Source organism: Sciurus carolinensis, chromosome 5, assembly GCF_902686445.1.
Source record: "Sciurus carolinensis chromosome 5, mSciCar1.2, whole genome shotgun sequence".
NCBI lineage: Eukaryota > Metazoa > Chordata > Mammalia > Rodentia > Sciuridae > Sciurus > Sciurus carolinensis.
In genome coordinates, this window is record NC_062217.1 from 130,163,730 (window position 1) to 130,235,605 (window position 71,876).

The 71,876-nt window shown below is 40.7% G+C and overlaps 3 protein-coding genes across 4 annotated transcripts; 2 read left to right on the forward strand and 1 right to left on the reverse strand.

The window, feature by feature from the left end:
- Nucleotides 1-2,761: 2,761 nt before the first annotated feature.
- On the reverse strand, nt 2,762-11,091 carry Tmem254 (transmembrane protein 254). 2 transcript variants are annotated; one of them, XM_047553011.1, is made up of 4 exons: nt 10,899-11,091; nt 8,784-8,887; nt 8,521-8,580; nt 2,762-4,380 (listed from the first exon to the last, which is right to left on the reverse strand). In XM_047553011.1, exons 1-4 carry the CDS (start codon nt 10,986-10,988, stop codon nt 4,260-4,262), a joined length of 375 nt encoding a protein of 124 aa, XP_047408967.1. In that variant the 5' UTR covers nt 10,989-11,091; the 3' UTR covers nt 2,762-4,259. The 2 variants fall into 2 exon arrangements, with proteins under 2 accessions (XP_047408967.1, XP_047408965.1); XM_047553009.1 differs by lacking the exon at nt 10,899-11,091 and adding an exon at nt 10,519-10,788.
- Nucleotides 11,092-16,858: 5,767 nt separating this feature from the next.
- Nucleotides 16,859-19,180, forward strand: LOC124985740 (beta-catenin-like protein 1). The gene is given in 4 exon segments (XM_047554369.1): nt 16,859-16,874; nt 17,492-17,728; nt 17,731-17,946; nt 17,949-19,180. Coding segments are annotated over 4 exon segments (1,701 nt in total).
- A 25,268-nt stretch (nt 19,181-44,448) lies between these two features.
- Nucleotides 44,449-51,539, forward strand: LOC124985741 (cytoplasmic polyadenylated homeobox-like protein 2). The gene is made up of 3 exons (XM_047554370.1): nt 44,449-44,461; nt 48,445-48,638; nt 50,670-51,539. The coding sequence occupies exons 1-3, from the start codon at nt 44,449-44,451 to the stop codon at nt 51,537-51,539; spliced, it is 1,077 nt and encodes a 358-aa protein (XP_047410326.1).
- Nucleotides 51,540-71,876: the final 20,337 nt, after the last annotated feature.

The following is a 71,876-nucleotide window of genomic DNA, read 5'->3' on the forward strand; positions in this document are numbered from 1 at the left end:
TTTACTTTGATGAAATCCTATTTTTACTTCTGCTACCTGTTCTTTGGGGGGTCATATCCAAAAATCATTGCTCAGATTAATGCCATGGAGCATTTGTATCTTCTTCAACTTCTTTCATCATGATTTTCATTCTCAGTGTAGAGACCCTCTGCATTCTTGGTTCAATGTATTCCTAAGTACGGATATTTTGGTATCTTAGAAGCCATCTTAATATGTTTCTTGGAAATTGCAGATACAACACCAGGCTTGGTGGCACACACCTGTCATCCCAGCGGCTTGGGAGGCTGAGGCAGGAGGATCCTGAGTTCAAAGCCAGCCTCAGCAACTTAGCAAGACTCTAAACAACTTAGCAAGACCATCCCTAAATGGGCTGGGGATGTGGCTCAGGAGTTAAGCACCCCTGGGTTTAATCCTCAGTACCAATATATATATATATAGCAGATCCAGTAGCAATTGAATAGCATTTTCAAATGTCCACTGTGGAATCAGTGTACAAATCTCTTCATAAAGAGAAAAAATGTTTTTGGAGAATATACTTTCATTATACAGTTAAAAAATATTTAGATGGGTAAAGAACTACATAAAATTATACACAATGAAAACTAAGTTTCCATTTCATCTTTTTTTGTTGGTTCTTTTTAGTTATACATGACAATAAAATATACTATGACATAATTATAAAAGCAAGGAGCATAATTTGTTCTAATTCAGTCCCTGGTATTTCCTCTTCCTCCTAATCCCTGTTCCCTTCCCACTACTCTACTTATTTTTCTGCCATTTATAGTTTTTTAAATGAGTGTTTTGTGGATGTACATGATGGTGAGATTCACTGTGGTATCTTCATATATGTACATAGGAAAATTAGGTCAGACACGTTTCACTGTCTTTCCTTATATCCCTCCTTTCCTTCCCTTGTCTACTCCTCTGACCTATTATTATTTTTTCATCCCACTCTTATTTGGATTAACTTCTTCATATCAGAAAACATTTGGCCTTTAATTTTTTGAGCCTGTCTTGATTCACTTAGTATGCTGATTTTAAGTCCTTTGGATATATATGGAGTGGGATAACCCAATCAAATGGTGGTTCCATTCCTAGTTTTCTGAGGAATATCCATACTGCTTTTAAGAGTGGTTGCATCAATTTGCATTCCCACCAGCAATGTGTAAGGACACCCTTCTCCCTACATCCTCACCAAAATTTGTTACTTGTATTCTTCATAATTGCCATTCTGACTGGAGCGAGATGAAATCTCAAAATTTGCATTTCCCTAATTACTAGAGATGTTGAGCATTTTTTTCATTTATTTTTGACCATTCATATTTCTTCTTTTGAGAAGTGTCTGTTTAGTTCCTTAGCCCTTTTTTTTTTTTTTAACTCTTTGAATATCCTGAATATTAGTATCCTGAGGAGCAGGTGACAAAGACTTTGGACTCTCATTGTCTAGTCTGGATGAAAATGGAAACCTGACTTATAGACAGGTCATTATAGACAAAAAGTCTTGCAGAGAAGTGTTCCACCATCATACCAACACTTTACTCAGCTTTCCTTCCAGCACTTTTCCATCTGTGCTGGCAATAAAAGGGAAGGGAAATGGTATTTATAAACCAAGCCATCAAATTCAGAGCTTTAATTATGGAAACAACAGGAGAGGCCTTAGCAAGATAAAATTGCAATTGCACTCTATCCTCTAACTTCTCTGTTCTGTGTGTTCAATGTAAAGACATAAGGGCAAGTTGTTTTCCTAAAAAGCCTCTTAACACATCTAGAATTTAACCTTTTAAACCCAAGGCTTGTGTTAACACTATGACTTATAAAACATGTACAGACTTGGATTCGTGAACATGTGGAGGACAGGTTAGTTTCTGTGTTTGATCTGTTATTAAGTTGTGAGGTCAATTTTTTTTCTTTTTTGTTCTTCTAAACTATACATGCTCTGGAAATCTTTTGGGTTGGTAAGAAAACAGTTCAGTCTGTTCCTCTTCCATGAAGATGTCTCTGGCCTTTCCTCATCCCAACTCAACATAGATCTGTTTCTCCTATATCACCACCATGACTGCAATGCAGATCCATGATGTCTCCATTTTTCTGTTTACTTTTTGCCTCACAGACTTACTTCTAAACTCCTGGGCTGTGGGGGAAGTGGGTGACATGAGGCCTAGAGTCCTGCCTCTCTTTGGGAGATGTTGGTAAGTCACCTTTGCTGGGATGAAGTTTAAGGTTCCATAAGTTTAGGTGTAGGGGTAAATTTCAAGTTGGATTTAAATTTTGTGTTGGGTTAGGGTTAGGGTTAGGGAAGGAATGTGTACATCAGGAAACAAGATTTTTCACCAGAAAGTATGTTTGAAAATATATTGAAATAGCAAATGGGTTCGTGTGAGTCATACAAATACACTTTGTATTTGAAGCATCTACTAAGATCGCTTTTGGTTCTAAGCCACAGTAATACCACAAATAAGATTATAGGATTTTTTATGTTTGGCATTTTAAAAATACCAGAACACTTCACTTGTTGCACAGATGCTACCAAATACTGAATGAAAACAGAAACAAAGAGGAAACAATTCTACAGGGAAAAAGAGACACTGGTGTCCAACCCAGTGACTCAGCGAGCACACAGGAGCGGAGAACTACGTAACCCACAACCAGGGCATTCTGCATTTATCAGTGAAAAACAAACTGATATCTGAACAGTACAAACAGTTCCATTTAGAGCCTACTGAGAAAAAGAAAAAAGGAAGAAAAAGAAAAAACCATTTGATTGAAGAAACAGTCACAGCATTTTATTCGAGTTAGTCCATTTCATTCAATCATCTGCCATATTGTTCTGGACACCACCAGTATTACCGTCATTATTAGTTCCATTTGGAGATAGCCATGCTTTACAAAAATCTGGGTTGGATCTCCATGATGCTTAATTCCTGGTCAAAAATCTTTTTCTTTTACTAAGAAGTATCCTCTACTCACAAGAGAAAGATCAGGAAAGACTGAGATACATTTGCAAAAAATTTATCTCCACTAAAGCAATTCATAGTTCATGATCTCTCATGGGGGCTTTCCTTTTAGGGAGAGTTCTCATAAATGTCTGCTAATACAACAACCTGCCCACTGTATCACAAAGGGAAATGAGGAATACTCCCCAGAGAACAAGCAGGTGCTCTCCAGAGGAGCCCTAATGGCTCCTAAGGATGACAGTATCATCTTAGGGACAAATTAAAGGGACAGAGATAGGGGACCTCTTTGCCCAACAGCCAGTGGTAATAAGGTACATCCAGATTAACCAGGGAGGAAGTAACCAGCTTGATAACCTACAGGCTAGGATCTCTAGACAGGAATGTGGAAGTGACTGAGTAAGCTAGGGCTGGATGAAGAAAGTGACAGACAATAGGAAAGTGGGGACAATCTAGGTTTCCCCAGAGGTCCCACAGAAAGGTGGCACCACTATTGAAGTCATCCTGAGCTTTCCTATGAGATGAGGGTACATGGAATGAATGGTTCAGAACAAGTGGAAAGTGAAACGTTGCCTCCTTTGTTTAGTAACACTGGAGGAGCACCACTGCTGATGTGCAGGTGGGGACCGGTGCCAAGGAGAAAAGGACAGCTGCCTACATTGTGGCCCCGAGTTGAAGGGGCAATCTAGCAGTGGCCATCAGATTCTGCATCCCAAGGAGCACTGTGTTCCTGGGGTCCTGTGCTGGGAAGGATCACTTCTGGCTGGCAGCATCAGGGAAATGTGCCCTGGCCCTCTGGCTCTTGGCTCTCAGTGGGTCCTTTGGGCTTTTATGCAAGTGCTCAGTTGAGAAGATCTGATCCTGCCTCACAGGTGTCTAACAAATGTATTGTGAAAGTGCTGTTTTATTTTGGTTCAGAAAGATGGGGGAAAAATTAGAAGAGATGTTTTACTTAGAAACAGAGCACAGGTTCACCAGCACACAACTCTAGTACTTGCTTCAGCCCTGAAGACAGAAAGGGGCCAGCACAGCCAAGGGTCTCAGAGTGGGTGGCTGCAAGTCTGCTCCACTCAGGTTTTCTGCAGAACTTGGAAAGCCAAAATTTCTTCTTCTTTCTTTCTTAAGTAACAACTAATCTACTCAAGCTCAACCAGAGCATATGGAAGAAAAATGAATAATCAGAGGGTCTTTTAAATAACCTGTGTAGGACAGTCACTTCTAGAATGTAGAAAGATCATCAAGTAAACACAGCACTCCCAAAAAGAGAGTCTGAATGTAAAAGTGGAGAGAAAGTTTTGGTTATCCCCTTTAACTGTGTTTTTGGTGCTTTGGCCTGTAAGCAATCAAGATGGAGAGAGATGCTATCCCAAAGAGGAAAGTCTGCAGGAACCAGAGTAGTTGAGCCCGACTGTCTGTGATTCCTTTATACCTGAAAAAGAAAGGACAAAATTTAAACACCAGAATTTTAATTTTATGGTTTATGCGGGTTTTTGACTTCAATTTTTTTTTTTATTTAGAATTTCCATCTACTTTCATTAGGTTTATTTTGCTGTTTTTCTCTGGAATGTGAAAGATTAGTTCATTTATTTTTCATCTCTCTTGTTTTCTGATAAATGCATCTCAGATGGTACACTTCCCTAGGAACAGTCTGGGTGCTGTCTGGGGTACAGTACTATATAACTATTTCTCATGTGAATCTTATCAGTGGACAGGGTAAACAGCACTGGCAGGGCTTCAGAGCAAATGTCTTAAAGGCAGACCAGATGACAATCCTAGTTTGCCACATACTAGCTGTGACCTGGCAAAATAGGAATAGTAGCGTCTAACTCATCAAGTTTTGAAGTGATGGGTAAGATAATATACACAAAGTGCTTAGGAAAGAGCTTGGTACATAGTAGTAATAAATACCTGCTCATGTAGTCTTTCAAATTAAACTGCCTAAAACAAAACCCAAAAGAAAAAATGATCCAATTGAAGGGAATTTTGCTAAAGTCTCATCTGTAATATAAGTCTCATGTGGATGACTTTTTATTTAAAACAAAACTTTACATTTAAGAGCATATGAATTTCTACACTAACAGATTTAAAAGAGAAGCACCATAAAAACTCTTAATAAGGGTCTGGGGTCGTAGCTCAGTTGCAGAGCTCTTGCCTTGCACATGTGAGGCACTGGGTTTGATCCTCAGCACCACATAAAAATAAATAAAATAAAGGTGTTGCATCCATCTACAAGAAGCATTTGATAAATTTTAACACCCATTCTTCAAAAAAAAATTTTTTTTTAGCTGTAGATGGACACAATACCTTTATCTTATTTATTTACTTATTTTTGGGTGGTGCTGAGGATCCAACCCAGTGCCTCACATGTGCCAGGCAAGCACTCTACCACTGAGCCCCATTCCAGCCCCTAAACACCCATTCTTAATAAAACTTTTCAGCAAACTTAGAAATACAATGGAACTTCCTAAATTTAATAGAGATTACAGAACGCCAGTATAAACACAATTCCTGTTACATGTTACACACAGAAGGCTTTCTTTAAGATCAGGAACCAGGCATAATGTCCACTACCACCACTTTCATTTGACACTCTCCTGCAAATATAGCCAGTACATAAAGGAAAGAAACATAAATGAAAGGCACACAGAATTGAAAAAAGGAAATGCAACTATCTGGACACAATTGTATACCTAGAAAACTATTAGAATTAGTAAATGGACTAAATAAATAATTAAATAAATGGACTCTGCAAGGTTGTTGGATATTCCAGTAATATATAAAAATTGACTATCCCCATACAGACTACCATCAAATAATTAGAAAAGGAAGTCATTTATAATATCATCTGAAAGTAAAACAGCTAGACAGAGTCAAACAAGAATAAACACAGAATGTGTAAGAACTCTTAATATAGGACTTTATTGATATATTATAGAAGATCCAAATAAATGGAGACAGATCAATTCGTATTTAGAAGATGCAGGAATGGAGATACATTAGTTCTCTTTAAAGTAATTCACATGGTGAATACAATAAAGATCTCAACAGGTTTAGATTTTTGCTTTTGCAACACATGACAAGGATAAGAATGTGTAAAGGTCCAAGAACAGGCTCTCTCTTGAACAAGAAGGTGAGAGGATGTGGTTTATCAGCTGTCAATGATCATAAAACCACCACTATTGACAGTGCCATGTTGTCCCAAGAAAAAACAAACAGGCCAATGCAACAAAACAGAAAGCTGAGAAACAACCATATGCATATGTACATATGATATAAGATGGAGCTCATCAATGGAGATTGAACATATTCACAAATGGCTATGGGAGAGCTGAGCATCCATATGGAAAGAGATGACATTAGAAACATCTTTCCCAATCTGGGGAGATAGCTCAACTAGTAGAGTGCTTGCCTTGCAAGCACAAGGCCCTGAGTTCAATCCCTAGTACTGCAAAAAAAAAAAAAAGAAACCTCTTTCCCCACAAAAATAAGTTCCAGGTACATTGAAGGCATAAGTGTAAGAGGCAAAAACTGTAAAACTGTTAGAAGACACTGTTAAAAGAATATTTTCATCATTTCAGTATAAAGAAAAAATTAATAAATTTGACTACACTGATCAACTTCTATTTTTCAAAAGACCTAACAGAGTAAAACAATCCAGAGAAAGAATATTTGCAAAGAATCTACACGGCAAAGTATTTAAATTCAGGGGGAAAAGAAAAAAGTCCCTATAGATGAATAAGAAAAGGGCCGACACCCAATAGAGGTGTTAGTAGGGGCAAGGGTAGGGAAGCGGGCCTGCCCTACACTCTTGTTAGAAGTATAAATTAGTTCCATAGTTTTGAAGGTAACAAGGTGATATATATCAACAGTTAATTTATTCATTCCTTAATTTTCAAATTTTTAGAAGGGTACTGGACCTGGGTGGGTTTTGAAGGAATCCTGCCTGAAAGGCCCAACTGAAGCATAGATGTGATCTCAATAAAAGGGTAAAAGTCTTTCCCAAAACAGGTCCTGAAGGTAAAACTGCAAAGTGGTGCACTGGAAGGGGCACCAGGAGAAACCATCAAAGGAAATGCAAAGGGAGATCCACACTGGTGAGCAATTTCCCCCAAATTCAACCAAAGCCTCTCTAGATAAAAAGGGTCCACACTGAGTTTGCAACAGATACACCCAGATACCTGATCAGGAGACTGGGCCCTTTTCCCTCTAACCATTCCTACCATTCCAAGGAGGCCACAAGCAGGCTCCTGAGCCCCAGTTGGATGAGAGCTGATACTACGGATTAGAAAAAGCTTATAGTTTTAATAAACAGACTAGATTAGAGTGAACAATTATAGGTAGTGACTAGAAAATCTACGGATCTGTTTGAGTTTCACCCAGGGCTATAGTGAGAGACAGGGAAAAATCGATAGGGTAAATTTGCTTGGAGAGGGGTGAAAAGAACACGGTTGCTTTCTGCTCCTCTGGTAGAAAGTCCAGTGTGTTTAATAACAAGAAGAGAGAATACTGTAATCTATTAAATGCACTTAGCAGTTTCTCCCATGGTATGCACATGATCAATTATTTTATTTTATTATTATAATTATTTATTTATTTATTTTATATTTTTAATTTAATTTAATTTATTTATTTTATTATTTTACTTATTTTATATTTTTAAATTTTATTTTATATTTATTTTGTTTTATTATTTTATTTTATATTTTATTTTATTTTATTTTACCAAGCTACAGCCCAGTTCATGGCACATGACTTGAGGCTAAACAACAGGTCTGGGGAGATAGAGGTTGAAGGTCACAGAGGACAATTACTTTTATTATTAAAATATAGTAGTAATACAATGTCCCACTTTGTACTTTTAGAAGTAATACAACAATAACAGAGGTAACAGTTAATCTTGGTCATATGCGGATATTAATTTCAAAGCAATTTGGCATTACCATAATCATTTTATTCTTTGTATCATAATTTATGTATATTCTTATGCAAAGCACAAAATGTGGAGATTTGTTTTTCTAGTACTTTCAGACAGTATTAACCTACACTGGCATCTGATGAATAGGGTACAGTTAGGGGCTTTTAACTTGTATTGTGCTCCAGAATTATATGTGGAACTTTAAGAAAGATCATATTCCTATGTCTGAAGCAAGACCTACCTGATCAGAATCTCTGGGTCTGGAAACCAGACATGCGTATTTTGTAAAAGTTCCTCAGATGACTCAGTTGTGAAACCAGGACTGTGAACCATTGGCCTATATCAATAACTTAGCTCTTTTTTCTAAACTAGAAGGAAGCCTAACCTTTTGCTCTAGTTGAGGTACACAGTTTTTAAAACAACAAAAGTCATCTCAATTAGATAACTAATTGATTCATTAACACAAACTAACTGAATTTATTCATCAAACATTTACTGAGTACTCCATGTCAGGTTTAGTACTAGGTATGGGGATTCAGATCTACCATGAGAGTGCTCTCAGTCTACAAGTATATAAATTATTGAAATGTGGCTACTCTCAACTTACATTAAACACCATGAGAAAGGTGACAAAGACCTGTTACAAAGACTTACTTGCACAATACCATGGCATATAAGGACTCTCCCACGTGAATCAGCCAGGCAAGCCAATACCTGAGTCAGGAAAAAAAAAGTTTTGTCTAGTTTAAGGTGACAGTTATCAACTGAGGAAATCTAACACAGAAAACTTAAAAAGAAAGGTGTCTTACTGTGAACTAGCACCACTGTTAGAAATCTAAAGGCAATTGCAGGTTTTCCTGGTCTCCAGGGAGACCAGGCCTGCAATGTCCACAACTAGTTTCTGTGGCCCTCCTTACCCATTTCGCAGGAGGCTGTGATGGTGGTTCACCAAATACTGAGTGAAGTAGCCCAGGGGTCCAAGGCTCTGATAAGGGATACTCTGAGGCCAGAGGACAACCCACTGGAAAAGAGCCAGAAGCACAGAGTATCTTTTAGGTCATTTAAAAGATCAGCAATCATTTATTTATTTATTTATTTTTGAGAGCAACTATGAAGTAATACTGATTCTACAAAAACAACTCAGACTGAAGAAACCCTGAACAAGTTCATTTGGTCCTCCATTTTTGACTTCTAATTTATAAAAGCAACTAAACTGAGATGTTTATGAAGAGAAAACTATTATCAGACTCAGTGCGCAGGGTGGCTAATTCCTAATCTTATTAATGAATTTCAGCAAAACATGATTTTATAGAGTTTCAGCAAACAAGATTCGGTATCTACCAGCTCCACAATATCCCAATGTGAAGTTCCCAAGACTTTCCTCCCTTTATATTTTATCTAATCAGAGAGTCAAAACAGCATATCAGAAAATCATGTTTTGCTGAAACATATAAATCTATAAAATTTTTTTATAGATTTTTTTTGTTTATGTTCCTTGACTAGCTTTTTATTGAAGAAACTATAGCTTAAGCCTAACACCCGTTTAAGGTAAAACTCCTCTCTCTTCTTTCACTTTGTGTATTTCTAAAGTTGGAAATGCTCTACTGCACAGAGAAGGAAAATAGGTAAGATCCACTTTGTGAAGTTATAATACCAAATGGTTCAACACATACGGCTTCTGTAGTAAAATTATCAACCTTTCTTTAGCCTATTTTGTAATCTCTACCAGCTTAGTTTTTTTCTAAGAATTGTCAACAGCTCCAAAATTTATTGTTCCATTCATCTCTGTCAAGAGAAATATTCTCTCCCAAGATGTTGCTTCACATAAAAAATTAAAATAAAGCATGAATTATCACTGCATCTTACCAAACCAAAGCAAACAAGATTCAGTATCTACCAGTTCCACAATATCCCAATGTGAAGTTCCCAAGACTTTCCTCCCTTTATATTTAATCTAATCAGAGAGTCGAAACAGCATATCAGAAATGCACCTTTGAAAAACTTCAACTCAATGCCTTAATTTTGCATATGGGGAAATCAGGACAGAGGTAGTCACACTTGACACCAAACACCGTGGACATGAGAATCCCCAATCTGCAGAATCTCTTGGGCAATATCCAAATAGCTTTGCCTTCCTTCATAATTATACCAATTTAGCCCCCAATCTATTTCCTGGCATCTTTCCCATTACACTTTAAGCAGATTCTCAGCTAGACAAAAGAGGTTCTTCCTCTGTAGCGCTTTCTTGCTGCCACATCTATACCCAGTTAGTTATATCCTGTTTATCCCTTTTTAGCAACTTAATCGTACCCATTCTTTAGGTTTACCCCCATTTTCCAAGCAATTCCAACTGCTTCAAACACTCTGCTCCGGAAATTCTACCCTGAGTTGACAGGCCTATGGAAGTCTGTCAACTTGACTTCTGCCCTCTTTGTGAGAGGCTCAGACTCGGTTAAGTCTCAACAACCGTGGACGCGAGGGCAGAAGCTCTCTAAAGCAGAAATCTTCCCAAGAACCCACCAACTTCCGCTTACACCAGTAACGTAGGCAACCGTCAGGGGCGCGTGCGCAGAAACCTCATTCCCGCAGCATCCCTGGCCCTACCAGGGCCTGGTGGGCCCAAACCCATCCACCGCCCGCCCCGCGCCTCACCGAGAAGTATCCCAGCCCCAGGGCTGTGACCAACGAGGGCCAGGGTCTGGCTGTACGGAAGTAGGCGGTAGCATCCCTGCCGGCCTGCGACTTCCCCACCACCATCTTGAAAGACCTAGGCACTGAGTCGTCGGGTGGGGAGCAGTGCCTGCTTTCACTTAGGGAAAGCCTGGCGAGCCGGTTTCTCAGAGCCTAGAGCACCCGCCCAAGGCCCTGCTGACAAACTAATGCGCCGGCATCTCCTCCCCAGCTCTCGACCTCTCCCCGCCCGCTCCAAACGCGCCGGGGCCGAGACTGCGCCTGCGCGGCCTCCCCGCGGGCAGGTCCTGCCACCTTGCAGCGCTCGCTCCCTTCCCGGGATGGGTGGCCATTGCTCTTACCGTGTAATAGCCAAAGGAGAGGGTGATGACTGTGAACCAGAACAGACTGCCCTTCCGGAAGTAGGCTGTACTACCTGCTACGGTCGCCATCGCTGCAGCATCTCCTGGGGAATGAGCGGGGATGGGAGCTGAGTCCGACCCGAGCGGGGCGAGGGACCCGAGCTGGGCGAGGGAGAGGCGCCACCGCGCGGGGCAGAGACAGGAAGCGCGCCCTCGCGCTTCTGCTCCTCACCCCGCACCCCGGCGCTCACGGAGCCACATCCCCAACCATTATTTTTTAATGTAGAGACAGTCTCCCTGAGTTGCTTAGAACCTCACTAATTTGCTGAGGCTCCCTTTGAACTTGGGATCCTCCTGTCTCAGCCTGCTGAACCGCTGGCATCAGAGAGCTCTCTTCATGACCAACTGAACTTCTTGAGTTGACATCAAAACCAACCAACGTTCTGTTTCCTCATACATGAGTCTTGGATTGTTATGTTTTGAAGAACGAATTTCAGATTATGTAATGCAATCCATTTCCCAGATAAACCATAGGGCTCATAAATATCATTACCAGCGACAAATAGTATATTTTTAGTCTTTTTCATCTTTGATCATACCACTCTCTTGGATCTTCTTCCTCTCTGAAAAAGTGTTTTCTCAGCTTTTCCTTTTACTTCTTATCCCCTAGATACAAATTTGCCTTGTGTTCTTTGTGCTTTATATGCTTTTGAGATTCAATTTTCATCTCCCTTTTGATGACTCTAAAATGGTCTTTCTAATTTTGACCTCTCCCCAGTTGCCTGCTGGTCACTTTCACCAGGTAACCTAGACACCTCAAAAACAAAAAATCAACTTTCATTATTCACAGTCAGTTATGACCTCAGCCCCGCTACTTATGTTAACAGCACTCTCCTTCTACCCTGTAATCCCATATCTAGTTAACTGTAGAGAATCCTATTGGTGGGGTGACATATTGCACTCTTCTAGATTAAATTGTGGTTTGTTTGATCCCCACTCGGGTCACTCCTTTCTGATTTTTGCCCTTCAGTAACCCACATGCATATGGCTTATCAAATCTACAAATGACAGGATCCTCTTCAATAACCCACATGCATTCTACAAATGACAGGATCCTCTTCAGGAAAACCTGACTAAGGTTTTCCTGTTGCTTTTTAGGAACTTACCTGATGCTTATTCCTTATTTGAAAGTATTTTTCTTCGGATAGTAAATCTGCAACAAGGGAGATACTGGAGAAATAATTCACCTTAGGATAGAAAAAATGGCTTGGGTTAAAGGACCATAGAGAGCTAGATTTTAGTTTTATAACTTTTGAAACCAGCAAGTTGGTGGGAAGAGTTGGTATAGCTCACAATCGAAGGATCTTGTTAACCTATCAGGCACACATCAGGAATCCAAATATGATATAGGACTTCTACTTAGGTGTGAGTAGTTTATGTCAATCCATGAAGAATCCACAAACATGTTCAGAAGGGTTTCCTCTATTCTATGTAACTTGTCTTTTACATGTGACAGGGAACAAGAATTCTGTAACCTCTGGGCTGTCAGAGAACTTTCTTACTGCTGGACACTTCCTGCTTTCTGAACGGTTTGATGACGTAAACTTGGAAAACAAGAATTATTTCTTATTTCCCCATAAGATTGGCCTAGGAGTTATCAAGACACACCCTAAAGGACAGTAATAATTAAATACCTTTGGTATTGGACATGCAAAAATCAACAAATAGATCAATGGGAAATAATACCCACTAAAAGAAGTCATTTAGCCAAGCATTTATTTTATGAAATTTATTTTTCAAATTAAGGAGAAAAATAGACAATCTGCTAAATGATTCTGGGGTAATGAGTTAACTATTTGGGCCTCACTAATTTGCTGAGGTTGAACTAGTGGTCCTTGAGGCTCAGCTTCCTGAGATAGAGGGATTACAGGCATGCACCCACCATGCCTGACCCATGGCTGACCTAGTTATCGTTTTGGGGGGAAAATTTTTCAACTTTGCTCCTCATCCCCAAACACACATTCTCAAAGCAGTATCACAGGGTACAGAGATAAATAGTACCCCCAGGGGTGTTCTGATGAAATGGCTAGAGAGTAGAATGGGTATATATGTTCCAAGATGTAGCAAACCACTTCCTCCACACTTTTTCAGGATCATAAAGGGGTGGGAATCTAAAATTTTTAAAAATATAAATCAAACATTGTATGTTCAGAGAATCACAAACAGTTTTTTGTTTTCTTTTTCTTTTTTCTTTTTCTTTCTTTCTTTCTTTCTTTCTTTTTTTTTTTTTTTGTTTAAAGAACCGAATGTGAAATTGAGTTTGAGTGCAGGAAAATGAGGCTGGAAAAGCAGAAAGGGTCCTGATTCTGAATGGCATTGGGTATCAACCTGTTCTGATCCTTCAGCCAAGGCAAGTTAGTGAAGGTTTTTTGTTTGATTGTTTTACATTAAGGAATTGAAAGAGTCTGGTGTACATTGGATGGAGGTGAAGTTGGAAGCAGGGAATATGGAAGATTCACAAAGCTCTCTGATGGGAATGGAGGAAAGATTTCATCATTCCCTCCAATATGGAAGGAATAGTTCTGAGGGTTTGTTTAGTGTCCGGGTTTGTCCCAGAGGTAAAACTGGGAAGAAGACAAGTGCAGTCTGGGCTCTCAGGTTGGGTACAGTGTGGTTCAGCTGAGAGGAATATCAATAACAGGGATTTTCTAGGAACAAGTGTCTAGTTTGCATTGATCATGTGAGATCCTGCTTTCAGGGATTGTGACCAGGTCTGTCCTGAGGATCTTGAATTAAGTAATGAACCAAGGAGGCAGGGACAATCAGTAGGGTGTGGAGACTTTGCTAGGTGAAGGGAAAACCAGAGTATATTTGTCCTGACTAAAAATCTTCAAATTCCAGTTAGAATCCCAGGGACTTGAGAGGCTGAGACAGGATTGTAAGTTCTAGGCACAGCAGTTTAGTGAGACCCTGCCTGAAAAGAAAAAAATTGGGAATGTAGTGTAGTGGCAAAGTGCACCTGGATTCAAGCCCAATTACTAAATAAATAAAGAAAAAAGTTCAAATAGTTATGATTAATGATGTTCAAAATTAAATTTTGTGCAGGATTTTGACTTGAAGAATACTGGTTTACAAACATCTGTGAAAAAAGATAAGAAGTAGAACAAAGTATTAACTAATAAATGTGAGCTATTTTTCTTGGCATTACTCCAGTTGAGTTAACTAAATGCTGTGATGTGGGAGAATGAGGCAGGCAGCTAAAATTTAGGTGGAACAAAATAAATTCAGTGAATGGGCAATTGATATCAAATCATCTCAACAAAACTCAATGTCCTAGAAGCCAAATTGCTGAGTCATCAGATTGCAAAACATATCCCATGTATGGGATGTGGTGTTGACACTTGGATAGGAATGTTAAATAGACTTATTAAACATGTTCACTTTTGAAGATGGAGAAAAAAAAGTTTACCTTTTTTTGTATTGAGTTTTGAGCCCAGGGCACTTTGTCACTGAGTCACATACTTTTTATTTAATTACATACACCTCTAAAATGAGATTAGAGATGGAACGGAATATCAACTAATACTTTTGAGCTATTTTTCTTAGCATAATTCCTGTTGAGAAAACTAAATGCTGTGATATATATGGGCGAATGAGTCAGGCAGCTACAATTTAGGTGGAGAAAGAAAGATTCAGTGCAAGGACAATTGATATCAAATCATCTCAACAAAACTTAGTATCCTAGAAGCCAAATTGCTGAGTCATCACTTTGCCAACTTCACCCAATTTATAGGGTGTGGTATCGACACTTGATAGGAATGTTAAGTGGCCTTATTGAACATGGTCACTTTTGGTCATGGAGAAAAAAAATATGTTCATTTTTTTTCTTTTTGTTTTGTGTATTGAACCCAGGGACAGTTTACCACATACCCATTACTTTTTATTTAATTTTTAATTTTTGAGACAGGTTCTTATTTAGTTGCTGAGGGTCTCACTAATTTGCCAGGCAGTCCTTAAACTTGCAGTCCTCCTGCTTTGGCCTCCTGAGTAGTTGTGATTACAGGTGTGCACATCATGCCCCGAGAGAATCTGTAATTTTCAAAAGTTCACCTGAATGTTGATGTTCCTGAGACTTCACTGTGCTGTTCCCAGCTCTATCACGTGGCTGTATCTACAGCACCTGCTGTGTGCTGGGCTTTACCATTATGGGCACTTTAACAAGGATGGAAGACTCAGAGAATATGTTCTGAAGCCAAGCTTCATATAAAGAACATGAACTAGAAAACAACACAAAATAGCTTGGCCATATTTGATGACTCAGGCAACTAACCATGAGATTGGGCCACTTGGAGCTGATTGGTTGGTCTAAATAATGCAATGAGCTCTGAGGAGAGCCTGACTGGGGTTGAGGACAGATGAATCCAGGCATGGAGGGGGGTGTCCAGGTGGTTTTTGGAAACAGCTTGGTGGAGAAGAGGCAGGAAAGGTCAGGACCACCTGTGAATTCAGGCTACTAGAAACAAATGAAGCAAAGCTGATGGGAACTTTTAATTGTTGGGAAAAAAGTAAGAGCCAGAAAAATCAAGCTAAGGTCTACCTATTATTTGATTGTTAGAATAACTGAGCAAATTAAAATGTAGATATAATATTCGACAGCATGGTTTCACACAAGTGGGCAAAGTAATAAAAAACAAAAGCAACTTCATAGATAATAAAAGAAAATCAAAAGAAACCTTTTATCTTTAACCTTTCAGATTATCTCATACATATCATCTACTTGTAGTCCAGCTAATTAAATAGACTCAAAAGTTACTGGAATCCTGAGAAGAAGAGACCCTCAGCCCCTTTGTTCCTAAGGAGTGAACCAGGAGCCACCAATACTGAGTTACATCCCCAGACCTTGGTTTTTCTTTTTTCTTTTTTTTTTTTTTGAGACAGAGTCTGGCTCAATTGCCCAGGCAGACTGTAGATGCTCTGCCTCTGCCACCTGAGTTGGGGTTACAGGTATGGCATCCATTGTTTTTATTTTTAACTTGTTTTTTTTCCTTCTTTGAGATAATAATGGATATGGTCACACCACAATAAAATTAGAACTCTCTGAAGGAGATTTGGTTATCTGTGATCATTAAAAATGCCTGACCCCTATCAAAATGTACAAAAATATAAAATTAAAATTAAAAAATGCAAATTTTCCTTTAAAGTACTTTGAAGAAAAGCACAAATTTACATTATGGTTTTGGTTGAGTGTTTGGTGCTGACCAAAGTGGGTTGTTGGGCCTCTCTACTGGAAGGTGACCAATTTGAGATTGAGACATGAAGTAAAGGGACTAGGTCAAGTGACATTTAAAAATAATTAACTTTTCTTTCTTTCTCTGTTTGTTCTTTTTTGGTGCTGGGGACTGACCCCAGTAGTGCTTTGCCACTGACCTGCATCCCTGGTCCTTGTTATTTTCTGATTTTAAGACAGAGGCTTGATTAACTGCTGAGTCTTGATAAACTGATGAGTCTGAGGCTCCAATTTGTGATCCTCCTGCCTCGGCCTCCCCTGTTGCTGGCAATACAGGCCTGCACCACCACACCTGGCTTATTTTTCCTTTCATAGCTGTCTTGGCCTCATCACTGGTATCAAATGGTCATCCACATCATCTTTAACTGCCTGTTTGCCAGAATTACCCCAGCCTCCTTCTTGCCATCTCCATCCCCTTCCTCACCATCCCCTTCCTGCCCTTCTTCATCTACCTCATTGTCTGCTTGGCCTCCTGTTCCCATCATCCTCATGATCACTCCCACCAGCAGGGGCTCTTCCATTTTCTGACTCCTGCACAATTCCCTTTTTCTCACTGAAGTCTTTGGTGGGGATCTCAGAGCTGGTGCACATGACCGCCTTTCACATGGTGGATAAGTCATGATCCAGACAGAGGGTTCATATAGAAAGCATGAGATCCGGACTTTGGAACTCGATGTGCCAGAGTCCAGGTATTGAAGAAGACCAACTGCAGAGGGGGCTGTAGCTAGGGAGAGGGGTGTCTTAGAATAGTGCAGATGGCTTTTGCAGTAGCTAGTGGATCAACCCAAGTTTGATTTGCTCTCCTCTCTAGTCTCTAATCTCCTCCAACCCTAGTGGTTCCCAAAATATTCCCCCATGTGCCCAAAGCACCTGAAATGACAGGTGGAGGTGCCTATGCAGACAGCATAGGACCCACCTACAGTCATAGTACATGAAATGACGTCCAAGAATTTATCTATCCTACAAGATTGTTAATTGTGCCTTTTCTTCATATTTGGTTGCAGAAACACCATCTATCCTGGAATCAAGTTAGAAAATGAGACACCCATTTTTTTTAAAGCTTCTATACTGCTCAAATTAATCATTTGAAACATTACTTGTATTTTTAAATTTTTTGTTACTAGGAATTCAACCCAGGGGTACTCAACTACTGAGCCATAAAGGAAAAGAGTGAAAGAAAGAGAGAAAGAAAGAAAAAAAGAAAGCTAGCAGATTGTTTCATTAGAAATGGGGATATGTTGATCTCTCTGAGAGAAATGGGGTTGTGAGTGGAGGGAACTGAAGTACCAAGCATTGACTGGGCCAGGAATCATAGAAGTGGGCGAACTTCTGAGCTACCAGCCCAACAGGGGCACAGAACCTCCCCAGGATGATGATAAGGAGGAGGAGCTGAAAACACATCGGAAACAAATTGGTCCTTGGGAATGCGGCTGCCATCAGGAGGAGGAAGCAGTTGTGGTGGAGGAAGCTGATGATGACAAGAGGCTGCTCCAGATTATTGACCGAGAGGTCGAGGAGGAGGAAGAGGAGGAGGAATCACTGAATGCTCAGTGACTAAAATGATCCTCACATTTGAAAAGAGAGCATATAAAAATGAAGAGTTGCGGATCAAGTTGCCAGAAAATCCAGGGAAGTTCATGGAGTCCGAGCTGGACCTGAATGACATCATTCAGGAGATGCACGTGGTGGCCACCATGCCAGACCTGTACCACCTCCTGGTGGAGCTGAATGCTGTGCAATCGATTCTTGGGTCGCTGAGACACGAAATACAGATGTGTCCATCGCTGTGGTTGACTTGCTTCAGGAAATGACAGATGTTGACACTCTCCACGAGAGTGAAGAGGGAGCGGAAGTCCTCATGGATGCGCTGGTGGATGGGCAGGTGGTAGTGCCACTGGTGCAGAATCTGGAGCGGCTGGATGAGTCTGTGAGAGAGGAGGCAGATGGCGTCCACAACACCCTGGCTATTGTGGAAAACATGAATGAGTTCCAGCCCGAGATGTGCACGGAGGTTGCCCAGCAGGGGCTCCTGCAGTGGCTCCTGAAGAGGCTGAAGGCAAAGATGCCTTTCGATGCCAACAAGCTGTCCTGCAGTGAAGTGCTGGCCATATTGCTGCAGGACAACCACGAAAACAGGGAATTGCTTGGGGAGGTGGATGGAATCGATGTGCTCCTTCAGCAGTTACCCGTGTTTAAAAGACACAATCCCAGCACAGCTGAGGAGCAGGAGAAGATGGAGAATCCGTTTGATTCACTGTGTTCCTGCCTGATGCTCAGTTCAAATCGTGAACGTTTCCTGAAGGGTGAGGGCCTTCAGCTGATGAATCTCATCCTCTGGGAAAAGATTTCCAGGAGCAGAGCCCTCAAAGTGCTGGACCACGCCATGATTGGGCCCGAGGGCACAGGCAATTGCCATAAGTTTGTTGACATTCTTGGCTTAAGAACCATCTTTCCTCTTTTTATGAAATCTCCCAGGAAGATCAAGAAGGTGGGAACCACGGAGAGGGAACTTGAAGAACATGTCTGCTGGATCCTGGCTTCCCTCCTGTGCAACGTGAGAGGGCAGCAGCGAACCCGGCTTCTGAATAAATTCACCGAGAAGGACAATGAGAAGGTTGACAGACTAATGGAGTTGCATTTTAAATATCTGGGTGCAATGCAGGTGGCTGACAAGAAGATTGAAGGAGAACAATATGATATCGTGTGGTGGGGAGAGATCATTGACAAGGACGTGGAGGACGAGTCCTACCTCTGGCGCCTGGACGCGGGGCTCTCTGTTCTCCAGCACATGTGCTACATCATGGCTGAGATCTGCAGTGCCAACGTCTCCCAGATTCGCCAGAGGGTCCACCAGATCCTAAACATGCGAGGAAGCTCCATCAAAATTGTCAGGCACATCATCAAGGAGTACTCGGAGAACATCCGGGATGGCGGAAGCCCAGAGTTCCGGGAGAACAAGCCAAAGCGCATCGTGGGTTTGCTGAAGAATTTCTAGAAGGCCTCTGCCATGTGCTTGGACTCTCGCCGCTTCCCTCCCAGAAACCGTTTTTACACCGCTCTGTGTGGCTTTGGACATACTGAAGCTCGTTTTGGAACAAAAAGAAATGGGAACGTGTTGATCTCTGAGAGGAATTGGAGACAACTGCCGAGCATGGGCTGCATTTTCTTCGCCTGGTACAGTAAAGCCTTCCAAGTGCTATTACCTTCTCCAAGACGGTCGGAAAAGTACACAGTCCCATTCCCAGGCCTGCATTTTCTTCATCTGTGAAATGGCATCTTTGGCTTTCTCACAGGACTGTATGAAGAGGAAGATGAATTAAGCGTGGCTGCTGCTGAACCTCCCTGTAACTCCCGCTACTGGGAGGATGAAGCCGGCGGAGTGTAATTTGAATGTCAGTCTCAGCAAATCAACAGGACCTTGATTAAAATAAAAAATAAAAAATAAAAAAAGGCCTGTTGGATGTAGCTCAGTGGAGTACCTCTGGGTTCAATGAAACAGTACCAATAGAAAAAAAAAGAAATTTTTTTTTTTTTTTTTTTTTTTTTGGACAAAGTTTCCTAAAATATTAGTCTTATGTCTCTATTCAATTTCAATCTGTGGTCTCTCCTTCCAAGCTCAGTTCTCCTTAATCAATGCTCTATCAAGTGAGGTGACTTATGTTTTGTTTTGTTTTTTCAGTACTGGGGATCTAACTCAGAGCCGCGTGCTTGCCGACATTATGAGGATGTTCTCGGGTTTAAATAAGATTATTTTCAGTAGGTGCTCAATGAAGGGAACCCTGGATTTGAAGAGGTGGTTTAGGTTAAACCTAAAGAGAGTGTCTGGCTTGGGCGGTGGCCCAGGGCAGGGCGGAGGTTCATGCCCCCTGCCCCTAGGGGAGGGGTGTTCTGGCGCATCTGTCTGGGTGGGCCGTCTGAGGGCGTGTCTAGGGTGGGTTATATTAATGCATGCTGCTTCAGAGTTCCTCAGTTTACCCCTGAGGACGACTGAGGAGCAGAGGGCCCACATGGCTTCCAAAGGTGAGCGACTTGGGCAGAGGACTGAGATGTGTTTATTGTGCAGGCTGCGGACGCCTTGCACTGGGGTTTGGGAGTGGGGGTCTTTGAGCCTTCAACTCTTAAGAGTGCAGGCTGGGGGCAGGGACATCTCCTGTCACCGACGGAACTATGGCTGCTGCACAGTACAGTTGGGGAACAGGCCTTTTCCAAATGTCCTTATATTTAAAAATGAGCCCGTGGTGACATTCATAGGGATTCCGTGTATTTTAGATGCGTATGGTGGTGTTTTCAGGCGAACCATAGTCAGAGATTCCCATCAAAAAAATGAAGGGGCTTGTCATGGAGATGAACGGGATGGTTGGGTGGAACAAATAAAATTGGTCAGGGGTTGCTTTATGTTAAAGTCAAGTGAGAAATTCTTTAGGTTGTTGTAATTTTTCTTCTTTCCTTTAACTTAAAAAATTGGCCAAGCGCGGTGTTGCGTGCCTGTAATTCCATCTACTTGGGAGGCTGAGGCAGGCGGATCCTGAACTCACAGCCAGTCTAAGCGTTTTAAAAAATTAATTGGGGCAGGGGCGGTAAAGGGGTGGGAGAAAAAAGAAAAATAAATAAAACCGAGCCGGAGAGACTGGGTGTGGCTCATAGTAGAGTGCTTTCCTCCCATGAGGGAGGCCTGCATGCGCAATGTCCTGGATTCCATCCGGCCCCCTCCCCCACCAAACAAGCAAGCAAAAAGAAAAATGCATGAGCATAGCTTAATGGTAGGGCACTTGGCTAGCATGGTCCAGGTCCTGGGTTAGACCTCCAGCATCCCAGGTGTGGGGAAGGGTGAGAAACTATACTGGAAGAATTTAATAAGCAGGCTTGGGGATAGTTTTTTGAGCTCACAAATAATTTTTTCTTGATATTCTGTGAAATTCAGAAATGAATTGGAACTTTTTAAACCTAGGGTGGTGGCAGAGATTTTGGCATGCCTGTTTTTTGAGGAGTTGGACTTGGAAAAGTCTTGGTCTGGCTCTGATTTCTTTTCCTAGAGGAAGCCTAGTTCAGAGGAGGCCATTGTGAGACCAGCTCTAGCTGTCCTGTAACTTATACATGCCCCTCCTCCCCAACTGTACATAGTGGACCCAGGAGTCCACAGGGTACATGGTCTCAGAGGCAAAAAGTGCATCCAAGGGCCCCCAACACAGTGATGACTCAACTGCAGTCCCTTTGGGATGTGAAATCCTTCACAAAGGTGCCATGGGTCTCAGGAAAGCAAGTGCCAGAGGCCCTGCTTCTAACCAGGGGTTAGAGCAATTGAACGGACTTGTTCCTTTGGCTATTGATTTTTACTCCTGAGGTTTTTTTGTTTTTTGTTTTTTGTTTTTTACTTTTGAAAAACATCATGTCTTTAAAACATTTTCCACATGCCTATTTGCTTTTCAGGAATGCTGGGACCATTTTATATTGAGTTATGGGATGGGAAGTGGGGTGAAGTAGACAAGGAGCTCCCCTGGAATCTTGGCTGTACTCATCTGGCCTGCACAGGTGTGATTTGACTGTGAACAGAGTGCTTTTTTGTTTCTTGTTTTTTTTTTTCTTTTTCAATCCACTTTTACATGTTGTTTCCAAGCACTGTGGAGCTTGCAGTCTCATGACTGTAGCTCCTGCTGCACACCTCCACGGTTCTCTCGGAGGAGAGGTAGGAAAGTTGTGCTGCATATGAAATGTTGGAAGGTTTCTGCTAGGCAGCTTTCTGAAAAGCCTTGCTTCCTGTGTCTTCTCACCAGCTCCTTCTTGACAGGGATAAGTCTCTAATGCCCTCTCCAGAGCTTACTGTCCTGACTCAGTAGTACTATGTTCAAATCTTTCCCAAAGGAAACTTGTTTGTTCCATAAGACAGAACTCCTGATGCCTGTACTTTGCGATTCCAAACTGGCATTGCTTAATGATGGGGACTGGTTCTGAGGAACGTAGTAGGTGATTTTTGTCGTGTGGCCATCATAGAGTGCACTTACATCAACCAAGGTAACTCTGATGTCACTAGTCACTTGATGATATCACCTGTGGCATCACCTTCCTATCTGCAGCCTATCCTTGACCAAAAGAGAGTTATATGGTGCATGACTGAGAGTAAAAGAGCTCTGGGCTCAGTCCAATGGAATGGAGTCAATATTGAACCCCCAGAAGTTCCTTGTGAAAAACTTAAACCCCAGTGGGTCAGTATTAACATGTTGGGCTTTAGGGTCATGGGGACTCTCCTCTCCATAGATTGTCCTTTCATTTTCTTCATTGTGTTCTTTGATGCATACTTCTTTATTTGGATGTAGTCTAAATTTTTTTTTTTTTAAATTTGGGCTTTTGGTTGCTTATCTAAGAAATTATTGCCAAATTCAATTGCTCTACTCTCAGAGTGAATGAAATCTCTTTTGTGGAGTGGGTTATCCTGGAGGGGGCTTTGCTATAAAAGTGAACTGTGTTTGTCCAATGTGCATAGATTCAGTTTTCTGTTTAGGGATGATTTCCTTGATTTATTATTATTTTTTAATAAAACATGTAAAATTTACCCTCACCACCATTTTTAAAAGTACATTTCAGTGGCATCACCTATATTACATTGTCCTGTAACCATTACACCAACTGTCCACAGAGCTCTTTCCATCTTGTAGAACTTGATACTTTGTAACTATTAAAGCACACCTTCCCATTCCCCCCACTCATCCCCTGAGGGCTATCTTTACACTTTTTCTCTCCCTGAATTTGACTACTCTAGGTTCCTCATACAAGTGAAATTGCTGGATAGTATGGTCATTTTTAATGTTTTTTTTTTTTTTTTTTTTTTGCGGGGGGGAACTGCCATGTTATTTTCCGTAGTAGCCACACCATTTGCCTTCCCACCATCAGTGCATCAGGGGCTCCAACTGCTCTGCTGCTCATCTGCAGTTGTTCTGTGTTTGTTATTTGGTGTTTGGATAGTAGCCCTCCTAATGGGAATGAGGTGTTATCTCCCAGTGGATTTGATTTGGGGTTTCTTAATGATTTGTGAGATCGACCATCTTTTACCAGCTCAGTGACCATTCTTTATCTTCTTTGGAGAAAAGTCTATTCAAAATCTTTGCCCACTCTAAATTAGAGTTGTGTGTGAGTTGTGGTTCTTTATGTCTTGATATCAGCACTTTATCAGACATGATTTGCTAAGAGATTCTCCAATTCCATAGATTGTCCTTTCATTTTCTTCATTGTGTCCTTTGATGCATACTTCTTTATTTGGATGTAGTCTAATTTTTTTTTTTAATTTGAGCTTTTGGAGGCCTATTTAAGAAATTATTTCCAAATTGAATGACATGAACCTTTCCTTCAATGTTTTCTTGCAGCAAGTTTTATGCATTCTTCTAGCTTATTTTTTCCATTTTGAGTTAATTTTTGCATATGGGGTAAAAGGTCCCACTTGATCCTTTGCATGTGGATTTCCAGTTTTCCCAGCATCATTTGTTAACTCCTGCCTAGTGTTTCTTTTGACTAACAAATGAAAGTAACTTTTTTGTTTTCTATGAAAGAATTGATGGTTTACAAGTGGATCAGGTCACCACGAGAGGAGAGGACTGAAACATGGAGGGTGTATCAATCAGACATATTTTTATATATGTATGAAATTGTCACTCAGTATCCCATTATTTAGTATAAGTAATAGTGCACTAGTAGCGGGGCAGGTTGGTGCATACCTGTCATTGCAGTGACTCCTTGAGCCTGAGACAGGAGGATCTCAGTTTGGGGCAAGTTTGTAGAACCCTGTCTCCAAGTGAAAAATAAAGCAGGGTTGGGATGGAGCTCTGTGATAGGGCCAGTGGAGAGAGCTACTGGCTCAACCCCACCCTTCTGCAAAACACCAAAACCCAAGCCACTGGGAGGAAGAAGGAAGGGAAGAAGGAGAGAGGAGGGCCGCTGCTGCCATTTTTCCTGTTTGGTATGTCACCAGCTAGTGTGTGTGTGTCTTTCTCCTTTGTTCTTACTGCTTTGGATTGGGTTTTCTTTTTGGCATTGGTTTGTTTTGATTCCCTTCTCATTTCCTCTTGTGTCAATTCTGTAGCTATTTTCCTTCCAGGAAAGAAAATTAAAGTTACAGGATTTTATTTTAGTGTTAATACTAACTTAATTCAATCTCATAATACTTCTTTTCCTTTACAGTTCTATCCCCCACTGTAGGTTCTTATTTTAATTATTTATCATTTTGTGGTGCTGGGGATTGAACCCAGGGCTTTGTGCATGTTAGGCAAGCACACTCCCAACTGAGCTATACAACCAGCCCTAGGTTCTTATTTTTCTTTGTTTTTGTGTTGTACTAGGGATTGAACCCAGTGCTGCTGTACCACTGAGCTACATCCTCAACCTTTTTCATTTTTCTCTTTGGAGTGTGTCCCAGGGTAGAGTTTTGCCTAGTTTACTTGAGGCCCTGGCTTCAGTCCTCAGTACCACCAAACAAACCCTTGACATTCTGAGACCAGGGTTTTAAGACTGTCATCACTTTGCAGAGGGGTTAGAAAGGGTCGTGTAAGCATGCTCCCAAAACTTCATCCTTTATGTGATTGCTGCATTGAATGGTAAGATCACTTTGAACTTCATAGTGTAGAACAAAACACCAAAGTGGTCATAATAATCAATACTTGTACCATCCCAGTATTTTCTCCCTATTTTATTTAATCTTATTCTTGCCCAAATATTTACAGTCTTGGTTATGAGATTGAAGTGCCTGGTTTATTTGTACTTCCTCAATTACTCTTATGACTGAGCATTTTTATTGGTCTCTCTACTTTTTGAATTTTTTAAAAAATATTTTTTACGTTGTAGATGGACACAATATCTTTCATTTTTATGTGGTGCTGAGTATAGACACTTGTGCCTCATAGGTGTGAGGTGAGCACTCTACCATTGAGCTACAACCCCAGCCCATATATTTGTATGTTTATTAGATTAAATTCTTTCCTACTCTTGAGATCATAATCTCACATTATCCTCATATTTTTAAAGATTGTTCTTTATTCCATTTTTGGCTTTATTATCATGAATAAGGGGTGAGGCAGAGCTCCACTTTTCAAAATCTTAGTCAACCAATAATCTTTTATTTCTCTGGATGCTGCAAGGATTCCTCAATTCTTTTCTGTTTGTGTATTTTCCAGCATCTTCAGTGGAAGAAGGAGGAAGAAAACATGAAAGAGGAACAGGAAAACCTCGGCACAGTTTTACAAAACATGATTTGGAGATACTTAATCAATCATTTGAACAGAATCCCTACCCAGAGTTTGCAACCAGGGAGGAGCTGGCCAACCAAATGCATTGCTGCATCTCTGTGATAAATGTAAGTCAAATGTCCAAAAATTGCAAAAACATATGTCTTTGTAGATGATCCAGGAAATACAAAGAACTTTTGCAAAAGTTTCATGCCATTCCTTCACATAGGAGAGTGTTGATGCTGGAATGTTTTCATTTTAGGTTGGGGGTGTGAATGTATATGACTTTTACTGTGAGGCAATTTTGGGAGTACGGATTAAGTAAGACACTCTTGTAATTATCCTGGATAGGAACTGTGATGGTTTTGATCAGGGTGCCACCTGTGCAGATATGCAGAATTAGGAGGCTTGAATATTTTAAAAGATAGAACTGATAGCTTGCAGAGATGTTGGGTATTCAGTGAGAGGAATGAAAGATGATTCTGAAATTTTGTCCTGATCAGTTTTGTGCTAGAGATATTAGGAGCTTTTGCTTCAAACCACCAAAAGGATATTGCCTAAGGTGCAGGAGAGAGGAAATGGTTACTATATCCCGCACATGACACCTCATGGCATTAAGGGTTCTTTGTTTCCCATTGTTACATGAGTCAAAATTTTGTTTGGGAATTTCTGATGTGATTATTGTTATAGCTGTCCGAATTTTCTCTTAGATTTGCCCTAATACACGCTGGAGAATATTTCCATATACCGCTATTCTGTCATTGTTCATGGGTCATTGAATATATTGGTTGCTTGACACTAGGAGGTCATTTTCTGAGAGGAACAAGAAAGGTAATATGAGAACAGCATTGGAAAATAAAAGAATAACAAATAGTATGTAAACAATGAAGTTATTGAATTATAAAAGCTCCATGAACTGGATATAATTAAAAAGTTCTGCAAATTAATGATGTTATACAAATAAGTAGAAAATCTGAACAAGAGAATGCCTGGGAAGGAAATTTGAGTTGAAACTATGTGCACATGCTTCGAGAAAGTGCATGTGATCAGGAAGTGACCCTGGTGGAGTTGAGGATCCCAGGGCATCTGAATTGAGAAAGGGAGCACCTGACTTTGGGTTTCATCTTTTTGTAACCTACCTGCTAACTGGCTCTGTAACTGCTGACACATTATGGGCTTCACACCTCATTATTCTGTGTATAATTATGTTGGAAGAGATCATGTGTTTAGAGGTGCCAGTTTTGGTATGTGTAGTTACGATTTTAACCATTCTAAGTGTGGATCAAAGATCCTTCTAGCTATTAACCTAAAGCCATGCTGAACTTGGAGATGGGTTCCAGGAGTGATCAAATATCAAAAGGTTTCCAGACACTCTTGTCTCTACAACTCTACAAGCCTAGCTACTTGGGATGCATATTTTAAACAGCATTCTATCATTTCCATACACCCACCTCAAAACTTTGGGGCCTGTGACTGGCATTGCATTTAGCCTTGATTTATGCAGGAAAAAAAATGCAGACTAGAGGTGTTCAGTGCACTCATTAGGGTCAAGTGTAAAATGCACTGTCCAGTGGTCACAAACTCTTTGTTGTTCTGTATGTGGCTTTTAAATACAACAAATGGAAGAATATTCTTAGAACACATTGAGTCATGAGTGTGTTTTGATGGGCCAGCTTGAGTGAAATCAAGAAGCTGTGGAAATGTGTGTAGGGCCAGCTGGGGGTCTGTTCAGTCTAAAAACAGGTTGCAACAGGTTTCTGGAGGATTTTGCAAAACCTGGTTTCTCATGGACAGAAGGGCTGCTGCACAACGAGGGAACAGGTGGGAGTTTGGGATTGTGCACCATTGGTAACCTCCATAATATGGTCAGCCCAGGAAGGGTTTCCTTTTTGTGTCCACTTGAGGTCAAGAGGGAAGTCCGTGATCATGCTGAAACTCAGCTTAACTATAAAATATTAGAGTGAAAATAATTTCTCTTTCTTTTTAGAATTTTTTCCAAAATAAAAGAACCAGACTACGACCTAGAGAGAAACAGAAAATGTTTGTCACCAGGAGACAACAGGAATCCCCTGTTCAAGCTCATCCTGTTGTGGGCACCCAGGTTGCCCAGATGCAATCTCTCAGCAGTGCCCCTGCACAGCCCTCTTGCCCCCAGCAGGCTCCACTGGGAAGAGCTGGCTACTTTTCTATGGAGACACGGGGACTTGCTAATGAAGAGGATGGGTCATATGACCCTGTGGTTGCAGGCAGTGCAATCAAATCCAGTTTTGGTTTGGAGTGTCAGTGGGACACAGGGAGAGGATCTTCTCCCAGCTTCAGACCCGTCATGCATAGCCATCCTCCATTGTCGCTGCAGACTTTTGAGAGGGCCACTTTCTCAACAGAGGAAAGCCAGCATAGCAGGCCCTTGTTTTGGCCCTATGTTGACAGTGAGCAGGGAAAGATGCTGCAGCAGGAGGAGCAGGAGCGCCCCTGTCAGTATTGGCTGGATGAAGGACAGCAGGAGAACGACTGGGGATATTATCTTCACCAGCTGCCACAGCCCCAGTATTACCAAAAGATGCTCCTATTTCAGGACCCGTTTCTAGTGCCCCAGGAGCAGGGAGACTTAGAGCATCAAGGTGCCCTCCCTCCTCCAACAGTAGGAAGCAGGTTGTGAAGGCAATGGAGAGGCCCTGAGCTCTCAGGGGCAGTGTATATCTCCCACACAAATGGTGGTCAGTTATCTGCGAGAGCCTCTTGGTCAAGATGGACAGCAAGGTGCTCCAGAGCAGCCCATGTCCCCAACCTAGCAGCTGTGGGAAGAGGGGTCTGCAGAGGACACTGACTGGGACAATATTTTAACTGGAGGACATGGAATCAGTTTTTAGAGATGCTATAGTGTGATATCATTCTATTATCATCGACTGGTTCAGGGAAAAGAGCTCTCTGGAACATGTACATGAATTGATCACTTTAGGAAACCTCCATGAAAAAAGCAAAACAAAAAAAAAACCAATTAAAAAATAACAAAAGTACCTTCAAATTCTTTGTACAACCCCACCCTCCACTAACACACACACACACGCATGCACACTCACACATACACGCACACACATATTCCTGAACTGTCAGCATCTTCTGCTGGGTCAGCTCTACCCACCAGTGGTATACGCATGACTGTGAGTCATCCAGTGCCCTAGAGAAAGGTGGCCTCATGCAGGTGGTACCAGACCAACCAGCACAAGGCAGCACTGGCCAAAGTGAAACCAGTGTGTGCTTCAGATAGACGCTTCCTGCACAGCCCTGCCTCAGACATTGTCTCCCCCTTGGCGGGAAGATCCTCCAAGATGCCTTAGTATGGAGGGATACACAGGCTGCCGTCCTCCTCTATGGACCAGGACAGCATCTTCAGGGCACAGCATCACGTGCCAGGACAGTGTGGACTCTGAAATTTGTCAATGTCATTGGTGTGAAAATGGATTTGATGTTGTGGAAACACAAACCAAAAAAAAAAAATAAAAAAGCAGTAAATAAATAAAAGAAAGAAATAAAAACAACCAAATCAAAAACTAAAAAAAACACCAAAAAACAAAAACCAAAACCAAAACCAAGGACTTTATGAAGGAAACCATCTCAACCAGAATTGCCTGACAAGAAGTCACAAGATTCTGCCAGTATCCAACCTTCTAAGAAAAGACTTGTATAGGGATGTCTGCCCAGCAACTGTCTGTCTAACTTTGGACTGGCATCTCCCTTCTTATTGACCATTGTTGCAAAGACATGTAGTTTGGAAATACCTGTTGTCATTCTTTCTACTTTTCCCTTTAAAAATCTTCCCCAGCCCTAAACTCTCTGTGCTCACAGTGGACATGCCTGAGGTTTACTGGGGGCAGGCATCTGCCTATTGCATGGCCAATCTGTTTCCAATTAACATTTTGGGGGAATCTTTGTCTGACTGTAATTTAGATGGACACCTCCAGTCACCTAAAGGCACCAGGCTATCTGAGTTTCCCCTGAAGGCAGCACTTCCAGTGGAGCCACAGCTCCTGCTACTGCAGTCTCAGGGTCCCACCTACACAGCTCTGCAGGCACAGGCCTCAACACACTGGGGACACCATTCACACAGTGCCAGTGGAGAAGCTGAGCATCGCTTCCTGAATTCCTGCTGGACTCCTGGGAAGTTTTGTGTGCAAGCAGGACAAGGCTCAGCAGTCTGTCAGCTCCTTCCATTTTTTTCTAGCAATGTGTAGTGACAAAGCATTGTACACTGGTTGCAATCATTTAAGCAACAGCAGGACCTGGAGAGAATGCTTGCACTTGTGGTTATTGCACTTTGCCCACACTCATGTAACCTTGTGAAGAGTCTGATATGCTGTATATGTGATGGGTCTCATACTGTTTGTGAAATTAGGATAGACTATACTTATTAAATTGTCCAATAAAGCATGTTTTGTATGGATTTCTAAGGCGTGGAGCATATAAATCTTCATTTTGTAAATATCTTCCTTCCTATAATGAAATGACAACAGGTGGGGAAAGAGCAACTCTCCAACAGGGGGAATGTTCTGTCTGCACAGTCACTTTGGATAGCCACGTGGAATGTTTATTGAAGTTGCACAGGCCTAGCAATTCTGCTACATGTTTCCACAGGAAGATGCTTATGCTTTTTACAGAACAGAGAATCCGCAGATAAGACTTGTATAAGGTAATCAAGCTAGCTGTGTTAGTGAGCTGTCCACGACTGTAACTAATACCTGAGAGAATGCATATTTTCACATTTTTTTCTTTATTTCTTTTTCTTTTTGGTGGTCTGGGGATTGAATCTTGGGGTCCTCTACACTGACCTACTTTTCCAGCCCTTTTTTTCTTTTTTGAGACAGGGACTCCTTATAGTGCCCAGGCCTGTGTTTCTTAAGTTGTCTTTGAACTTTTGATCCTCTTTCCTTGAGTTCCCTACTCCTGGGATTATAGGTGTGTACCACCATGCCAGGCTTGGTTCATGGTTTTGGAGGTTTCAGTCCCTGGTGAGTGGGTCCAGTGGCTTGGGCCCTTGGGGAGACAGCACCTCGTGGTAGAGTAAAACTGTCAACCAGGTGTCCAGGAAGTCAGATTGAGAAAGAGGGAGTGGCCAGAGACCCACATTCCTTTGGAGGGCCTGCCTCCAATCACCTAAAGATCTCCCACTAGGCCCCGCCTTTCCAATGTCCCACCATGTCCCAGTGGCACCACAGTAGTGACTGAACCCCACATGTAGCTTTAAAGGTCATTTAAGATCTAAGCTATTAGCACAGTACAGTTAAAACAATAGACTAGTCCAGTGTTATTTTGAGAGTGTTCTAGGATGCACTGTCCAATGAAATATCAAGTTTTCAAATTAGATTTGTAGTATGATGATTGTGATAATGAAATAAGGGGTAAACCTCTAATAATTGTTCTTGGATTCACATGTATGCATTCACCCAGCAAAAATACAAAAACATGAAATGGAGTTATATTAAATGAGTGAAAATTGCATTTTGGCATGGAGGAAAGTAGTTTTTTTCTCCTGTGCTATGAGATATTCTTAATGTAGTTTCTTTATATCTTCCCTGTCTGTAGATTTTGAATTTAAAATGCTCTTTTCAGTGATTGTAAAAATAAAAGTTGTCATATAGTGATTTGCATAAATTTCTCCTAAAGAAAATAGTGTTCTGTGAGAAACCCAAGTAGGTCATGATGCATGTATCCTATGTATGTATTGCTGGATTAAAGTTCCAAATACTTCAATTAAAACTGCTTCACCTATCTTCAGGAATTGCCTGGATATCAAGTTTGTTCTGGCACTATCTTCAGGGGTTTGGGTCATATTAAGTTAGCCTTAGTATCTCTCAGGTATGTCTCTTCTCTTAGTATTTGTGAAAATTACAAACTTACCTTTATTAATGTTTGGATTTTCCAGACACTGAGTCCAACCTTTTCTTTACAGGAAGATTTTTACTACTAATTCCATGTTTGTAAAAGATTACAACTGATTCTCCTTGAGTCACTTTTGGAAAGTTGAATTTTTCCAAGAATTTATTTATGAAAGATGTCAAATTTACTGTCATAAAATTGTTTCAAATATCTTGGTAACTTTCATACAATAGAGCATGTGTTATGTGTTTGTAAGGTGTATGTTGTGCTTTCCAAGTTGGTTTCCCAAGCCAGTGTCTGTGACAGGCTCCGTGGTTCTGCTGGGGTGTGGTCCCTGGAGCGGGGGCGGTCCTAAAGCTCAAGGCGGGTTTCCTTCAGGGAATCTCTCTGGGTACCGTGGGGTTCTGTCAAAAGGCATATGGGAACTCACGGGAGGTGACTCTGGACTCAGCCTTAGGTGTCCAAGCTGGAAGATGTTGGTGGCCAGTGCATGAACAAGATTGGTGTTCAGGGGTTTCAGGCCTCTGCAAATTTATTCGCACACAATGGGATTACATCCGTGGCTCCAAGAGAGGTTTTCTGCCACCTCTTGTACCTGAGACCTGAGGAGGTGAAGTGCCTAGATCCAGTCTGGCAGTTCTTGCCTGTCAAGTTCCGCCCCTGGTCCATTTGGATGCTAGGCACCATCTGGTGACCTCCTATTAAAGTGGGCACTAGGGCTTATCAGGGAGAAGCTGGCACAATATGGTTTCTGGAGCTCAAATCTTGTTTTAGTTCAACGACACGCAAATGGGATTCCCTTGCCCCATCCCAGGTGCGATGTCCCACACGGGAAAGCAAAGTCAGAACCTTGTTTCTGGCAGGAGAGGTGGGCAGAATAGCCAGCAGGGCAGTTGGAAATTTGCACAGGCCTGGAGTCAGGATTTTGTGTCTGGTCGCTAACAAATGATGTGTACCCTGCCGGGGGTCTCTGAGGGACTCCATCCAACACCAGCAGGGGACTAAGGTCCCAGGGACATGGAAGTGTCAGAACCAGGCAGACGTGATACACAGGGAGCATGACTTGGGGATCCAGACATTCCCTGGTCACCCCATGACCTCTCCTTAAAGTTCTCTGTGTGTTGGGTGTGGGCAGGAACCAGCCCAAGATCTGTTCTATACAACAGGAATCTAGATGGGTATATTGACAATTTTCAGGTGAATAAAGTATTCAGTCTCTCGAATTGTGTGTCATTATTTGGCTCAGATAAGATGTGCACAAAATAAAATACCATGAGAAATTTCACAGTTATTCTCCTAAATTTAGTTTCTCTGTGTAGATTCATTTTATTCCTTTATTTTTGATATTGAGCATTGAATCCAGGGATCCCTAACCATTGGGCACCACCCCAAGCAATTTTTTTTTTTTTTTTTGACACAGGGTCTGTATGTTTTGAGAGCCTGCTAAGTTGCTGAGGCTGGCTTTGAACTTGCGATGCTCCTACCTCAGCCTCTCAATTGCTGCCAATAGAGATTTGTGCCACTGTGCCTGGCTTCATGTAAACTGTACATTGTCTTTCACTTCATGGTTGGTAGATCATCACAACAGTGGTTGAATTGCAGTCACAGAAAAGTCCAGCTCTGAAGCAGTAGTTTCTATAAGCACAAGTTCTTCAAATAAACACAGTAGCAAAGTCATACTTCCTCCTAAATTAGTATAACTATCATGTGTCCAACTCAAAAAATTTTGCCCAAAGGAGGTAGTGAAATATGATAAATCAGGGTTCAACTACAGAAACAAAGTAATGTGTGTGTGTGTGTGTGTGTGTGTGTGTGTGTGTGTGTGTATGGTACGTGTGTGTTTCATGGAGCTTGAACACAGGCTCCTCTACAATCTCAGCACATACTTACCAATGGGCTGCAGCCTAGCCCTGCATTTTCATGTTTGATGAGGTCATAGTTGTCTCGTTTTTTGTTTTTATTAGCTGTGCTTTCAGTGTAAGTCCAAGAGACCATGACCGAATCTGATGACATGAAGCTATCATTTCTTATAGGACCTTAATAACTTCCGGCCTTAATTCAAGTCTTTGTTCAAGTTAATATTTACATGTGATGTTAGGTAAGTTTCTAACTTCTTTCTTTGAAGGTGAACATCAATTTTCACATACACCATGTGTCCTGTCCCCATCATGTAGTTTGACAACCTTGTTGAAGGCCATTTTTCCATATATACATGTGTTTATTTCTGTGTCACTGTTGTGTTTCATTGTTCTGTATGTTCATCTTCATGCTAATACCAACATTTTAGTTCCTGTAGAATTGTTAGATTATGAATTTAGAATTTGTGAGGTAACTGACTTATTTCTTCCTTTTCTAGGTTACTTTGGCAATTCAGAATCTCTTGAGATTCCATATAAATTTTAAACTTTTTTCTTCTATTTATACAAACATGCCACTGAGATTATGATAAGAATTGCATTGAACCTGCAGGGCACTATGGGTCACATGGAAACATTATCAATATGAAACCTTTCAGTCCTGAACACAAGCAACTTTTACTTATTTGTGTCTCATTCAGTTTCTTTCAACAGAGTTCTGTGTGAATAATTGAGTGTTTTCCTCCTTGGTAAATTTGTTAAGTACTCTTTATTCTTTTTAATGCTTTTGTAATGAAATTTATTACTTCATTTAATTGTTTGTATTAGAAACATAACTGATAATTATACTATAATTTTGGTTAGCTTTTAGATGAGTTCTGAAAGTGTTGTGTGGAATATTTAGATTTTTCTATGTGTGAAACCATGACATCTATGAACAGAGAATTCTTGTTCTTTTCTAATTTGGGTGTGTGCGATTTATTTTTCTCCTGACTTGCTCAGAGAACTTCTAGTACTACATTGACTAGAAGTGGCAAGACTGGGCCTGTTTGCCTCCTTCCTGATGTTAGAGGAGCGGCTTCCAATCTTTCACTGTTGAGTTTGGTGTTGCCTGTGGAATTTCCTTACAGGGTTTTCATTATGTCGAGATTGTTTCCATCTGTTCCTGGTTTGCTAATTGTTTTTATCATGAATTAGTGTGGAATTTTGTCAAGTGCTTTCCCCCTGTGCATCAGCTGTAATAATCATATGGTTTCTGTCTTTTCTCCATGAATGTAGTAGATTGCATTGATTTTTCACACGTTGAACCATGCTTGAATTTCAGGAATAATTCCACCAGATTATGGTGTATGATTCCTTAATTTCTTTTTCTTTTTCTTTTTTGTGTGTGGTGCTGAGTATCCAACCCAATGTGTCATACAAGTTAGGCAATTACTCTCTTAGTGAGTTATAGACCCAGCCTTATAATTTTAAAATGTGTTGTTGAATTCCGTTAGAACTTTCGGGAAGTTTTTTCAAAACATTTGTCAGAATTTGTTGGTCTAAGTTCTCTTTATTTGTAGTGACTTTTCTGGCTCTGAAATGGGGGTAATTCTGGTCTCCTTGAACAAGTTTCAAATGACTCCTGTCATATGGTTTTTAAGTGATTGAGAAGGAAGGATTCATGGAAGGATTCATATTATTATTTTTTTTAAATGTGTGGTAGAACACTCCATGGATGCTATTTGATCCTGGAATTTTTCTTTCTTTAGTGGTTATTGAGCACTGACTAAATTTCTTTACAAGTTCAGAGCCTGTTCAGAGTTGTATTTCTTAAGTCTATGTACGCTATGTTTCTCAGAGCATCTTAACTTCTGGGCCATCCATTTTGTTGGCATAAAATTGCTTATAGTAATCTCTCCAATCCATCTCAATTCTGTGGCATCAGTTGTAATGTACCCTCTTTCCTTTCTGAGTTTATTTGAGAGTTCTTCTTTTCTCTTAGTTAATCTAGCAAAGGGATTTTCAATTTTGTTTACCTCTCAAAAAATCTAACTCTTTGTTCTGTTGATTTTTTTGTATTCTATTCCAAATTTCTGCACTAATCCTTATTATTTTCTTTCTTTTGCTAATTTATGCTAAGGTTGTTCATCTTTTTCTTGTGCCTTGAAGTATAAGCTGAGGTTGCTATGTTGCTCATTTGAGTCTGTTTTCTTTTTAAATGTCAGTGTTTATGCTAAAAGTTCCTTGGTTTATACCACTTTATTACATGTGTTTTATTAAATTTTAAACATTTTAATAGCATTGAGGGTCTCTCTTTTTTTTTTTTTTCTTATTAATGCTGGGGATCAAACCCAGGGCATGAGGCTTGCTAGGCAAACTCTCTACTGCTGAGGCGCATTTCCTAGATAGTCCTCTTTATCTTGAGATAGGTTTTGTCAAGTTGCCAAGGCTGGCCTTGAACTTGTGATCCTACTGCTTCAAATTCCCGTCTCAGGGCTTGTAGGCATGCCCCCACCATGCCTGACCTAGTTGTCTTTTGTGGAAAAACATTTTAAAATTTGCTCCCCCCCTTAAACACAAATTCTCAATGCAAAATCAGAGGGCACAGAGATCAGATGTACCCCCGGTGGGGGGTGTTCTGATGAGATGGCTAGAGAGAAGATTGTGCATGTGCTAAGATGTAGCAAACCCATTCCTCAACACTTATTCAGGATCATAATGGGGGGCATTCTAAAAAATTTTAAAATATATATAAAGCATTGTATGACTAGAAAATTTGAGTGTTTTTTTTTTCATTATGTTATGTATGTTTATTTATTTACCTATCTCCAAGAACCAAATATGAAATTGAATGCAGGAAAATGAGGCTGAAAATGCAGGAACGGTCCTGTTCATGAATGACATTGGGTATCAAACTCTTTGATCCTTTAGCTTTGATGGCAAAACCAGACCTGGTTGAGAAATGAAATTATAAAAATATTATGGTAAGAAACCAATACCTGGGAAAGGGATCAGTTCCCCTCCCCTCTTTTAGACTATCTCTAAGACGTCTTATTGACCATGGGTCCCTACCTTTTGGATAGTAGATTAGCTCCCCAGGGAGTTTGAATAATCCTCTTTGAAGTGTAAATACAACTATGGAGGCTCAGGGCCCAAGGCTAGAGATTTATCAAAGGCCTTGTTAGAGTAGCCAGTTCTTCCCCTTATCACACTGTGCTTCTGTAAACATGCTTCCAGCTAGAAACCTCAGGCACAATTGTATATTCGGTAGGCTAGAAAATTTATGACACTAAGATGACTTGTAAATATTGTTAGATACTGTGGATAGAGGCTCAGAATATGGAGGCTAACTTTTCCTCTGGGCCTCCCCTGGGGTAAAATAACACTTGGAGTTCTCCTCCCAGTGCTGCTTGCTGCTTCTCTACCAGTGTGTTTCCCGCAACACAGAAAAGGCAAGTTAGTGAAGGTTTTTGGGTTTGACTGCTTTACCTCAGGGGATTTAAAGTGTCTGGTGCACATTGGATGGAGCTGAAGTTGGAAGCAGGGAAAATGCAAGTTTGACCAATCTCTATGGTATCATAGAGAAGTTTCGTCATTCCCTCCAATATGAAGGAGCTTTTCTGAGGGTTTGTTTAGTGTCAGGTTAATGCTTGGTCCTACCGATACAACTGGGAATAAGACCAGTGCAGCCTGGTGGTCTCAGGCTGGGTACTGTATAGTCCAGCTGACAGGAACATCAATTACAGGGATTTACTAGGGAGACGTGCATATTTTTCATTGATCATGTGAGATCCTGCATTCAGATTGTGACCAGGTCTGTCCTCAGGACATGGAATTAAGTAATGAACCGAAGTGGCAGGGATAATCAGTAGGATATGGAGAATTTTCAGGCTGAAGGTGGAACCAGAGTATATTTGTCCTGACTAAAAATTTTCAGATTCCACTTAGAATCCCAGGGACTTGGGAGGCTGAGACTAAATTGCAAGTTCTAGGCCAGGCACAGCAGTTTAGTGACATCCTGCCTGAAAAGAAAAAAATAGAAAGGACTGGGAATGTAGTTTAGTAGTAAAGTGCATCTGGGTTCAAGCCCACATACTAAATAAATAAATAAGAAAAAAATCAACAAATAGTCATGATTAATTATGTTCATAATTAAATGTTCAGGATTTTGGTCTGAAAAATACTGGTTTACATATATCCTTATAAAGAGATTAGAGGTGAAACAAAGTATCAACTAAAAAATGTGAGTTATTTTTCTTAGCATAATTCCAGTTGAGTAAACTAAATGTGGTGATGTGGGAGAATGAGGTAAGCAGTTAAAATTTAGGTGAAGAAAGATTCTGTGAAAGGGCAATTGATATCATCTCAAGACAATGTCCTGGAAGCCAAGTTGCTGAGTCATCACTTTGCCAAATTCACCCAATTTATGGGGTGTGGTGTCGACATTTGATAGGAATGTTAAATAGCCTTATTAAACATGTTTCATGTTCAGTTTTGGTCATGCAGAAAAGAATGTTACTTTTTTGTTTGTTTGTTTTTGTATTGAGTATTGAGCCCAGGGGCCGTTTCCATGGACCCATAACTTTTATTTTAATTTAAAAATTTTTGGGACAGATCTTGCTTAGTTGCTGAGTGTCTCACTAAATTGCCAGACTGGCCTTGAACTTGCAATCCTCCTGCTTTGGCCTCCTGATTAGTTGTGACTACAGGTGTGCACCACCATGCCCACCAGGGAATCTGTACTTTCAACAGTTCACCTGAATGTTGATCTTCCTGAGACTACACTGTGCTGTTCCCAGCTCCATCACATGGCTCCATCTACAGCACATGCTGTGTGCTGGACTTTACAATTACGGGCATTTTTAACAAGGATGGAAAACTCAGAGAACATGCTCTAAAGCCAAGCTTCATATAAAGAACGTGAACTAGGAAAATTAACACAAAAGAGCTTGGCCAATATGTTTGATGACTCAGGAAAGGTAACCATGAGATTGGGCCACTTGGAGCTGATTGGTTGGTCTAAGTCATGCAGTGAACTCTGAGGAGAGCTTGACTGGGGTTGAGGAAAGATTGAGGCAGGGAGGGGTGTGTCCAGGTGGATTTTGGAACCAATTTGGTGAAGCAGAGACAGAAAAGGTCAGGACCACCTGTGAATTCAGGCTACTGAGAAAGGAATGAAGCAAAGTTCACGGGAACTTTCAATTGTTGAGGTAAATGCAAAAGACAGAGAATCAATCTAAGGCCATTCTTTTAATTTGATTATTAGAACAACTGAGAAAAATAAAATTTTGATATAATATTGGACAGCATGGTTTCACACAAGTGGGTCAACAAAAAATAGCAACTTTATAGATAATAAAAGAAAACCAAAAGAAACCTTTTATCTTTGATCTTTCAGATGATCTCAAACAAACCCTCTACTTATGGTCCAGCTAAGTAAATAGACACAAAAGTTACTGAAATGCTGGAAATAAGAGAACCCTCCCCTTTACTTCTTAGGAGTGAACCATGGGCCACTAACTATACCCTCAGTCCTTGATTTTTATTTTTATTTTTTATTTTGAGACAGGGTTTGGTTTAATTCCCAGGTAGACTACGGATGCTCTGCCTCTGCCACCTCAGTTACTGGGGTTACAGGTTTGGGCCACTGCAGCCACCGTTGTATTTTATTTTTTTTAAAACTTTTTGAAATTTTTGAAATTATAATGAATATGGTCATACCACAATAAATTCAGAACTCTCTTAAGACTGGTTTGGTTATCTGTGATTATTATAAATGCCTGACCCCTTTCAAAATGTAAAAAATATAAAATGAAAAATAAAAACTGCAAATATTTTCTGTTTAAAGTTCTTTGAAGAATAAAAAAGTTTGGACCCTTCTCATTGCAAATTCATATTGTGGCTTTGGTTGATTGTTGGGAGAGTGCATGACATCTGCCAGTGGTGCTGACCAAAGAGGGCAAGTGGGTCTCTCTACTGGAATGTGACCAAGTTTAGATTGAGACAGGAAATGAAGGGTGACTAGGTGACATAACTTTTAAAATGTTTACTTTTCTTTGTCTCTCTTTTTTCCTTTCTTTCTTTTTCTTCTTCTTTTTTTTTTTTTTTTTTTTTTTTGTGTGTGTGTGTGTGTGTTGGGGACTGAACCAAGTGCTGCTTTACCACTGAGCTGCATCCCTGGTCCTTGTTTTATTCTGATTTTGAGACAGAGTCTCACTAAACTGCTGAGTCCTGCTAAAATGCTGAGGCTAAGGCTTCAATTTGTGATTCTCCTACCTCAGCCTCCCGAGTTGTTGGCAATACAGGTCTGCACCAACACACCTCGTTTAGTTTTTCTTTCCTTGCTTACCTTATGTGGCATCCTCACATGGGCGCCTTTCGTCCAAAAAGAAAGGATGAGATCTGGATTCAGAGATAGGTTACCAGAGTCCAGGTGGTGAAGAAGACCATCAGCACAGGGGGCTGTGTCTAGGGGTGTTTGCTTCTGGGAACAATGCAGATGGCTTTTGGAGCTGCTAGTGGCTCAACCCAATTTCAATTTGCTTGTGTCTCTCAGTCTCTAATCTCATCTCTAACACTTCTGGTTCCCACAGTATTCCCCCATGTGACCCAAAGTACCTTTTTTGACTCAAATGACTACAGTCATAGGACATGAAATGACTTCCATGAATTTCTTTTCCCATCAAGGCTGTTCCTTGTGCCTTTTCTTCATTTTCATTTGCAGACACACAATCTATACTGGAATCAATGTAGAAAACTAGATTCCTTCCAATTTTTTTAAAAACTTTTTCCCTGCTGCCATTAACTTGCTCAGTTGAAATTTTTTTTTTTTTTTTTTTACTTTTTACTTTTTTGGTTAGTGGGGATTGAACTGAGAGGCACTGAATCACTGAGCTACTTCCCTAGCCCTTTGTTATATTTTCTTTAGAGACATGGTCTCACTGAGTTACTCAGGGCCTTGCTGAGTTACTGAGGTTGGCTTTGAACTTGGGATCCTCCTGCCACCACCTCCCAAGCTGCTGGATTATAAGTATGTGCCACCATGCCTGGCAAAACTTATTTTCATCTGCTTTATAAAAGTTTTGTATTCAGGTTCCTCCGAATTTGTCTTCAGGTAAATTAGTCTCTCTGTGCCTTAGTACTCATCTGTATAATCATGTGTATGCTGGCAGGGTTGCTAGGAGATAATGTAGGAGAATCTGTTTGGGCTGGAGAGTTAGCCTTCATACATTTGTAGGTTCAATCAGCAGTATGAAGAGAAAAAAATAAGAAGGCCTGCGAAATGTAGCTTAGTTTTAGAGAGTCTGTAGGTTCAATCTGCTGTATAGGAAAGAAGAAAAAAGTTTTTTTTTTCTCTGACAAATTAAGGTTCATAAAACTTTATTAGTCTTATATCCTCTAATGTCCTTATTCAGTTTCAATCTGTTTTCTCTCCTGCTTCCAAGCTCGATCCTCCTTAATCACTACTATGTTAAGTGGTGTGGGTCACGTTTGAGTCAAGATTGTGGTCCTCAAAGAATGTGTGGCCTGTGAGAATGTGATAGATAGGAACGCCAAGGTTCCAGGTTATAGGTCAGGGGGTCACTACAGCCTAAACATCTGTGTTCCTAACTTTTGGAACCGTTAGTGGCTCAACCCAATTTTGATTTGCTCATGTCTCTCAGTCTCTAATTTCGTCCAACCCTTCTTGTTCCCACAGTATTCCCCCATGTGACCAAGTGAGGATAAAATAACGCCCACATTATGAATATGTTTTAGGGTTTAAGAAAGATTATTTTCAGTGGGTTCTCAATGATGGGAACCCTGGATTTGAAGAGGCAGGTAGAAAAATCAAAAGAAGGATTTTATCTGTGGCATTTAAGAATACTCATACAACCTATCTACTTATGGTGAAGCTAAGTACATAGACACAAAAGTTCCTGGAATGCTGGGAATAAGAGACCCACTCACCCTTTGCTCCAAAGTGAAGCGTGGCCTACCAACACTGAGTTATATTCTCAGTGTTGAGACTTTTTATTTTATTTTTAAAATTTTTATTTTGAGAGAAGGTCTGGCTTAATTTTCCATGCAGACTTTGGATGCTCTGCCTCTGCAACCTGAGTTGCTGGGGTTATAGTTTTGGGTCACTGCAGTCACTGTTCATTTTATTTTATTTTTGATTTTTTTTCTCCTTTGAGATTATAATGAACACAGTCACACTGCAATAAAGTCAGAACTCTCTTAAGGCTGGTTTGGTTATCAGTGATCATTAAAAACACCTGACCCATATCAAAATGTACAAAATATAAAATGTAAAATAAAAAAAGCAAAAATTTCCTTTTAAACACTTTGAAGAAAAAAATGTCTGGATCCAGACATTGCAAATTCTGCGTTGCAAATTCACATTGTGATTTTGGTTTAGTGCTGTGAGAGCACATGCCATCTGCCAGCAGTGCTGACCAAAGAGAGCAGGTGGGTCTCTACTGAAAAGTGACCAAGTTTAGATTGAGATAGAAAATGATGGATGGGGGATGACTAGGTGATGGACCTTTTAAAATTTAGCTTTTCTTTCTTTCTTCCTTTCTTTCTTTCTTTCTTTCTTTCTTTCTTTCTTTCTTTCTTTCTTTCTTTCTTTCTTTCTTCTTCTTTTTTTTTTTGTGTGTGCTGGGAACTGAACCCAGTAGTGCTTCACCACTTAGCAACATGCCAGGTTCTTGTTTTTATTCTGATTTTGAGACAGGGTCTCACTAAACTGCAAAGTCCTGCTAAAATGCTGAGGCTGATGCCAATTTGTGATCCTCCTACCTCAGCTTCCCGAGTTGCTGGCAATACAGGCCTGCACCAACACACCTGCCTTATTTTTCTTTCCTTGCTCATGTGGCATCCTCACATGGTTGCCTTTCACATGGTGGATAAGTCCTGATGCCTTGCAGAGGGTCCAAAAAGAAAGCATGAGATCTGGATTCAGAGTTAGACCAGCCAGAGTCCAGGTGGTGAAGGCCATCAGCACAGGGGGCTGTGTCTAGGGGTGTTTGCATCTGGGAACAATGCAGATGGCTTTTGGAGCTGCTAGTGGCTCAACCCAATTTTGATTTGCTCATGTCTCTCAGCCTCTAATCTTGTCCAACCCTTCTGGTTCCCACAGTATTCCCCCATGTGACCCAAAGTACCTTTTTTGACTCAAATGACAGGATGAGGACCCAACTACAGTCATAGGACATAAAATGACTTCCATGAATTTCTCTTTCCATCAAGGCTGTTCCTTAGACTGTTTCTTCATTTTCATGTGCAGAGATACAATCTATACTGTAATTGAGGTAAAAACTAGATTCATCCTTTTTTTTTTCTTTCTCAACTTTTGCCTTGCTGTCATTAAGTTGCCCAGTTGAAACATTTTTAATTTTTACCTTTTACTTTTTGGTTAATGGAGATTGAACTGAGAGGCACTAAACCACTGAGCTACTTCCCTAGCCCTTTGCTATATTTTCTTAAGAGACACGGTCTCACTGAGTTACTCAGGGCCTTGCTGAGTTACTGAGGTTGGCTTTGAACTTGGGATCCTCCTGCCACCACCTCCCAAGCTGCTGGGATTACAAGTGTGTGCCACCAAGCCTGGCAAAACTAATTTTCATCTGCTTTATGTTTTGTATTCAGGTTCCTCCGAATTTGTCTTCGGGTAAATTAATCTCTCTGTGTCTTAGTACTCATCTGTATAATCGTGTACATCCCCGCAGGGTTGCTAGGAGATAATGTAGGAGAATCTGTTTGGGCTGGAGAGTTAGCTTTCATACATTTGTAGGTTCAATCAGCAGTACCAAGAGAAAAAAATAAGAAGAAGGCCTGCAGAATATAACTCAGTGGTAGAGAGTCTGTTGGTTCAATATCCTGTACAGTAAAGAACAAAGTTTGTTTTTTAAAAAAAGTCAATGATATTTATTAATTTTATTTATGTATTCAATTTTTTACCGGGATTGAACCCAGGGGGTGCTTAGCCATTGAACAACTTCCCCAGTCGTTTTTATTTTGAGAGAGTCTCCCTATGTCGCTTAAGGCTAGGTCAGGTGCCACCACACCTGGCAGTAGGAACGCACCTGCCCGCTGTGTCCCTGGTTCTTCCTCTTTGCCAGACAAAGCTTCACAGATTGTCACGCAGGCGCAGCACCTGTGTCCAGCGTCCCTCTCCCACTGGCACCGCGGAGTGGAGACGAGCGGTCGCGCAGCCTGGGGAGCACCCTGGAGGCTCTGAAATCGGGTGGAGGCAGTACACAGTGGGGTCCTGGCAGCAGCCAAAGTGGACCATTTTGTGGCTCCCGGGGTGACCTGTGTGCACCTTAAAAGGTGGGCATATGCTGAGCTGGAAGGAGGGCGTCTGGTGGTTTTTGTAGACCGGGGCCTAGGGGCGGGCGCCCGGCGCTCTGAGGGCCCTGTCTGCGCTCCTGGCGGACCTGGCCTTGGTTGCCGGCTCCGCAAACAGCAGCTGGGGCTTTCCTGATTTTGCTGGACATTACGTTTTTCTTTCTTGAGTTTTGCTCTGTGGTTCTTGAACCAAACCTGCAGGACCATTGGATCTAAGTTCATTTTCGAAGCCCTATCTCTCTTCAGGCTGGGATCTGGGTCTGGGTTCTTGTTGAAAAGGAGGGTCAGATCTTGCAGCTGTTTCTCAGTGAACATCCTTCTCTTCCTGTGGGGATGCTTCTGGTCCTTGTCTTCAGGAAGGGCCTCGGAGACTGACATCTTGGGACCCGGATGCGTGCCTCTGCTCAGCTCCTGCAGTCAAAAGTTTTTTTCTTTGACAAACTAAGGTTCCTAAAACATTATTAGTCTTATGTCTTCTAATGTCCTTATTCAATTTTAATCTGTGGTCTCTCCTACTTCTAAACTCGGTCCTCCTTAATCTCTACTGTAGCAAGTGATGGGGGTCATCTTTGAGTTAAGACTGTGGTCCTCACAGAGTGTGTGGCCTGTGATAATGTGATAGAGAGGAGTGCAAGGTTCGAGGTTATAGATCAGGGAGTCAGTCCACCCTAAACATCTCTGTTCCTGGCGTCTTCAAGTCCAAATGAGGATAAAAAAGTATCCACATTATGAGCATGTTCTCAGGATTAAACAAGATTATTTTCAGTAGTTTCTCAGTGAAGGGAAGCTAGGATTGAAGAGGAATGTTAGGTTAAACCTAGTCAGAGGTGTCTAGGTTGGGGCTGCCGGTTAGGGCGGGGTCAAGTCTGCTGCCTCTTGCCTGGGGGGGTCTTGACGTGTCAGTGCGTGGGCGGGGTATGAGGGCGTGTCCACGGTGGGCTATATTAATGGATGCTGCTCCGCAGTTTCTCAGTTTCCCACTGAGAACCACTGAGTAGCAGAGGGTCAACATGGCTTCCGAAGGTGAGCGTTTTGGGCAGAGGACTGAGATGTGTTTTTCGTGCAGGCTGGGGACTCCTTGCACTGGGGTTTGGGAGTGGGGGTGTTTCTGGCTTCATCCCTTAAGAGTGCAGACTTGGGGGCAGGGACCTCTCCTGTCGCCCACGGAACTGTCTATGGCTGCTGCACAATGCAATTGGGGAGCAGGGCTTCTCCAAAGGTTCTTGTATTTAAAAACGAGCCTGTGGTGACATTCAGAGATTCCTTGTGTTTTAGAGATATATGGGGGTGTTTTCTGGGATTTCCATCAGAAAAATGCAGGGCATGGCAAGGAGATGAGCAGAATGTTTGGGTGGATCAAATAAATTTTGCTGTGTTGAGATGGAGTGATAAATTCTTTAGGTTCTGGTATATTTTCTTCTTTCCTGTGAGTTGGCTGGGCGCGGTGGTATTGCCTCTAATCCCAGCTAATCCTGAGGCTGAGGCAGGAAGATCCTGAATTCATTACTGGTCTAGGCATTTCCACAGTTAATGGCCTGGGGGGGCGGGGGGAAGAAAAAAAGAAAAAAAGAAAAATGAACAGGATAGGCTGGGGCGTGGCTCAGAATTAGAGTGCTTGCCCGCCATGCATGAGGCCCCAATGCAGAAGGCCTGCATGCCTGATGCCCTGGGTTCCATCCAGTTCCCTCCCGCACTGAACAAGTAAGCAAAAAGGAAACAAATGCGTGAATATAGCTTAATGGTAGGGTACTGCCTAGCATGCCCCAGGGCCTCTGAGAAGTCTCCAATCCTAAGAGTGGGGGAGGGGTGAGAAACACTACAGGAAACATTTAATAAGTGGTCCAGATGATTTGTTTGTAAGTTCACAAAAGAAATTGTTGCTATTCTGGGAAATTCAGAAATAAATTGGAACTTTTCAAACCTAGGATAGTGAAGAAATTTCGACATGCTTTTTTTCTTTTCTATTTATTTATTTTGTTTTTTGAGGAGGTGGACTTGCACCAGCCTGGGCATGGCTCTCATTTCTTCCTCTAGAGGAGCTCTAGTTCAGAGGAGGACGTTGTGGGGTCAGCTCTAGCTGTCCTGCAACTTATACACGATCCTCCTCCCCAACAGTACATAGTGGTCCCAGGAGTCCACTGGGCACATGCTCTCAAGGCACAAATGTGCATCAAGGGCCCCCAAACAGTGATGACTCAACTGAAGTCCCTTTGGAATGTGAATCCTCACAAATCTGCCATGGATCTCAGGTAAGCAGGTGCCAGAGGCCCTGCTTCTAACCAGGGGCTAGAGTAATACAAAGGACTTGTGCCTTGGTTGCTGTTTTTCACTCCTGAGCTTTTATTTGAAAAGCCTCATGTCTTTAAAACATTTTCAGCATGCATATTTGCTTTTCAGAAACTCTGGGACCTTTTTATATCGAGTGTGGTCAGGAGTGGGATGGAAGAGACCAGAAGCTCCCCTGGACTCTTGACTGAATTCATCTGGCCTCCCCAAGTGTGATTATGCTGGGAATAGAGTGTTTTTTCTTTTTCAAATCCCCTTTAATGTGTAGGTTCCTCCTACAAGTGAAATTGGTGGATACCATAATCATTTTTTATTAATTTTTGAGAAACTGCCGTATTGATTTCCATAGTAACTGCACCATTTCTCATTCTCACCAGGAGTGCATCCGTGGTTCCTGCTTATCTGCAGTTGTTTTGTTTGGGTTATTTGGTGTGTGGATAGTAGCCCTCCTAATGGGTGAGGTGTTAGCAAGCTGTGGATTTGATTTGGGTTCCCTACAATTTGTGATGTTGACCATCTTTTCGCATGCTCAATGACCACTGAGAATCTTCTTTGCTGAAAATTCCACTCAAATCCTTTGTCCACTTTAAATTATATTTGGGTGTGAATTGTTCTTTATGTCTTGATATCAACACATTATGAGACATGATTTGCCAAGGGGTTCTCCTATTTTTTAGATTGTGTTTCATTTTCTTCATTGTGTTTTTTGATGTACACTTCTTTATTTTGATGGAGTCTCATTTTTTGTTTGTTTGTCTTTGGTGACCAAGAATTCATTGTGAAATTCAATATCTGGAACTTTCCCTGAAGTTTTCTTGCAGCAGATTTTCTGCATTTTTGTAGCTTCATTTTTTCCATTTTGAGTTCATTTTTGCATATGTGGTTAAAGCTCCAACTTGATCTTTCGCACGTGGATATCAACTTTTCCCAGCACCATTTGTTGTATTCTGCCTAGTGTTTATTTTGACTCACAAATAAAAGTTCCCTTTTTGTTCTTTATGAAAGAAATTGATGCCTTGCAGGAGAATTAGATCACCCAGAGTGAGGGCGATGTCAGAAACAGGGAGGGTGCATCAATCAAGCATGTTTTTTATACATGTGTGAGATTGTCACTCAGAATCCAAGTATTGTGTATAATTAGCACACTTGCTAGTAGTGGGGCCTGGTGGTGCATGCCTGTCATTGAGTGGTTTTTGGATCAAGAGGCAGGAGAATCTCAATTTTGAGGTTACTTTGTAGGACCCTGTCTAAAATGAAAAATAAAACAGGGCTGGGATGAAGCTCTGTGGTAGAGTCAGTGGGAGAACTCTGATTCAACCCCACTCTTCTGCAAAATACCAAAAAACTAACCCAGCTGGAGGCAGAGGGAAGGGGAGGAGGAGAGAGGAGGGCCGCTGCTGCCATTTTTCCTGTTGGTATGTCCTCCACTTGAGTAGGTGTGTGGACACATCTCCCTCCTTTGTTCTTACTGCCTTGGTTTTGGGTTTTATTTTGTTTTGAGTCCCTTCTCATTTCAATTTGTGTCAATTCTGTTGTTATTTTCCTTACAGAAAAGAAAATTAAACTTGCAACACTTTAGTGTTATTGCTAATATTACTTCAGCCTTATAATATCTCTATTCCTTACAATACTATAACCCAATAAAGGTACTTACTTACTTACTTGCTTTATTTATTTATTTATTATTTTGTGGTGCTAAGGATTAAACCCAGGGCCTTGTACATGCAAAGCAACCACTTTCCCAACAGAGCTATATCCCCAACCTTTGATATTTTACTATTTCATGTGTGATTCAATTGTAGAATGTTTGCCTAGCATGCCTGAGGCCCTGGTTTCAGTCCTTACTACCACCAAACACTTGCCATTTGGGAGCAGGGTTTTATGTCCGCTCTCAAATTAGAGAGGGGTTAGGAAGCGTTCATGTAAACCTGCTCCAAAAACTTCAAGTATCCATTTTTTGACTGCTGTATGGAAGGGTAATCTCACTTTGAACTTCATAGTATAGAGCAAAATAACAAAGTGGTCATAATAATGAATAACTGTACCATCCCAAAGCTTTTTGGCTATTTTATTTAATCTTATTCTTGCCCTACTCCACCCTCAACCATTTAAACTGTTGGTTATGAAATGGATGTGAGCCAGTTTATTTGTATTTCCTCAATTACTATTGTGGCTTTGCACTTTTTATTGGCCCCTTTATATTTTTGAGTTTTTTCAAAAAAAATTTTTTTGGTGTAGATAAACACAATACTTTTATTTCATTTTCATGTGGTGCTGAGCATTGAACCCAAGTGCCTCACAGGTGTGAGGTGAGCAATCTACCACTGAGCTATAGCTCCAGTTCATATTTTTGAATTTTTGTTAGATTAAAATCCTTTTCTACCATGGACATAATAATATTGTGGTCCTTCTATTGATAAAGATTGACTTTAATCCATTGTCAGTTTTATTATTATGAATAAGGTGTGAGCTTATTCATATTAAGGCAGAGCTCCACCTTTTTTTAATATTATTGTTTTACCTTTATTTTATTTATTCATTTTATGTGGTGCTGAGAATTGAACCCAGTGCCCCACACATGCTAGGCAAGTGCTCTACCACTGAGCCACAATGCCAGCCCTAGAGCTTTACCTTTTGAAAATCTTAGTCAACAAATAATCTTTTGTTTCTTTGGATGCTACTGGTATTACTCAATTCTTTTCTGTTTGTGTATTTTCCAGCATCTTCTGTTGAACATAGTCCTAAGGGAGAAGAAGAAAGAAAACATGAAAGAGGAAAAGGAAAACCTCGGCACAAATTTACAAAACATGAGTTGGAGATACTTAATCAGTTATTTAAACAGAATCCCTATCCTGAGTTTTCAACCAGGGAGGAGCTGGCCAACCAAATGGATTGCCAGCTCTGCATCATAAATGTAAGTCAAATGTCCAAATATTTCATGTACATATCTTTTTGTAGATGATCTAAGAAGTAAAAAGAACTTTTGAATAAATTTCCTGCCATTTCTTCACAGAGAGGTATGCTGATACTGGTCATGTATTCATTCCAGTGTGGGTATGAATGTGTCATGTGACTTTTATGGAGTAGTTCACTATTGTGAGAAAAGTTTGGGAGTAGGAAACAATTATCACACTTTTTGAAATTAAAATTTTGTTTTTATTTTTACAGACACTCTTGTACTTAAGCTGTGTAGAAACTGTGACACTTGATCAGGGTGCTTGCTATGGAATTATAAGGAGCTTATAAGATGAAATAAGTTCACAGATGGAACTGATCTTGCAGAGATGTTGAATATTCAGGGAGAAGAGTTAAGGGTGGCTCTGAAATTTTGTCCTGATCAGTTTTATGCCAGAGACATTAGGAGTTTTTACTTTAAATATGTTGTTTGGTATGCCAATCAGACTTCTTAGGGGAGGGTGGTGTAAAGTGTCAGAGAAAGGATATATTTGATTGTGTTCCACACGTGGCACTTCACAGTATTAGTATAGTAGGTAACCATTTGTGACATGAGTCAATATTTTGTTTTGGGAATTTCTGATTTGATTACTATTGTAAATTTTTGTTAAAGCTGCCTAGAATTTTACTCGATTAGGATTGCCCTAATGCACACTGAAGTAGGTTTCCATATATCTCTGTTCTGTCATTATCCATGGGTCATTGAATATGTTGGTTGCATGACACTAGGAGGACATTTTCTGAGGGGGAATAAGAAAGAGAATATCAGAACAGCATTGGAAAATGAAAGAATAGCAAAGAGTATGTAAGCAATGAAGATATTATATTATAAAAGTTCTAGAACTGGACATATTTCACAGGTCCTGCACATCAGTGATGTTATACAAATAAGTAGAGGATCTGAACAAGACAATGCCTTGGAATGAAACTTGAATTGAAACTATGTGCACATGCTTAGTGAAGGTCCATGTGATCAGGAAGCAATGCTGGTTGGGGAAACAATCCAGGGGGTTCTGGATGTGAGAAAGGGAGCACTTGACTTTGGGTGTTTCTTTCTGTAACCCACCTGCTAACTGGCTCTGTAAGTGCTGACATATTATGGGCTCCTGCACCTCATTGTTCTGTTTTTAATTATGTTCAAAAGGAAATGAGAGCCTGTGTTTGGAGGTGTCATTTTGGTTTGTATAGTTACAATTTTAAGCATTGTAAGTGTGGATGGAAGATTCTTCTAGCTATTAACTTAAAGCCATGCTGAACTTGGAGATGGGTTCAGGAGTGATCAAATTTCAAAAGACTTCAAGACCCTTTTGCCTGTACCCCACTCCAAACCTAGCTATTGGGTTGTGTAGTCTGAAAAGCATTTTATCATTGCCATACACCCTCCTCAAAGCCTTGAGGCCTATGGCTGGCATTGCAGTTAGCCTTAATTTATGCAGGAGAAAAAAAAAAAAGACTAGAGGTGTTTAGTGCACTCATTAGGATCACATGTAAAATGCACTCTCCAGTGATGACAAACTCTTGCTTGTTCTGTATGTGGCTTTTAAATACAATAAATTGAAGAATATTCTTAGCATACATTGAGTCATGAATGTGTCTTGATGGGTCAGCTTCAGTGAAATCAAGAAGCTGTGGTAATTGTGTAGGGCCAGTTGGGGGTCTCTCCAGTCTAAATACAGAGGTTGTAGACAAGTTACTGGGAGACTTTGAAAACCCTGTGTTCATATGGACACAATACAGAGGTTGCAGATGGATTGCTAGGCGAATAAAAAGCCTGCATTCACATGGACAGAAGGGCTGCTGTAGACTGTGGGGACAGTTTGGAGTTTGGGATTGTGCACCATTTATAACCTCCATAATACGAATAGCCCAGGAAAGGTTTCCTTTTTTGTGTCTACTTAAGGTCAAGAGGAAAGTCAGTGATCATGCTGAAACTCAGCTGAACTATCAAATATTAGATTGAAAATAATTTCTCTTTCTCTTTTCTTTTTAGAACTGGTTCCAAAATAAAAGAGCCAGACTACGATGTAGAGAGAAACAAAGAACGTTTGTCACTGGGAGAAAACAGGAGTCCCTTGTCCAAGCACATCCTGCTGTTGGCCACCAGGATGCCCAAGTGCAATCTCACAACAGCACCACCTCACAGCCCTCTTGGCCCCAGCAGGCTCCACTGGGAGGAGCTGGCTACTTTTCTAAGGAGACATGGGGACTTGCCGGTGAAGAGGATCACTCATGTGATGCTGTGGTTCCAGGCATTAGAATGGAAGCAAGTTCTGCTTCAGAGTGGCAAATGGTCACAGGGAGTGCACCTTCTCCCAGCTCCACACCAGCAATGCATAGTCATCCTGCTTCATCGCTGCAAGGTTTTGAGAGGGCCACTTTCTCAACAGAGGAAAGCCAGCATGGCAGGCCCTTGCTTTTGCCCTATGTTGATAGCGTGCAGGGAAATATGCAGCAGCAGGAGCTCCTCTATCAGAATTCAGTGTATGAAGGCCAGCAGGAGAACGACTGGGGATATTATCTTCACCAACTGCCACAGCCCCAGTATCACCAAGAGATGCTATTTCAGGACCCATTTCTAGTGCCCCAGAAGCAGGGGAACTTAGAGCAGCAGGTGTCCTCCCTCCTACAACAGCAGGATGCAGGTTGTGAAGGCAATGGAGAGGCCCTGAGCTCTCAGGAGCAGTGTACATCTCCTCCACAAATGGTGACCAGTTCTCTGCCTGAGCCTCCTGGGCAAGATGGACAGTTAGGTGCTCTAGAGCAGCCCAGGTTCCCAACCCTAGATTTCTGGGAGGAGGTATCTGCTGAGGACCCTTACTGGCCCAGTATTATAAGTGAAGGACATGGCATTGCATTTTAGAAAGCTGTAGTGATAGATCATTCTACAATCACCCTCACAGGCTCAGAGAAAAGTATTCTCTGGAATCTGTATGTAAAAATGCTGACTTCAAGAAGCACCCATGAATCCCACCCCCCCAAAAAAATCCAAAAACTAAACACAAAAAATAGAAAAAAATTCCAAATCCTTCCTACAGTCCCCTGTGAACATAGACATACACACAGAGAGAGTTTAGAATTGTCAGTGTCCTCTGGTGGACCAGCTCTAACCACCAGTGGTATATCCCTGACTGTGCATCTTTTAGTGTCCCTGAGAAGGTGGACTTATGCAGGAAGTACCAAACCCACATGCTCAAAGACAGCACTTGCCAAATACAAATTCAATGTGTGGTTCAGGTAGACACTTCCTGTACAGCCCTGCCTCAGTCATTATCTCCCCCTTGGAGGGAAGATCCTCTAAGCTTCCTTTGTTTGGAGTGGACCACAGGCTGCTGCTTTTCTCCATGGACCAGGACAGCATCTTCAGGCCACAGCATCACCTGCCAGGACAGCCTAGACTCTGAAAATTGTCAGTATCTTTGGTGTCCACATGGATTTCATCCTTTGGCAACCCCAATGAAATATCAAACAAGCTAGGACATCATGAATGAAGCCATCTCCCCCAGGATTGCCTGACAAGAACTCACAAGATTCTGCCAGAATTCAGCCCTCTAAGGGAAGACTTCTGCAACGATGTCTGCCTAACAACTGTCTCTTTTCTTTTGACCTGCATCTCCTTCGTTAGTGACCATTGTTTCCAAGACTTCCTATTTTGAAATATCTATTGTTATTCTTTTACATTTGACTTTAAAATCTTCCTCAGCCATAAACTCTCTGACTGTGCTCCCAGTGAATAGTCTTGGAGCAGGCATATACCTATTGCATGTCACTCTATTTCCAATTAATTTTCTTGGGAAAATCTTTTTCTGATTGTAATTTACATTGACATCTACATCCACCTAAAATGTTCAGTGCTCCCTGAGTTTTCCCCCTGAAGGCAGCACTTCCAGTGGGGATCCAGCTCCAGCTACTGCATCACAAGAACCCTAGGAGGATTCCACACTGGACTGAGAGCTTCTTTTTGGGCATCCAGAGTGTTTTGACTGTCACCTAGGCATGTCAGTTAACAATATCTGAGGATGTCCAGGTGAGCATTCAGATAGTGTTGATCAGAGATTTCGAGACAAACTTCAAAATGGGAAGTATCTGGGAACCTCCCACTTTGGAACCATTTTTATAATATGAAAGTTTGGGACATTGCAGAGGATTTCCTGTCTCAGAGGTCTTGCCTGCATATCTCTGCAGGCTACATACTATAAACCACTAGGTGGCACCATTCAATTTTGCCAATGAAAATGTGGAGTAACTACCTGAATTTCTGCTTGCATCTTGAGGTGTTTTGTGTGCAAGCAGGCCAAGGCTATATAGCACGCTTCATCAGATCTTTGCATTTTGCTCTCATGATATTTAATTGCAAAACATTGTAAACTGGTTATGATCATTTAAGCAATAGCAGGACTTGTAGAGACAGTTTGAAGTTGTGGTTATTGTGTTTTGTCTACCCTCTTGTAACCACTGGGAAGGGTCTGATATGCTCTGTGTGTCAGGTGTGTCATGTATATTTGATTGTGAACTGATGAAATACTATTCTTATTAAATTATACAATAAAGCATATTTTATATGAATTTCCAAGGTGTGTAACATACCAATCTTCACTTAATAAATATCTTTCTTCCTAGACTAAGATTGAGAACAGGTGGGGAAATAGCAACTCTCCAAGGGGACATGTGTTCTTTGCTCAATCACTTTGCACAGTCACTTGGAATGTTTATTGAAGTTGCAGAGGCCAAGCAATCCTGCTACTACATGTTTCCGCAGGAAAACTTATTCTTTCCTATAGAACACAGAATTCCCGGATTAGAAGCGTCATATTAAGTAATCAAGCTGTTAGTCGACTCTCCATCACTATAAGTAATACCTGAGAGAAGGCATATTTTCACTTTCTTTCTTTTTTTTTTTTGTGGTCTGAGAATTGAATCTAGGGATCCTCAACTCTGAGTTACTTCCCTAGTCCTTTATATTATTTGAGAAAGCGTCTCACTAAGTAGACCACTTAGTGGCCTTTAATGTGTGATCATCCTGCCTCAGCCTCAGAGTTGCTAGGATTATAGGTGTGTACCACCATCCAGGCTGGCTTCATGGTTTTGGAGGCTTCGGTCCCTGCTCAGTTGGTCCCTTTCTTTAGGGTCTGTGGGGAGGGAGCACATGATGATAGAATTGAACTCTCAGCTAGGTGGCCAGCAGTTCAGATGGAATTCCTGGAGAGCCTGCCTCCAGTGACCTTTTATGCCCTCACCTTTTAAATGTCCCACCATGGCCCAGTGGCACAATAGTAGGGACTAAACCTTTACCACAAGTAGCTTAAGGGACATTTAAGATCCAAGCTATTAGCACAGCACAGTTAAAAATAATAGATAAGCTGTATGTTATTTTGAGTGTGTTCTAGGATGCACTGTCCAGTGAAATTTTAGGTTCCTAAATTAATTCTGTAGTATGATGATAGTAAAAATGAAATAAGGGGTGAAATAGTAATGATTATTCTTGAATTCACACCTATGCATTCTAGCCCCAAAATACAAAACCATGACTCGATTTAAATACACGAACTTAGTGAAATTTACATTTGGACATGTAGGAAAGGATTTGTTTTTTTCTCCAATACTATGAAAAAACCTTAGTTTCTTTATATCTTCGCTCGCTGTAGATTTTGAATTTAAAAAGCACATTTCAGTGACTGCGAGAGTATAACCAAGTCGTACAGTCATTTGCACAGATTTTTCTTAAAGAATGCAGTATTCTTGGAGAAACCCACGTAGCTCATGATAAATGTATCCTATTTATGTGTTGCTACATTAAAGTTCCTAATATTTCAATTAAAAATTTTACACCAGTTTTAAGGAATTACCGCATATTCAGGTTTTTGCTGGCACTGTATTCAGGGTTTGGGTCATATTAATTTATCCTTAATATAAATCATGCATATCACTTTCTTAGTATTCTCCAAATTCTTGAGCAATATCACATGTATATCTTTATTAAATGTTTGGATTTTCCAGGGACTGTCTGAGTCAGATCTTTCCTTTATAAAAATATTTTTACTACTGATTCCATGTGTTTAGATGATTAAAACTAGTTCTATTTGAGTCTGTTTTGGGAAGTTGAATATTTCCAAGAATTCATTTATGAAGGCTGTCAAATTGCTCTCATAAAGTTGTTCTAAATTTATACTAGCAACTTTTATGCACAGAGCATGTGTAGTGGTGTGTTATTTTCATTGATATGTGTATAAGTTGTATGTTCTGTTGTACAGGTTGGTTTCCCAAGTCAGCATCAGTGACAGGCTCTGTGGTTCTGCTGGGGTGTGGTCCCTGAGATAGGGGCAGTCCTAAGGCTCATGGTGGGTTTCCATCAGGGGACTCTCTCTGGGTCCCCATGGTGTTTTTCCAAAAGGCATCTGAGAGCTCCTGGGAGGTAACTGTGGACCCATCCTTAGGTGTCCTGGCCAGCACATGGCCCCATTGGTGTCCAGGGGTTTGTTGCCTCTGCAAATTCTCTGCACAAAATGGGGTTACACCAGTGACCCCAAGAGAGGTTCCCTGCCACCTCTGCACCTGAGAATTGAGCAGTTGAAGTGACTAGAACCAGGTCACAGTTCTTGCCTGTCAAGTCCTGTCCTGGTCCCTTTGGATGCTCTGCACTGTCTGGTGAACTCCTACTAAAGTGGGACAAATCCTTAAAAGCTGGTACAGTATAGTTTCTGGAACTCAAGTCTGGCTTTAGGGCATTGGGGAGTACTTGGGATTCACTTGCCCCCTTTCAGGTGGGATGTTCCACACAGGAGAGCTAAGTCAGAGTTTTGATTCTGACAAGGGAGGTGGGACTGAATCCCTGGGGGGGGCAGTTGGAAATTTGCACAGGCTTGGATCAGGACTTTGTGTCTGGTTGCAAACAAATGATGTGTACTCTGCCTGGTGTTTCTGAGGGGCTCTGTCCAGCTTCAGCAGGAAACCAATGTCCCCAGGGACAGGAAAGCAGGAAGATGAAGCAGGCCTGATACCTGGGGAGCCTTCATTGGGAACTGAGACATTACCTGGTCACCCCATGACCTCTCCATAAAGGTCTCTGTGTGCTCAAGTTGGGCAGTACCCAACCTAAGACCTGTTTTGTCCTAGAGGAATCTAAGTGAGTGTATTAAGAATTTTCAGGTGAATAAAATATTCAGTTTCTTGAAAAGTGTGGCATTATTTGATTCAGATAAGTGTGTTTGAAATAAATTTCCATATGAAATTTCACAGGTATGTTTCACAGGTATATTTATTATATATATTACATATATTATATGTATATTTAATTTATTATTATTATTATTTTTGGTTGTTGTCATTACTGGGCATTGAATCCAGGGGTGCTTAACCAATGAATGACACCTAGAGTATTTTTTTTTTTTTTTGAGACAAGATCTGTATATTGCTGAGGCTGGGTTTGTTGTGATTATCCTGCTTTAGCCTCTCAGGCTGCTGGAATTAGAGACTTTCAACACTGTGCCAGGATTCAAATAGATTTTAGAACTTCTTTCACTTCCTGGTTGGTAAGTCATCACAACAGTGGTTGAAAGCAGTCATATAAAAAGCCATCTCCACATTTCTGAGGTTATACCATAACAAAGTGTCTCATGAGGAAATCTGCCCACTTGCAGATCCATTATGCTATTTTGAAAAGTCAAACTGAGTTTGATAAAGTCTAGACAGATACATTAGTCACTTCATTAAACATATGTGAGATCAATCTATTTATCCATGTATCTATTGTCTGTCTTCTTTATCCATTCATCTATAAATGAACACTTGAATGGTGGACAGGGCATCCCCTCAGGACCACATCTGACATCCCTGGAATGCTTTTTTTTTTTTTTTTTTTTCATGATGACTGGACTCAGCTACAAAAAAACACATCTGCTCTGAATAGAAGGTACTTGACAGAAAAATGATATGGAGAATGTGTAACCCCTGTAAAATATGCAAAGTGTAGGCTGGAATTAAGACAGCAAAGTGGCCTGGCCTTTGTAGTGTGCCACAACACCTCCATGATTGTGACTGAGCACCGTGGAAGTGTTGCTCACTCCCTGAGACTGTCTATGTAATCTGCTGGGAAAGCTTTGTTGAAAGTACTGGGTTGTTCTCAAAGATCTGTGTGCAGAAGGAATCCAGGTGCTGCACAGTGGCTCTGACTTTGGTGCAGTGAACCCTCCCTAATGAGCAGGTGCTGATCCACCTTTCTTGATGTGTGCCCAGGAGCATTCTAGTTCATATTGTTATCTTGTGCGTTATGTGCTCCTGCTTTCCTCTTCCTCACTAAGAAAGATTCCAAGTACTGATTTGTTACAAAACTATGAGATTCCCTTTTTCCTAAAAGAATATCTGAATAGCTGGGAAGACATCTTCCTTTAATCCAGGTAATACTTTTTCTTTTGAAGAATAGCTGATGCGTTGATCCTTTAAAAGGAAAAAATCTCAGACAAATTTAATTTAATCTGAGTTTATTTAAGAAAACAAACAAAAAATGATTTGCAAATTAGGTAGTCCTCGAAATCAAAACAGGCTCTAAAAACTGTGAACAACAGATAATAGTATATAATATTATTATAGCATTTATAGATAATATTATTATAGCATTTATAGAAAATGGAAGTGAGGTATAGAGACCGTTTAATTGGTTACAATTTAATTGATTTAAAATTATCTCACCTGAACTGAAACTCAGGGTCAGCTTTCCATTGCTATGTCATAGTACCTGAGTTAAGCAACTTCAAAGGAGTTTCAGGTGTTTCTGTTCATGATCACTTGGATCCTATGGTAAGTCTGAACATCCTGGTGGGGAGCATGTGGTGGAACAAAACTTCTGATATCATGGTGATCAGGAAGGAAAAAGAGACCAGAGGAAATAGGTCAGGATCCCAACATCCCTCTCAAGTACATGTGCCCAAAGACCTACAATTACAAGATGCAATTTCATTAAATGTATTTCTGGAAATTCGGGAAATACTTTCATAGACTCCATTTTATGACAGTGTTAACATACAATAGAAATTTGTAGGTCTTTCATTTTTATCTAAATAATGTCATTTTAATAAATGAACTCCAAACATTAGCGTTTATCAATGCAACGCAATTTTTATGTGTAAATTAAAAAGAAAAAAAGAAATAATGTCCCTAATAGATGGTTAATTTTTCTCATTGTTACACATAATGCTATATACTTCTCTTTGAGTGGCTTATTAACACCGCAGGAGAAAACTTAAATTCAAAGAGGTAAAGTCTACTATCCTTGGAAAACATCGCCTAACCAGAGTGGTCCTCTGAAGATAGGCAAGAAACATTTGACTTTTATAAAAGAGATGGTGGGCAGGATTATTAGTTTTCATCTGCATCAGTCAGCTTCCTGTCACTGTAACAAAAACCTGAAATAAATTATAAAGAGAAAGGGCTAGATTGCCTCACAGTATCTGAGGTTTCACTTCATGATGAGTAGTCCCCATTGCTCTTGGGCCTGTAGAGAGGCAGGACTTCATGGTGAGAGTGAGTGTTGAAGCAAATCCCTTAACCATTGACAGCACACCCCCAATGACCCAATTTCCACTTGGCCCTGCCTCTGGAAACTTTATACCCTCCCACTAGCACCACACTGGGGACCAAGTCTTGAACACATGGGCCTTTGGGGGACTCTCAAGATCCAAACTATAACAGTCCCTTAAATAATCTTCTGCTTCTTTGTCTGGAAGAGTATGAAAGACTTTCCAAAATAGTTCGGGCTTACATTTCTATAACATTTTCAAGCTTCTTGCAGATTCACATAAATCTCTTTTTCTACTAGATGTCCAAGAAACAAGATTATCAGTAAAGCACACTAGCATTATACAGTAGGAAGAGGAACTGGGCCACTAAATGGAAGTCATCTTTTATGGCACAAAAGAGTAAGATACAGCACTAATGTAATACCAACGTGTTGTTGGGGAGATGCTTTCAGCATCCTTTAGCTTCAGATGTGTTTTCCCCTGATTTGGTTAATTTCTGCTCCCTGAGCGAAGCTCCCAGTCTAGATCCTTGGTTTTCCCTTTCCTTCCATGTTCTCATTTTTAGGGCCATAGAGGCCATGGATCTTTTGGCATTTTGTCATCTGAATAGAATTCTGTGGGTCCAGAAAATATTATTTCTTTTTTTGAAAATAAATATGTTTTCTTTTAGTTCAATCCTGGTTTTTTTCTTGACTACCAAATGAACCATACACAGACATATGTAATGTATTCAGTAAGAGCTAATTAAGGTAGCTAATTGTGTTTAGCTGCGGATGACCTCAGTCATCCCGACACATTCTCTAATTTTCTCTGTCATCTTAAATATCTTTATGATGTCAGTTGTACCAAAAGCACACACTCTTTTCCTTGTAGCAGTACAGACAACTGAAATTATTTCTCAGTAGAAGATTTAATCCAATGATTGCTTCAATCTGCAGGTGTGACAGGCAGGTCAACTTGGCAGTCATACATATTTTCTGAAGTAATACTTTCAATAAGCACAAGTTTTTCAAGTAAGGACAATAGCAAAGTCATACTTCCACCTAACATTATATGACTCTCCTGTGTCTAACCCCAAATTTTTATCCAGAAGAGGCAGTAAAATATGTATAAATTATGGTTCCACCAGAGGAGCAGTGTCAGGTTTGTGTATTTAGTGGGGCTTGAAACTGGGCTCTTCTTCATGCCCAGCACACACTTACCAATGGGCTGATCTCTAGCCCTGCATTTTCACGTTTGATGTGGTCTTATTTTTCTTCCTTTTCTTTTGTTGCCTGTGCTTCCAGTGTCAATCCAAGAGACTGTGACCAAATTGAATGTCATGGAGCTATCCTTTCTTTTGGAATTTTAATAAATTCAGGCCTTAATTCAAGTCTTTCCTCTATTTCAAGTTAATTTTTACATGGATGAGGTAAGGTTCTAATTTCACTCTTTGAATGTGAACATCATTTTTTTCTCTACTATATGTTGAAGATCCTGTCCTTTCCCCATTGTATACCGATAGCCTTATTGAAGACCATTTTTGCATATACACGTGGTTTTATTTCTGTGTCACTGTTCTGTTTCATTGGTCTGTGTGTTGGTCTTCATGCCAGTACCATCATTTTAGTTCTTGTCAAATTGTTCATTTTTAAAGTCACAATTTGTGAGATACCTTAGTTTTTCCTAATCTAGATTTCTTTAGAAATTCAGAATCTCTTGAAATTTTATATGAATTTTAAGTGTTTTTTTTTCCTATTTAGGCAAAAATACCATGGAGATTTTGATAATAATTACATCGAATTTGTATAGCTCTCCAGGTAGTATGGAAATATTATGAACCTGAACCATTTCCATTCTTGAACACAAGAAAACTTTTGCTCATTTTTGCCTCATTCAATTTTTTTCCACCAAGTTCTAAAGTTGTGACTAATTGAGGTTTTGCCTCCTTGGTGAGTTTGTAAAATATTTTATTGTTTTTGATGCCTTTGTAATGAGATATATTTCTTCATTCCTTTTTTTTGACTCTTCAATGTATGTAGGAACACAACTGATTTTTATTCTATAATTTTGATGAATTTTAAAGTGAGTTCTGAAAGTGTTTTGTGAATTATTTAAGTTTTTCTACCTGTGAAACAATGTCAACTATGAACAGAGAATTTCACTTCTTTTCTAATTTGGATGTCTGTTATTTCCTTTTCTTGGGGACTTGCTCATAAAATTTCTAGTACTATGTTGAATAGAAGTGGCAAGACTGGGCATGTTTACTTTCTTCCTGATCTTATAGGAGAGGCTTCTTAGGGTTTCCGTGTTGGGTTTGAAGTCAGCTGTGGAATCTTCTTTTATGGTTTTCTTTGTGCTGAGACTGTTTCCTTCCATTCCTGGTTTCTTAATTGTTTTTATCATGAATTAGAGTTGAATTTTGCCAAGTGATTTTTTTCCCCCTGCATAATCTGAAATAATCATGTGTTTTCTCTCCTTTCTTCCATGAATGTAGTAGAGTGCATGGATTTTCCACATGTTGAACCATCCTTGCATCAGGAGTAAATTCCACTTGATTATGGTGTGTAATTCTTTCTTTATTTTTTATTTTTTGTGTGAGTGTGTATGTGGTGTTGAGGTTTAAATCCAGTGCCTCATGGAAGTTAGGCAAATATTCTCTCACTAAGTTAAACATACAGATGTATAATTTCTGAATGTGTTGTTGAATTCAGTTTTTTAAAATTTTGGTGAGGATTTTTTCTCAATGTTTTTCAGAATGAGTTATGTTTTTTTTTTTTTTTTTTGTAGTGTCTTTGGCTCTGAAATCTGGGTAATTCTAACCTGGTAGAATGAATTTTGAAGTATTCTTTTCTGTTACATACTTATGTTAAAAGATTCAAAAGGATTTGTGCTAATTAAAAAAAATTACATATGTGGTAGAATGCTCAGGTGAAGCTAAATGTCCTGCCACACGTGGTTTAAAGCATCTTTTGTGGGGGCATTATCTTAGTCTAGCAGGTAGGCACAAGATATTTCATTATACTTGAGAAGGTAAGGTCTGGAACATGGATTGTGAATATTTTATCTTGTTCCCAAGATTACTGAGTCATTCAGACCTGGGAATCTAAGAAGACCATGATTGTTCAGAAGTTTGTCATTTGAAGGTCTGTGCATGGTTTCTGCCACAGACAGTCTGTACTTGAAACTTTAAAACTACTTTATAAGTGGGGGCTTTCCCATGCCCTGGAAGTCAGGGGTGAACAAGGAAAAGGTTAATGCTTTAACCTATCTCTCTAGTGAGTCATTAAGATATGGAACAGAGTGTAGGGAAAATAAATTTAGGCTTGTAAGAGTTTCTGAGCTAGCCTCCCAAGTATCTCAGAAAGGGAATCTGTCCAGGTTTGGGGAAATTGTTGTGTCCATGTTGGGAGAGAGGTTCCATAACTTCCTATTCACCATCTTGCTGATATTTCTTCCTATTAGCAACCGGGTAAAGCAGGCATCTGTAAGGGCAAATACCTATGCTTATGATGAAGAAAACTTCTGTCCCGTTAAAGTTCTATTGATTTTCTTTCTTGTTTATTTTTATTTCAGCTAAAAGTGTTTGGAGAAACTTATGAGGAACCAGCCAAGTTCACCAAGTCACTCTGACTTATTCTTCTAGGCACCCTAGAGGAAAACATCCCTCACTATAAAATTAATCTCAACATGCTCAGAAGTGTTTGTGTCCACTATTTTCCTTTATCAAACCTCCTGTGTGTGACCCTCAACTGAGCAGCTCAGAAATGTGTCCACTTGTTTTAGTGACTAGATCTGGAACGTCCTCCCAGGGTCTAAAGTGTGGAAGGCTTTTTCCCTGACTTATGGCCCTACTGGAAGATGTACAAAACTTTGAATTTTGGGGTTTAGTGGAGAATGTTGGTGAGTAGAGTCATGTTCTTGAAGTTCTATCATGTCTCTGGTCCCTTCTTTCTCTCTCTGCCTCCCAGGTGTCATGAGTCAAGTCATTTTGCTCTACCACCAATCGATCATGATGATCTGCCTCACCTTAGGCCCATAATTATGGGGAAACTGATGGAAGTTGACTAGCAGTTTACTCTGCATGGTTTCTCATATGAATGTGTACAGGCTGTACAAATTAAATCCCACACCTTCTTCTTTTCAGGAGCACATTATTTCACAAATAACCTTAGTGCTCTCCTTACTGTTTCACATAATAAATCTTTTTCCATTGTCTTATCTCCTGGTTCGGCTTTTTGGTTTTGCATATACCAAGATGTGAACCCCTTTTGATTGATTATAAAATTCTCTTCAGAGGTTTCCAGACTTTTGCTACTGGACTCACAATGAGAGAGGCAGGGAACAATGGCAATTTATCCCAGGATGGCAGGTCCTGAGATGATAAGGGAAATGCCATGTTGGAGCCTGATCAGTGACCTTGTATGGCTGTCATTCTGGGACAACTAAGTGGCCACTTGGAGACTTTTTTGGAAGTGTTCACAGATCAGAGAGTAGTGCTGGGCCATGACTGGACTGAGAGGGTCATGACAATCTAGAGGAGAAGGACTGGGAAGGACAGAGAGACATGCAAATGTCAGTCACAGGTCTAGGAGATTGCACCTCTGCCTGCGATCTGGGAGACTGGAAGAAACATCTGTCCAGGCTGAGCCCATCTGGGGATATGAAAGATTGAAAAAAATACCCAGTCTGAAGAGAATGCTGGTGAGGGAGACCTGACCACAGACAGCCTCTGAGAAGTCCTTATAAGTTTAAGAAATAGCATTTCTTTCCAGGATACTGGCAATTAAACATTGGGAGGCTGGATGATATTTCCATCTTGCAGATCTGCATCAAATAAAGGAACTCAATAGGAAGTGTGGGGTTTTCTTTCATATATTTCAGAACCCCAGTGTGTGTACTTTTAAGGCTTCTATGCTCTGAAATTCTTTGACAATAGACTGAATTAAAAATTTATGTGCTTGTAAAGAACAGTGAAATTTGCATATTGAACTAACAATCTTTTCTCCCGCTATTAGGTAATAAATTTGTGCAATGATGCTGGAGTACTTGAGGACAGAGTGTCTCCCTCATCACTGGCAGATATTTGGCTCTTCTCCGATGGAAAAAATGATGGTAAAAAAAAAAACAAAACTGCACCTGGAATTCCTAGGAAAAATTTTAAGTGCTTTAATTTTGGTGCCATGGACACTGTACCACAGAGTCACATCTGCAGTCCTTTTTATTTTGAGACAGGATGTCACTCAGTTGCTTAGAGTCTTGCTCAGTTGTTGAGGCTGACTTCAAAGGTGCAATCCTGCTGCCTCAGCTTCCTGAGTCTCTGGAGTTAAAAGAATGCACCACCGTACTCAATACACTAGGATTAATTTGGTTGTGGTTTAAGTGACTGCTTCACTCCTTTTGGAAGAATTTTCCCCTCTGGAGCTTTTTAACATTGTTGAGTCCATCATAATAGTTTATGACTTCTAAAATTTCACTTATGCAAGATGGTAGCATAGAAGAATAAGGAATTTTCCATGTACTCTGCTGTTAGGAACTTGAATGATAGGAGTATGGCTTCATATTCATGAGGAAAACTATTATGAATCATTATTGGTACATCCAAGATTTGGAGAAGACAAGATATCCTGGTGTAGTGAACAGAAAACATAAGAAATTACACCAAAGTCTGGCAGCAACATTTGTGCTATGTCACCAGAAAGGGAGGAACAACCTAAAGGGAAAGAGAAACCCAGTGGGCAACTTGGCACACAGAATGTGCTCCATGTTTCTCACCTTCTAAATGAAGAAGAAGTGGAAACCCAGTCCAGGAGTTTATACAGAGGCATGTTACTATGGGAACCTGAGAGTCCTTAACAAAAGCTTTCACTCTGTCTCAGCCACTGTTTGTTGCATGACCTAAAAATGCAGCTGGCAAATCACAATCCCAAGACAGTTCCAGAGCATAGTGGATCCATGGGGTTGGAGGCAGAGATACAGAAGAAAATGCATCCTGCTTGCCCTTTGAACCCTCTGGCACAAAGGACCAGTGGAAAAGTGAAGGGGAAATTGTGCAGGCATTGTTACTTTTTGTAAGAGAAGATGGTTGTGCTGGGGGCAGAAGAATGTAATCCAACTTCCTTTTGAGTTTTCTGATACCAATGATCAACTGAAAAGTGTCAAGGGAGATTGATCAGGTGTGCATGATTATATTTGGGATGGAGACTTGGAAACATACATGTGGGTGGCAGATGAGCTGCAGGATCCCTGCCTTGCACCATCCACTCAGAGGTCTGTCAACCCACCCTGAGTAGAACTCTGGAGACATTAGAGTCCCACATGCACAGGTGAGCGCAACATCTACTCTGCCCTAGAGGTGCAAGGATTTCATCTCCTCAGAGGACATGCCCCTAACAAAGGTTCAAAGTTCTGTTTAGAACTCAATCCCATTAGCTGCCAATTCCAATGCAGACCTCTGCATGACTTCCAACTAGGAAGAGCAGTGACTTAAGATTTCTGGACAAAATTCCAATAGAAGTTTCTTCCAGTTCCATTCCCCCTGTCCTGAGTGGTGAGCAGAGAGTTGAAAGTCAGTTCAGCTGGCTGCACCTCCAATTGACTCCAGCAGGTGTAGGGGCAGAAATCCTGAAAGGAGGTTGGGCTGAATCCCACCCAGTTCTCACTCCTTAAGGGGTACAATAAGGACAGAAGGATAGTCTGGAACAAGATGTAAATACTCAAGTTCAACTACTTCATTGAAAAATTTAAATGGTTTTAATTAAGATTTTAAGAAAGCAAAAATATGCAATGGAGAAAAGATAGCCTCTTCAACAAATGGTGCTGGGAAAACTGGAAATCCATATGCAACAGAATGAAACTAAACCCCTATCTCACCCTGCACAAAACTCAACTCACAATGGATCAAGGACCTTGAAATCAGACCAGAGACCCTTCTTCTTATAGAAGAAAAAGTAGGTCCAAATCTTCACCTTCTTGGCTTAGGATCAGACTTCCTTAACAGGACTCCCATAGCACAAGAAATAAAAGCAAGAATCAACAACTGGGATAGATTCAAACTAAATAGCTTTCTCTCAGCAAAGGAAACTATCAGCAATGTGAAGAGAGAGAGAGCCTACACAGTGGGAGAAAATCTTTGCCACTCATACTTCAGATAGAGCACTAATTTCCAGAATATATAAAGAACTCAAAAAGCTCTACACCAAGAATACAAATAACCCAATCAACAAATGGGCTAAGTATATGAACAGACACTTCACAGAAGAAGATCTACAAGCAATCAACAAACATATGAAAAAATGTTCACCATCTTTAGTAATAAGAGAAATGCAAAACAAAACTACACTAAGATTCCATCTCACCCCAATTAGAATGGCGATTATCAAGAATACAAGCAACAACAGGTGTTGGAGAGGATGTGGTGAAAAAGGTACACTCATACATTGCTGGTGGGGCTGGAAATTAGTGCAGCCACTCTGGAAAGCAGTGTGGAGATTCCTTAGAAAACTTGGAATGGAACCACCATTTGACCCAGCTATCCCACTCCTCAGCCTATACCCAAAGGACTTAAAATCAGCATACTACAGAGATACAGCCACATCAATGTTCATAGCTGCTCAATTCACCATAGCCAGACTGTGGAACCAACCTAGATGTCCTTCAATTGATGAATGGATAAAGAAACTGTGGTATATATATACAATGGAATATTACTGAGTTATAAAGAATAATAAAATTATGGCATTTGCAGGCAAATGGATGAAATTGTAGAATATCATGCTAAGTGAGATAAGCCAATCTCAAAAAACCAAAGGAAGAATGATCTCGCTGATAAGAGGATAATGACACATAATGGGAGGTTGGAGGGGGGCAAGAATGGAGGAAGGAGGGACTGTATAGAGGGAAAAGAGGGGTGGGAGGGGTGGGGGGAAGGGAAAAAATAACAGAATGAATCAAACATCATTACCCTATGTAAATGTATGATTATGCAAATGGTATGCTGTTACTTCATGTACAAAAAGAAATAACATGTATCCCATTTGTTTACAATAAAAATAAATTAAAATAAAAAAAAGATTTTAAGAAAGCAAAATAGTTACTCTCATATTTGATAAAATTGACTTCAAGCCCAAGTTAGAAGACACAAAGAAAGGTAGTTCATACTAGTTAAGAGAATCATTCAAAAAAGCGATATAATTGTTATAAATATTTATGCCCCAATATTTGTGTATCTCATATGTAAAACAAAATTTACTCAATATAAAGAGTATATTAGACCCCAGTACAGTAATAAGTTTAGATTGAGATAGGAAATGATTGATGACTAGGTAATGTACATTTAAAAATTTTAACTTTTCTTTGTTCTTCTTTTTTTTTTTTTTTTTTTTTTTTTTTGCTGGGAACTAAACCCTGAACCCAGTGGTGCTTCACCACTTAGCAACATGCCAGGTTCTTACTTTTTTTTTCTGATTTTGAGACAGGGTCTCATGAAACTGTAAAGTACTGCTAAAATGCTGAGACTGATGCCAATTTGTGATCCTCCTACCTCAGCTTCCCGAGTTGCTGGCAATACAGGCCTGCACCAACACACCTGCCTTATTTTTTCTTTCCTTGCTTATGTGGCATCCTCACATGGTCACCTTTCACATGGTGGATAAGTCCTGATGCCATGCAGAGGGCCCAAAAAGAAAGCATGAGATCTGGATTCAGAGTTAGACCAGCCAGAGTCCAGGTGGTGAAGAAGCCATCAGCACAGGGGACTGTGTCTAGGGGTGTTTGCATCTGGGAACACTGCAGATGGCTTTTGGAGCTGCTAGTGGCTCAACCCAATTTTGATTTGCTCATGTCTCTCGGTCTCTAATCTCGTCCAACCCTTCTGGTTCCCACAGTATTCCCCCATGTGACCCAAAGTACCTTTTTGAACTCAAAAAACATGATGAGTACCCATCTACAGTCATAGGACATAAAATGACTTCCATGAATTTCTCTTCCCATCAAGGCTGTTCCTGTGCCTGTTCTTCATTTTCATTTGCAGACATACAATCTCTCCTGGAATCAATGTAGAAAAGTAGATTGCTTTTTTTTTTTTTTTTTTTTTTTTTTAAATTTTGCTCTGTTGTCATTAACTTTCCCAGTTGAAACTTTTTTTTTTTTTTTTAATTTTTACCTTTTACTTTTTGGTTAATGGAGATTGAACTGAGAGGACCTCAACCACTGAGATACTTCGTTAGCACTTTGTTATATTTTCTTAAGAGACATGGTCTCACTCACTTAAGGCCTTGCTGAGTTACTGAGGTTGGCTTTGAAATTGGGATCCTCCTGCCACCACCTCCCAAACTGCTGGGATTATTTATTTATTTATTTATTTATTTATTTATTTATTTATTTATTTTGGAGTGCTGGGGATGGAACCCAGGGCCTTGTGCTTACAAGGCAAGCACTCTACTGACTGAGCTATCTCCCCAGGCCCCCTTAGCTGCTGGGATTACAAGTGTGTGCCACCATGCCTGGGAAAACTTATTTTCATCTGCTTTATGTTTTGAAGTCAGGTTCTTCAGAGTTTGTCTTCAGGTAAATTAATCTCTGGCTGCGTCAGTATTCATCTGTATAATCCTGTATATGCCCGCAGGGCTGCTAGGAGATAATGTAGGAGAATCTGTTTTGGCTGAAGAGTTTGCCTTCATACAGTTGTAGGTTCAATCAGAAGTATGAAGAAAAAAAAGAACACCTGCGGAATGTAGCTCAGTGGTCTAGTCTGTAGGTTCAATCTGCTGTACAGAAAAGAAGGAAAAAAAGGGTTTTTTTCTTTGACAAACTAAGGTTCATGAAACATTATTAGTCTTATGTCTTCTAATGTTCTTATTCAATTTCAGTCTGTGGTCTCTCCTGTTCCAAGCTCAGACCTCCTTAATCACAACTCTATTAAGCCATGTGGGTCATATTTGAGTCAATACAAATATGTGACCTGTGAGAATGTGATACAGAGGAGCCGCTAGGTTCCAGGTTATGGGTCAGGGGGTCACTATAGTCTAAACATATCGGTTCCTGTCGTCCTCCAGACCAAGTGAGGATAAAATAGTGCCCACATTATAAGTACGTTTTAGGGTTTAAATAAGATTGTTTTCAGTGGGTTCCCAATGACGGGAACCCTGGATTTGAACAGGTAGGTAGGTAGATGTGCCTGGGGTGGGGCTGCCGGCTAGGGCGGGGCCAAGTCGGCTGCCCCTGCCTGGGGGGTCTTGCTGGGCCAGTGCGTGGGCGGCGGGGTAAGAGGGCGTGTCCACGGTGGGCTATATTAATGGATGCTGCTCCGCAGTTTCTCAGTTTCCCACTGAGAACCACTGAGGAGCAGAGGATCAACATGGCTTCCAAAGGTGAGTGTCCTGGGCAGAGGACTGAGATGTATATTTTCGTGCGGACTGTGGACTCCTTGCACTGGGGTTTGGGAGTGCGGGTGTTTCTGGCTTCATCTCTTAAGAGTGCAGACTTGGGGGCAGGGACCTCTCCTGTGACCCACGGAACTGTCTATGGCTGCTGCACAGTGCACTTGGGGAGTAGGGCTTCTCCTAAAGGCCTTATATTTAAAAATAAGCCTGTGGTGACATTCAAAGAGATTCCTTGTGTTTTAGAGATGTATGGGGTGTTTTCTGAGATTTCCATCAGAAAAATGCAGGGACATGGCAAGGAGATGAGCAGAATGTTGAGTGGATCAAATAAAACTTGCTGTGTTAAGATAGAGTGATTAATTCTTTAGGTTCTTGTACGTTTTTTTTCTTTCCTGTGAGTTAAAATGTTGGCTGGGCTCAGTGGTGTGTGCCTATAATTCTAGCTACTTCTGAGGCTGAGGCAGGAAGATCCTGAATTCATTACTGGTCTAGGCAGTTCCAAAGTTAATGGGTTTAGATGTGGTAAAGGCCTGGGTTGGGAGAGTGGGAAGAAAAAAATAAATAAAAATGAGCAGTATAGTCTGGGGTGTGGCTCAGAATTAGAGTGCTTGCCCACCGTGCATGAGGCCTGCATGCACAAGGCCTGCATGCCTGATGCCCTGGGTTCCATCCAGTTCCCTCCCGCACTGAACAAGTAAGCAAAAAGCAAACAAGTGCATGAATATAGCTTAATGGTAGGGTACTGCCTAGCATGCCCCAGGGTCTCAGTGAGGTCTCCAATCCCAAGTGAGGGAGGGGTAAGAAACACTACAGGAAGCATTTAATAAGTGGTCCTGAGGATTTGTTTGCAAGTTCACAAAGGAATTTGTAGGTATTCTGGGAAATTCAGAAATAAATTGGAACATTTTATACCTGGAAAGTGGAAGAGATTTTGGCCTGCTTTCTTTTCTTTTCTTTGTTTTCTTTTTTGTCATTGTTGTTTTTTTGAGGAGGTGGACTTGCACTAGCCTGGGCATGGCTCTCATTTCCTCCTCTAGAGGAGCTCTAGTTCAGAGGAGGATATTGTGGGGTCTGCTGTATCTGTCCTGCAATTTATACACGATCCTCCTCCCCAACAGTACATAGTGGACCAGGAGTCCACTGGGCACATGCTCTCAAGGCACAAATGTGCATCAAGGGCCCCCAAACAGTGATGACTCAGCTGAAGTCCCTTGGGAATGTGAATCCTCACAAAGTTGCCATGGATCTCAGGTAAGCAGGTGCCAGAGGCCCTGCTTCTAACCAGGGGCTAGAGTAATACAAAGGACTTGTGCCCTTGGTTGCTGTTTTTCACTCCTAAGCTTTTATTCGAAAAGTCTCATGTCTTTAAAACATTTTCAGCATGCATATTTTCTTTTAGAAACTCTGGGACCTTTTTATATTGAGTGTGGTCGGGAGTGGGTTGAAAGAGACCAGAAGCACCCCTGAATTCATCTGGCCTCCCCAAGTGTGATTATGCTGGGAATAGAGTGTTTTTTCTTTTTCAAATCCCCTTTAACATGTAGGTTCCTCCTACAAGTGAAATTGGTGGACACCACAATCATTTTTTATTAGTTTTTGAGAAACTGCCGTATTGATTTCCATAGTAACTGCACCATTTCTCATTCTCACCAACAGTGCATCAGTGGTTCTTCCTTATCTGCAGTTGTTTTGTTTGGATTATTTGGTGTGTGGATAGAAGCTCTCTTAATGGGTGAAGTGTTAGCAAGCTGTGGATTTGATTTGGGTTCCCTACAATTTCTGATGTTCACCATCTTTTCACATGCTCATTGACCACTGAGTATCTTCTTTGCTGAAATTTCTATTCAAAACCTTTGTCCACTTTAAATTACGTTTGGGTGTAAGTTATGGACCTTTATGTCTTTATATCAACAGTTTATCAGACAAGATTTGCCAGAGGATTCTCCTATTCCATAGATTGTGTTTCATTTTCTTCATTGTGTTTTTTGATACACACTTCTTATTTGGATGGAGTCTAATTATTTTTTTGTTTGTCTTTAGTGACCTATCTAAAAAATCATTGTCAAATTCAATGTCATAAAATACTCCTTCCAATTTTTATTGTAGCAGTTTGTCTGCATTTTTCTAGCTTTATTTTTTTTAATCATGTCTTTATTTTTGCATGTGGGATAAAAGGTCCAACTTGATCTTTGCACATGAGTATCGAGTTTTCCCGGCAACATTATTTGAATCCTTTATTTGACTCACAAATAAATAGTGTTTTTTTGTTCTGTATGAAATAAATTAATACCTTACAGGAGGATCAGGTCACCCAGAGGGGGCACGATGTCAGAAACAGGAAGGGTCATCAATCAAACTTGTTTTCAGACATGTGCAAGCTTGTCACTCAGAAGCCGAGTATTGTGTACAATTGATAGTGCACTCGTGGTGGGGCCTGGAGGTGCATGCTTGTCATAGAGTGGTTTTTGGAACCTGAGTCAGGAGGATCTCGAGTTTGAGGCAACTTTTGTAGGATTGTGTCTCCAAATGAAAATTAAAACAGCGCTGGGGTGAAGCTCTGTGGTAGAGCCAGTGGGAGAGCTGCTGGTTCAACCCCACCCTTCTGCAAAATACCAAATACCCAAGCCAGTGGGAGGGAGAGGGAAGGGGAGGAGGAGAGAGGAGGGCTGCTGCTGCCATTATTCCTGTTGGTATGTCTTTCAGCTGAGTAGGTGTGTGGACACATCTCCCTTCTTTCTTCTTAGTCTTGGCTTGGATTTTCTTTTGTTTTTGGCAGTGACATAATTCGTTATGTGTCAATTCTGTAGCTATTTTCCTTACACAAAAGAAAATTTAAGTTGTAACACTTTAGTGTTTAATACTAATATAACTTCGATCTTATAATGTCTCTATTACTTACAGTTCTACCCCTATTTTAGGTGTTTATTTTATTTATTTATTCATTTATTATTTTATTGTGCTAGGTATTTAACAAGGGGTCTTTTGTATGTGGGACAATCACTTTTCCAACTGAGCTATAATCCCAGCCTTATGTGCTAATATTTCATTATTATTGTGTTGTGCTGGGATCGAACCCAGGGTTACTTTGCTACTGAGCTACATGCCCAGACATTGAGATTTCTCTGTTTGGAGTGTGATTGAGTTGTAGAATGTTTTCCTTGCATGCCTGAGGCCCTGGTTTCAGTTCTCACTACCACCAAACGAAGCTTGACCATCTGAGTCCAGTTTTACGTCTGCCTTCAAATTAAGGTGGGGTTAGGAAATGTTCACATAAACATGGTTCAAAAACTTCAAGTATCTGTTATTTGACTGCTGCATTGAAGGGTA

What these genes read in the sequence shown, in the direction of transcription:
- LOC124985741 (XM_047554370.1), top strand. An exon ending in GCCAGCTCTGCATCATAAAT is followed by an intron (nt 48,639 to 50,669) that starts GTAAGTCAAATG and finishes TTTTCTTTTTAG; the next exon opens with AACTGGTTCCAAAATAAAAG.
- Tmem254 (XM_047553009.1), bottom strand. Translation starts at nt 10,623, where the DNA reads ATGGTGGTGGGGAAGTCGCAGGCCGGCAGGGATGCTACCGCCTACTTC. An exon ending in CACAGCCTCCTGCGAAATGG is followed by an intron (nt 8,581 to 8,783) that starts GTAAGGAGGGCC and finishes TTCCTGACTCAG; the next exon opens with GTATTGGCTTGCCTGGCTGA. An exon ending in TATGCCATGGTATTGTGCAA is followed by an intron (nt 4,381 to 8,520) that starts GTAAGTCTTTGT and finishes TTTCTTTTTCAG; the next exon opens with GTATAAAGGAATCACAGACA.